This window comes from Procambarus clarkii, chromosome 72 (assembly GCF_040958095.1).
Source record: "Procambarus clarkii isolate CNS0578487 chromosome 72, FALCON_Pclarkii_2.0, whole genome shotgun sequence".
NCBI classification, from domain to species: Eukaryota; Metazoa; Arthropoda; class Malacostraca; order Decapoda; family Cambaridae; genus Procambarus; species Procambarus clarkii.
In genome coordinates, this window is record NC_091221.1 from 28,306,517 (window position 1) to 28,375,936 (window position 69,420).

Below are 69,420 nucleotides of genomic sequence, written 5' to 3' on the forward strand. Positions count from 1 at the left end.
GAGGAGGGTAGTTTTGCGGAGGAAGAAGAGGAGGGTAGTGTTGTGGGGGAGGAAGAGAAGGGTAGTGCTGCGGAGGAGGAACAGGAGGGTAGTGTTGTGGAGGAGGAAGAGGAGGGTAAGTGTTGTGGAGGAGGAAGAGGAGGGTAGTGTTGTGTAGTAAGAGAAGGAGGGAAGTGTTGCTGAGGTGGAAGAGGAAGGTAGTGTTGTGGAGAAGGAAGAGGAGGGTAGTGTTGTAAAGGAGAAAGAGGAGGGTAGTTTTGTGGAGGAGGAAGAGAAGGGTAGTGCTGTGGAGGAGGAAGAGGAGGGTAGGGTTGTGGAGGAGGAAAAGGAGGGTAGTGTTGTGGAAAAGGAAGAGGAGGGTAGTGCTGTGGAGGAGGAGCGGAGGTTAGTTCTGTGGAGGAGGAAGAGGAGGGTAGTGCTGTGGAGGAGGAAGAGGAGGGTAGTGTTGTGGAGGAGGAAGAGAAGGGTAGTGCTGTGGAGGAGGATGAGGAGGGTAGGGTTGTGGAGGAGGAAGAGGAGGGTAGTGTTGTGGAGGAGGAAGAGGAGGGTAGTGTTGTGTAGGAAGAGAAGGAGGGAAGTGTTGCTGAGGTGGAAGAGGAAGGTAGTGTTGTGGAGAATGAAGAGGAGGGTAGTGTTGTGGAGGAGGAAGAGGAGGGTAGTGCTGTGGAGGAGGAAAAGGAAGGTAGTGTTGTGGAGGAGGAAAAGGAGGGTAGTGTTGTGGAGGAGGAAGAGGAGGGTAGTGCTGTGGAGGAGGAAGAGGAGGGTAGTTCTGTGGAGGAGGAAGAGGTGGGTAGTGTTGTGGAGGAGGAAGAGGAGGGTAGTGTTGTGGAGGAGGAAGAGGAGGGTAGTGTTGTGGAGGAGGAAGAGGAGGGTAGTGTTGTGTAGGAAGAGAAGGAGGGAAGTGTTGCTGAGGTGGAAGAGGAAGGTAGTGTTGTGGAGAAGGAAGAGGAGGGTAGTGTTGTGGAGGAGGAAGAGGAGGGTAGTGCTGTGGAGGAGGAAAAGGAGGGTAGTGTTATGGAGGAGGAAGAGGAGGGTAGTGTTGTAAAGTAGGAAGAGGCGTGTAGTTTTGTGGAAGAGGAAGAGACGGGTAGTGCTGTGGAGGAGGAAGAGGAGGGTAGGGTTGTGGAGGAGGAAGAGGAGGGTAGTGTTGTGGAGGAGGAGGGTAGTGTTGTGGAAGAGGAAGAGGAAGGTAGTGTTGTGGAGGAGGAAGCGGAGGGTAGTGTTGTGAAGGAGGAAGAGGAGGGTAGTGTTGTGGAGGAAGAGGAGGAGGGAAGTGTTGCTGAGGTGGAAGAGGAAGGTAGTGTTGTGGAGGAGGAAGAGGAGGTTAGTGCTGTGGAGGAGGAAGAGGAGGGTAGTGCTGTGGAGGAGAAAGAGGAGGGTAGTGCTGTGGAGGAGGAAGAGGAGGGTAGTGTTGTGGAGGAGGAAGAGGTGGGTAGTTTTGTGGAGGAGGAAGAGGAGGGGTAGTGTTTTTGAGGAGGAAGAGGAGGGTAGTGTTGTGGAGGAGGAAGAGGAGGGTAGTTTTGTGGAGGAAGAAGAGGAGGGTAGTGTTGTGGGGGAGGAAGAGAAGGGTAGTGCTGTGGAGGAGGAAGAGGAGGGTAGTGTTGTGGAGGAGAAAGAGGAGGGTAGTGTTGTGGAGGAAGAAGAGGAGGGTAGTGTTGTGTAGGAAGAGAAGGAGGGAAGTGTTGCTGAGGTGGAAGAGGAAGGTAGTGTTGTGGAGAAGGAAGAGGAGGGTAGTGTTGTGGAGAAGGAAGAGGAGGGTAGTGCTGTGGAGGAGGAAGAGGAGGGTAGTGTTGTAAAGGAGGAAGAGGCGTGTAGTTTTGTGGAGGAGGAAGAGAAGGGTAGTGCTGTGGAGGAGGAAGAGGAGGGTAGGGTTGTGGAGGAAGAAGAAGAGGGTAGTGTTGTAAAGGAGGAAGAGGCGTGTAGTTTTGTGGAGGAGGAAGAGAAGGGTAGTGCTGTGGAGGAGGAAGAGGAGGGTAGGGTTGTGGAGGAGGAAGAGGAGGGTAGTGTTGTGGAGGAGGAGGGTAGTGTTGTGGAAGAGGAAGAGGAGGGTAGTGTTGTGGAGGAGGAAGCGGAGGGTAGTGTTGTGAAGGAGGAAGAGGAGGGTAGTGTTGTGGAGGAAGAGGAGGAGGGAAGTGTTGCTGAGGTGGAAGAGGAAGGTAGTGTTGTGGAGGAGGAAGAGGAGGTTAGTGCTGTGGAGGAGGAAGAGGAGGGTAGTGCTGTGGAGGAGAAAGAGGAGGGTAGTGCTGTGGAGGAGGAAGAGGACGGTAGTGTTGTGGAGGAGGAAGAGGTGGGTAGTTTTGTGGAGGAGGAAGAGGAGGGGTAGTGTTTTTGAGGAGGAAGAGGAGGGTAGTGTTGTGGAGGAGGAAGAGGAGGGTAGTTTTGTGGAGGAAGAAGAGGAGGGTAGTGTTGTGGGGGAGGAAGAGAAGGGTAGTGCTGTGGAGGAGGATGAGGAGGGTAGTGTTGTGGAGGAGGAAGAGGAGGGTAGTGTTGTGGAGGAGGAAGAGGAGGGTAGTGTTGTGTAGGAAGAGAAGGAGGGAAGTGTTGCTGAGGTGGAAGAGGAAGGTAGTGTTGTGGAGAAGGAAGAGGAGGGTAGTGTTGTGGAGAAGGAAGAGGAGGGTAGTGCTGTGGAGGAGGAAGAGGAGGGTAGTGTTGAAAAGGAGGAAGAGGCGTGTAGTTTTGTGGAGGAGGAAGAGAAGGGTAGTGCTGTGGAGGAGGAAGAGGAGGGTAGGGTTGTGGAGGAGGAAGAGGAGGGTAGTGTTGTAAAGGAGGAAGAGGCGTGTAGTTTTGTGGAGGAGGAAGAGAAGGGTAGTGCTGTGGAGGAGGAAGAGGAGGGTAGGGTTGTGGAGGAGGAAGAGGAGGGTAGTGTTGTGGAGGAGTAGGGTAGTGTTGTGGAAGAGGAAGAGGAGGGTAGTGTTGTGGAGGAGGAAGCGGAGGGTAGTGTTGTGAAGGAGGAAGAGGAGGGTAGTGTTGTGGAGGAAGAGGAAGAGGGAAGTGTTGCTGAGGTGGAAGAGGAAGGTTGTGTTGTGGAAGAGGAAGAGGAGGGTAGTGTTGTGGAGGAGGAAGAGGAGGTTAGTGCTGTGGAAGAGGAAGAGGAGGGTAGTGCTGTGGAGGAGAAAGAGGAGGGTAGTGCTGTGGAGGAGGAAGAGGAGGGTAGTGTTGTGGAGGAGGAAGAGGTGGGTAGTTTTTTGGAGGAGGAAGAGGAGGGGTAGTGTTTTTGAGGAGGAAGTGGAGGGTAGTGTTGTGGAGGAGGAAGAGGAGGGTAGTTTTGCGGAGGAAGAAGAGGAGGGTAGTGTTGTGGGGGAGGAAGAGAAGGGTAGTGCTGCGGAGGAGGAAGAGGAGGGTAGTGTTGTGGAGGAGGAAGAGGAGGGTAAGTGTTGTGGAGGAGGAAGAGGAGGGTAGTGTTGTGTAGTAAGAGAAGGAGGGAAGTGTTGCTGAGGTGGAAGAGGAAGGTAGTGTTGTGGAGAAGGAAGAGGAGGGTAGTGTTGTAAAGGAGAAAGAGGAGGGTAGTTTTGTGGAGGAGGAAGAGAAGGGTAGTGCTGTGGAGGAGGAAGAGGAGGGTAGGGTTGTGGAGGAGGAAAAGGAGGGTAGTGTTGTGGAAAAGGAAGAGGAGGGTAGTGCTGTGGAGGAGGAGAGGAGGTTAGTTCTGTGGAGGAGGAAGAGGAGGGTAGTGCTGTGGAGGAGGAAGAGGAGGGTAGTGTTGTGGAGGAGGAAGAGAAGGGTAGTGCTGTGGAGGAGGATGAGGAGGGTAGGGTTGTGGAGGAGGAAGAGGAGGGTAGTGTTGTGGAGGAGGAAGAGGAGGGTAGTGTTGTGTAGGAAGAGAAGGAGGGAAGTGTTGCTGAGGTGGAAGAGGAAGGTAGTGTTGTGGAGAAGGAAGAGGAGGGTAGTGTTGTGGAGGAGGAAGAGGAGGGTAGTGCTGTGGAGGAGGAAAAGGAAGGTAGTGTTGTGGAGGAGGAAAAGGAGGGTAGTGTTGTGGAGGAGGAAGAGGAGGGTAGTGCTGTGGAGGAGGAAGAGGAGGGTAGTGTTGTGTAGGAAGAGAAGGAGGGAAGTGTTGCTGAGGTGGAAGAGGAAGGTAGTGTTGTGGAGAAGGAAGAGGAGGGTAGTGTTGTGGAGGAGGAAGAGGAGGGTAGTGCTGTGGAGGAGGAAAAGGAGGGTAGTGTTATGGAGGAGGAAGAGGAGGGTAGTGTTGTAAAGTAGGAAGAGGCGTGTAGTTTTGTGGAAGAGGAAGAGAAGGGTAGTGCTGTGGAGGAGGAAGAGGAGGGTAGGGTTGTGGAGGAGGAAGAGGAGGGTAGTGTTGTGGAGGAGGAGGGTAGTGTTGTGGAAGAGGAAGAGGAAGGTAGTGTTGTGGAGGAGGAAGCGGAGGGTAGTGTTGTGGAGGAGGAAGAGGAGGGTAGTGTTGTGGAGGAAGAGGAGGAGGGAAGTGTTGCTGAGGTGGAAGAGGAAGGTAGTGTTGTGGAGGAGGAAGAGGAGGTTAGTGCTGTGGAGGAGGAAGAGGAGGGTAGTGCTGTGGAGGAGAAAGAGGAGGGTAGTGCTGTGGAGGAGGAAGAGGAGGGTAGTGTTGTGGAGGAGGAAGAGGTGGGTAGTTTTGTGGAGGAGGAAGAGGAGGGGTAGTGTTTTTGAGGAGGAAGAGGAGGGTAGTGTTGTGGAGGAGGAAGAGGAGGGTAGTTTTGTGGAGGAAGAAGAGGAGGGTAGTGTTGTGGGGGAGGAAGAGAAGGGTAGTGCTGTGGAGGAGGAAGAGGAGGGTAGTGTTGTGGAGGAGAAAGAGGAGGGTAGTGTTGTGGAGGAAGAAGAGGAGGGTAGTGTTGTGTAGGAAGAGAAGGAGGGAAGTGTTGCTGAGGTGGAAGAGGAAGGTAGTGTTGTGGAGAAGGAAGAGGAGGGTAGTGTTGTGGAGAAGGAAGAGGAGGGTAGTGCTGTGGAGGAGGAAGAGGAGGGTAGTGTTGTAAAGGAGGAAGAGGCGGGTAGTTTTGTGGAGGAGGAAGAGAAGGGTAGTGCTGTGGAGGAGGAAGAGGAGGGTAGGGTTGTGGAGGAAGAAGAAGAGGGTAGTGTTGTAAAGGAGGAAGAGGCGTGTAGTTTTGTGGAGGAGGAAGAGAAGGGTAGTGCTGTGGAGGAGGAAGAGGAGGGTAGGGTTGTGGAGGAGGAAGAGGAGGGTAGTGTTGTGGAGGAGGAGGGTAGTGTTGTGGAAGAGGAAGAGGAGGGTAGTGTTGTGGAGGAGGAAGCGGAGGGTAGTGTTGTGAAGGAGGAAGAGGAGGGTAGTGTTGTGGAGGAAGAGGAGGAGGGAAGTGTTGCTGAGGTGGAATAGGAAGGTTGTGTTGTGGAAGAGGAAGAGGAGGGTAGTGTTTTGGAGGAGGAAGAGGAGGGTAGTGCAGTGTAGGAGGAAGGGGAGGGTAGTGTTGTGGAGGAGGAAGAGGAGGGTAGTGTTGTGGAGGAGGAAGAGGTGGGTAGTGTTGTGTAAGAAGATGAACAGGGAAGTGTTGTTGAGGAGGAAGAGGAAGGTCGTGTTGTGGAGGAGGAGGATTAGGAGGAGGGAAGTTTTGTGCAGGAGGAAGAAGAGGGTAGTGTTGTGGAGGAGGAGGAAAAGGGAAGTGTTGTAGAGAAGGAAGTGGAGGGGAGTGTTGTGGAGGAGGAGGAGGATGTTGTGTAGTGGAGGAGGAAGAGGAAGGTAGTGTTGTGGTGGAGGAAGAGGAGGATAGTGTTGTGGAGGAAGAAGAGGGTTGTGTTGTGGAGAAGGAAGAAGAGGGTTGTGTTGTGGAGGAGGAGGAGGAGGAGGAGGAGGAGGGTAGTGTTGTGGAGGAGGAAGAGGAGGGTTGGGTTGAAGAGGAGTAAGAGGAGAGTATTGTTGTGGAGGAGGAAGAGGAGGGTTGTGTTGTGGAGGAGAAGGAGAAGGGTAGTGTTGTGGAAGAGGAAGAGGAGGGTAGTGTTGTAGAGGAAGAGGAGGGTTGTGTTGTGGAGGGGGAAGAGGAGGGTAGTGTTGTGGAAGAGGAGGGTAGTGTCTTGGAGGAGGAAGAGGACGGAAGTGTTGTGGAGGAGGAGGAGGGTTGTGTTGAGGAGGATGAAGAGAAGGGTAGTGTGCGGAGGAGGAAGAGGTGGGTAGTGTTGTGGAGGAGGAAGAGGAGGGTATGGTTGTGGAGGAGAAGGGTAGTGTTGTGTAGGAGGAATAGGTGGGTAGTGTTGTGGAGGAGGAGGAGGAGGAGGAGGAGGGTAGTGTTGTGGAAGAGGAAGAGGAGGGTAGTGTTGTAGAGGAGGAAGATTAGGGTAGTAATGTAGAGGAGGAAGAGGAGTGTAGTGTTGTAGAGGAGGAAGAGGAGAGTAGTGTTGTAAAGAAGAAAGAGGAGGGTAGTTTTGTGGAGGAGGAAGAGGAGGGTAGTGCTGTGGAGGAGGAAGAGGAGGATAGTGTTGTGGAGGAGGAAGAGGAGGATAGTGTTGTTGAGGAGGAAGAAGAGGGTAGTGTTGTAGAGGAAGAGGAGGGTTGTGTTGTGGAGGAGGAAGAGGAGGGTAGTGTTGTGGAGGAGGAAGAGGAGGGTAGTGTTGTGGAGGAGAAGGGTAGTGTCGTGGAGGAGGAGGAATAGAGAAGTGTTGTGGAGGAGGAGGAGGAGGAGGGAAGAGTTGTGGAGGAAGAAGAGGAGGGTAGTGTCGTGGAGGAGGAAGAGGAGGGTTGTGTTGTAAAGGAGGAAGAGGAGAGTAGTGTTGTAAATGAGGAAGAGGAGGGTAGTGCTGTGGCGGAGGAAGAGGAGGGTAGTGTTGTAGAGGAGGAAGAGTAGGATAGTGTTGAGGAGGAGGAAGAGTAAGGTAGTGTTGTGGAGGAAGAGGAGGAGGGTAGTTTTCTGGAGGAGGAAGAGGAGGGTAGTGTTGTGGAGGAGGAAGAGGAAGGTAGTGTTGTGGAGGAGGAAGAGGAGGGTAGTGTTTTGGAGGAGGAAGAGGAGGGTAGTGCAGTGTAGGAGGAAGGGGAGGGTAGTGTTGTGGAGGAGGAAGAGGAGGGTAGTGTTGTGGAGGAGGAAGAGGTGGGTAGTGTTGTGTAAGAAGATGAACAGGGAAGTGTTGTTGAAGAGGAAGAGGAAGGTCGTGTTGTGGAGGAGGAGGATTAGGAGGGAAGTTTTGTGCAGGAGGAAGAAAAGGGTAGTGTTGTGGAGGAGGAGGAAAAGGGAAGTGTTGTGGAGAAGGAAGAGGAGGGTAGTGTTGTAAAGGAGAAAGAAGAGGGTAGTTTTGTGGAGGAGGAAGAGAAGGGTAGTGCTGTGGAGGAGGAAGAGGAGGGTAGGGTTGTGGAGGAGGAAAAGGAGGGTAGTGTTGTGGAAAAGGAAGAGGAGGGTAGTGCTGTGGAGGAGGAGAGGAGGTTAGTTCTGTGGAGGAGGAAGAGGAGAGTAGTGCTGTGGAGGAGGAAGAGGAGGGTAGTGTTGTGGAGGAGGAAGAGAAGGGTAGTGCTGTGGAGGAGGATGAGGAGGGTAGGGTTGTGGAGGAGGAAGAGGAGGGTAGTGTTGTGGAGGAGGAAGAGGAGGGTAGTGTTGTGTAGGAAGAGAAGGAGGGAAGTGTTGCTGAGGTGGAAGAGGAAGGTAGTGTTGTGGAGAAGGAAGAGGAGGGTAGTGTTGTGGAGGAGGAAGAGGAGGGTAGTGCTGTGGAGGAGGAAAAGGAAGGTAGTGTTGTGGAGGAGGAAAAGGAGGGTAGTGTTGTGGAGGAGGAAGAGGAGGGTAGTGCTGTGGAGGAGGAAGAGGAGGGTAGTTCTGTGGAGGAGGAAGAGGAGGGTAGTGTTGTGGAGGAGGAAGAGGAGGGTAGTGTTGTGGAGGAGGAAGAGGAGGGTAGTGTTGTGGAGGAGGAAGAGGAGGGTTGTGTTGTGTAGGAAGAGAAGGAGGGAAGTGTTGCTGAGGTGGAAGAGGAAGGTAGTGTTGTGGAGAAGGAAGAGGAGGGTAGTGTTGTGGAGGAGGAAGAGGAGGGTAGTGCTGTGGAGGAGGAAAAGGAGGGTAGTGTTATGGAGGAGGAAGAGGAGGGTAGTGTTGTAAAGTAGGAAGAGGCGTGTAGTTTTGTGGAAGAGGAAGAGAAGGGTAGTGCTGTGGAGGAGGAAGAGGAGGGTAGGGTTGTGGAGGAGGAAGAGGAGGGTAGTGTTGTGGAGGAGGAGGGTAGTGTTGTGGAAGAGGAAGAGGAAGGTAGTGTTGTGGAGGAGGAAGCGGAGGGTAGTGTTGTGAAGGAGGAAGAGGAGGGTAGTGTTGTGGAGGAAGAGGAGGAGGGAAGTGTTGCTGAGGTGGAAGAGGAAGGTAGTGTTGTGGAGGAGGAAGAGGAGGTTAGTGCTGTGGAGGAGGAAGAGGAGGGTAGTGCTGTGGAGGAGAAAGAGGAGGGTAGTGCTGTGGAGGAGGAAGAGGAGGGTAGTGTTGTGGAGGAGGAAGAGGTGGGTAGTTTTGTGGAGGAGGAAGAGGAGGGGTAGTGTTTTTGAGGAGGAAGAGGAGGGTAGTGTTGTGGAGGAGGAAGAGGAGGGTAGTTTTGTGGAGGAAGAAGAGGAGGGTAGTGTTGTGGGGGAGGAAAAGAAGGGTAGTGCTGTGGAGGAGGAAGAGGAGGGTAGTGTTGTGGAGGAGAAAGAGGAGGGTAGTGTTGTGGAGGAAGAAGAGGAGGGTAGTGTTGTGTAGGAAGAGAAGGAGGGAAGTGTTGCTGAGGTGGAAGAGGAAGGTAGTGTTGTGGAGAAGGAAGAGGAGGGTAGTGTTGTGGAGAAGGAAGAGGAGGGTAGTGCTGTGGAGGAGGAAGAGGAGGGTAGTGTTGTAAAGGAGGAAGAGGCGTGTAGTTTTGTGGAGGAGGAAGAGAAGGGTAGTGCTGTGGAGGAGGAAGAGGAGGGTAGGGTTGTGGAGGAAGAAGAAGAGGGTAGTGTTGTAAAGGAGGAAGAGGCGTGTAGTTTTGTGGAGGAGGAAGAGAAGGGTAGTGCTGTGGAGGAGGAAGAGGAGGGTAGGGTTGTGGAGGAGGAAGAGGAGGGTAGTGTTGTGGAGGAGGAGGGTAGTGTTGTGGAAGAGGAAGAGGAGGGTAGTGTTGTGGAGGAGGAAGCGGAGGGTAGTGTTGTGAAGGAGGAAGAGGAGGGTAGTGTTGTGGAGGAAGAGGAGGAGGGAAGTGTTGCTGAGGTGGAAGAGGAAGGTTGTGTTGTGGAAGAGGAAGAGGAGGGTAGTGTTTTGGAGGAGGAAGAGGAGGGTAGTGCAGTGTAGGAGGAAGGGGAGGGTAGTGTTGTGGAGGAGGAAGAGGAGGGTAGTGTTGTGGAGGAGGAAGAGGTGGGTAGTGTTGTGTAAGAAGATGAACAGGGAAGTGTTGTTGAGGAGGAAGAGGAAGGTCGTGTTGTGGAGGAGGAGGATTAGGAGGAGGGAAGTTTTGTGCAGGAGGAAGAATAGGGTAGTGTTGTGGAGGAGGAGGAAAAGGGAAGTGTTGTAGAGAAGGAAGTGGAGGGGAGTGTTGTGGAGGAGGAGGAGGATGTTGTGTAGTGGAGGAGGAAGAGGAAGGTAGTGTTGTGGTGGAGGAAGAGGAGGATAGTGTTGTGGAGGAAGAAGAGGGTTGTGTTGTGGAGAAGGAAGAAGAGGGTTGTGTTGTGGAGGAGGAGGAGGAGGAGGAGGGTAGTGTTGTGGAGGAGGAAGAGGAGGGTTGGGTTGAAGAGGAGTAAGAGGAGAGTATTGTTGTGGAGGAGGAAGAGGAGGGTTGTGTTGTGGAGGAGAAGGAGAAGGGTAGTGTTGTGGAAGAGGAAGAGGAGGGTAGTGTTGTAGAGGAAGAGGAGGGTTGTGTTGTGGAGGGGGAAGAGGAGGGTAGTGTTGTGGAAGAGGAGGGTAGTGTCTTGGAGGAGGAAGAGGACGGAAGTGTTGTGGAGGAGGAGGAGGAGGAGGAGGGAAGTGTTGTGGAGGAGGAAGAGGAGGGTAGTGTTGTGGAAGAGGAAGAGTAGGGTTGTGTTGTGGGGTAGGAAGAGGAGGGAAGTGTTTTGGAGGAGGAGAAGGAGGGTAGTGTTGTGTAGGTGGAAGATGAGGGTAGTGTTGTGGAGGAGGAGGAGGGTTGTGTTGAGGAGGATGAAGAGAAGGGTAGTGTGCGGAGGAGGAAGAGGTGGGTAGTGTTGTGGAGGAGGAAGAGGAGGGTATGGTTGTGGAGGAGAAGGGTAGTGTTGTGTAGGAGGAATAGGTGGGTAGTGTTGTGGAGGAGGAGGAGGAGGAGGAGGAGGGTATTGTTGTGGAAGAGGAAGAGGAGGGTAGTGTTGTAGAGGAGGAAGATTAGGGTAGTAATGTAGAGGAGGAAGAGGAGTGTAGTGTTGTAGAGGAGGAAGAGGAGAGTAGTGTTGTAAAGAAGAAAGAGGAGGGTAGTTTTGTGGAGGAGGAAGAGGAGGGTAGTGCTGTGGAGGAGGAAGAGGAGGATAGTGTTGTGGAGGAGGAAGAGGAGGATAGTGTTGTTGAGGAGGAAGAAGAGGGTAGTGTTGTAGAGGAAGAGGAGGGTTGTGTTGTGGAGGAGGAAGAGGAGGGTAGTGTTGTGGAGGAGGAAGAGGAGGGTAGTGTTGTGGAGGAGAAGGGTAGTGTCGTGGAGGAGGAGGAATAGAGAAGTGTTGTGGAGGAGGAGGAGGAGGAGGAGGAGGGAAGAGTTGTGGAGGAAGAAGAGGAGGGTAGTGTCGTGGAGGAGGAAGAGGAGGGTTGTGTTGTAAAGGAGGAAGAGGAGAGTAGTGTTGTAAATGAGGAAGAGGAGGGTAGTGCTGTGGCGGAGGAAGAGGAGGGTAGTGTTGTAGAGGAGGAAGAGTAGGATAGTGTTGAGGAGGAGGAAGAGTAAGGTAGTGTTGTGGAGGAAGAGGAGGAGGGTAGTTTTCTGGAGGAGGAAGAGGAGGGTAGTGTTGTGGAGGAGGAAGAGGAAGGTAGTGTTGTGGAGGAGGAAGAGGAGGGTAGTGTTTTGGAGGAGGAAGAGGAGGGTAGTGCAGTGTAGGAGGAAGGGGAGGGTAGTGTTGTGGAGGAGGAAGAGGAGGGTAGTGTTGTGGAGGAGGAAGAGGTGGGTAGTGTTGTGTAAGAAGATGAACAGGGAAGTGTTGTTGAAGAGGAAGAGGAAGGTCGTGTTGTGGAGGAGGAGGATTAGGAGGGAAGTTTTGTGCAGGAGGAAGAAAAGGGTAGTGTTGTGGAGGAGGAGGAAAAGGGAAGTGTTGTAGAGAAGGAAGTGGAGGGGAGTGTTGTGGAGGAGGAGGAGGATGTTGTGTAGTGGAGAGGAAGAGGAAGGTAGTGTTGTGGTGGAGGAAGAGGAGGATAGTGTGGTGGAGGAAGAAGAGGGTTGTGTTGTGGAGGGGGAAGAGGAGGGTAGTGTTGTGGAAGAGGAGGGTAGTGTCTTGGAGGAGGAAGAGGACGGAAGTGTTGTGGAGGAGGAGGAGGAGGGAAGTGTTGTGGAGGAGGAAGAGGAGGGTAGTGTTGTGGAAGAGGAAGAGGAGGGTTGTGTTGTGGGGTAGGAAGAGGAGGGAAGTGTTTTGGAGGAGGAGAAGGAGGGTACTGTTGTGTAGGTGGAAGATGAGGGTAGTGTTGTGGAGGAGGAGGAGGGTTGTGTTGAGGAGGATGAAGAGAAGGGTAGTGTTGCGGAGGAGGAAGAGGTGGGTAGTTTTGTGGAGGAGGAAGAGGAGGGTATGGTTGTGGAGGAGAAGGGTAGTGTTGTGTAGGAGGAATAGGTGGGTAGTGTTGTGGAGGAGGAGGAGGAGGAGGAGGGTAGTGTTGTGGAAGAGGAAGAGGAGGGTAGTGTTGTAGAGGAGGAAGATTAGGGTAGTAATGTAGAGGAGGAAGAGGAGTGTAGTGTTGTAGAGGAGGAAGAGGAGAGTAGTGTTGTAAAGAAGAAAGAGGAGGGTAGTTTTGTGGAGGAGGAAGAGGAGGGTAGTGCTGTGGAGGAGGAAGAGGAGGATAGTGTTGTGGAGGAGGAAGAGGAGGATAGTATTGTTGAGGAGGAAGAGGAGGGTAGTGTTGTAGAGGAAGAGGAGGGTTGTGTTGTGGAGGAGGAAGAGGAGGGTAGTGTTGTGGAGGAGGAAGAGGAGGGTAGTGTTGTGGAGGAGAAGGGTAGTGTCGTGGATGAGGAGGAATAGAGAAGTGTTGTGGAGGAGGAGGAGGAGGGAAGAGTTGTGGAGGAAGAAGAGGAGGGTAGTGTCGTGGAGGAGGAAGAGGAGGGTTGTGTTGTAAAGGAGGAAGAGGAGAGTAGTGTTGTAAATGAGGAAGAGGAGGGCAGTGCTGTGGCGGAGGAAGAGGAGGGTAGTGTTGTAGAGGAGGAAGAGTAGGATAGTGTTGAGGAGGAGGAAGAGTAAGGTAGTGTTGTGGAGGAAGAGGAGGAGGGTAGTTTTATGGAGGAGGAAGAGGAGGGTAGTGTTGTGGAGGAGGAAGAGGAAGGTAGTGTTGTGGAGGAGGAAGAGGAGGGTAGTGTTTTGGAGGAGGAAGAGGAGGGTAGTGCAGTGTAGGAGGAAGGGGAGGGTAGTGTTGTGGAGGAGGAAGAGGAGGGTAGTGTTGTGGAGGAGGAAGAGGTGGGTAGTGTTGTGTAAGAAGATGAACAGGGAAGTGTTGTTGAGGAGGAAGAGGAAGGTCGTGTTGTGGAGGAGGAGGATTAGGAGGGAAGTTTTGTGCAGGAGGAAGAAAAGGGTAGTGTTGTGGAGGAGGAGGAAAAGGGAAGTGTTGTAGAGAAGGAAGTGGAGGGGAGTGTTGTGGAGGAGGAGGAGGATGTTGTGTAGTGGAGGAGGAAGAGGAAGGTAGCGTTGTGGTGGAGGAAGAGGAGGATAGTGTGGTGGAGGAAGAAGAGGGTTGTGTTGTGGAGAAGTAAGAAGAGGGTTGTGTTGTGGAGGAGGAGGAGGAGGAGGAGGGTAGTGTCGTGGAGGAGGAAGTAGAGGGTTGGGTTGAAGAGGAGTAAGAGGAGAGTATTGTTGTGGAGGAGGAAGAGGAGGGTTGTGTTGTGGAGGAGAAGGAAAAGGGTAGTGTTGTGGAAGAGGAAGAGGAGGGTAGTGTTGTAGAGGAAGAGGAGGGTTGTGTTGTGGAGGAGAAGGGTAGTGTCGTGGAGGAGGAGGAATAGAGAAGTGTTGTGGAGGAGGAGGAGGAGGGAAGAGTTGTGGAGGAAGAAGAGGAGGGTAGTGTCGTGGAGGAGGAAGAGGAGGGTTGTGTTTTAAAGGAGGAAGAGGAGAGTAGTGTTGTAAATGAGGAAGAGGAGGGTAGTGCTGTGGCGGAGGAAGAGGAGGGTAGTGTTGTAGAGGAGGAAGAGTAGGATAGTGTTGAGGAGGAGGAAGAGTAAGGTAGTGTTGTGGAGGAAGAGGAGGAGGGTAGTTTTGTGGAGGAGGAAGAGGAGGGTAGTGTTGTGGAGGAGGAAGAGGAAGGTAGTGTTGTGGAGGATTAAGAGGAGGGTAGTGCTGTGGAGGAGGAAGAGGAGGGTAGTGCAGTGGAGGAAGAAGAGGAGGGCAGTGTTTTGGAGGAGGAAGAGTAGGGTAGTGTTGTGGAAGAGGAAGAGGAGGTTAGTGTTGTGGAGAAGGAGGAGGAGGAGGGAGAGGGAAGTTTTGTGCAGGAGGTAGAAGAGAGTAGTGTTGTGGAGGAGGTGGAGGGTAGTGTTGTGGAGGAGGAGGATAGTGTTGTGGAAGAGGAAGAGGAGGGTAGTGTTGAGGAGGAGATAGCGGAGGGTAGTGTTGTGAAAGAGGAAGAGGAGGGTAGTGTTGTGGAGGAAGAGGAGGAAGGAAGTGTTGCTGAGGTGGAAGAGGAAGGTAGTGTTGTATACTAGAAGGAGGAGAGTAGTGTTGTGGAGGAGAAAGAGGAGGAGGGAATTGTTGTGGAGGAGGGAATTGTTGTGGAGGAGGAGGAGGAGGGTAGTGTTGTGGAGGAGGAGGAGGAGGAGGGTAGTGTTGTGGGGGAGGAAGAAGAGGGTTGTGTTGTGGAGGAGGAAGAGGAGGGTTGGGTTGAAGAGGATTATGAGGAGGGTATTGTTATGGAGGAGGAAGAGGAGGGTTGTGTTGTGGAGGAGAAGGAGAAGGGTAGTGTTGTGGAAGAGGAAGAGGAGGGTAGTGTTGTAGAGGAAGAGGAGTGTTGTGTTGTGGAGGAGGAAGAGGAGGGTAGTGTTGTGGAGGAGGAGGGTAGTGTCGTGGAGGAGGAGGAGGAGGGAAGTGTTGTGGACGAGGAGGAGGAGGGAAGTGTTGTGGAGGAGGAAGAGGAGGGTAGTGTTGTGAAGGAGGAAGAGGAGGGTTGTGTTGTGGGGTAGGAAGAGGAGGGAAGTGTTTTGGAGGAGGAGAAGGAGGGTAGTGTTGTGGAGGTGGAAGATGAGGGTAGTGTTGTGTAGGAGGAGGAGGGTTGTGTTGAGGAGGACGAAGAGAAGGGTAGTGTGGTGGAAGAGGAAGAGGAGGGTAGTGCTGTAGAGTAGGAAGAGGAAGGTAGTAATGCAGAGGAGGAAGAGGAGAAGAGTGCTGTAGAGGAGGAAGAAGAGAGTAGTGTTGTAAAGGACAAAGAGGAGGGTAGTTTTGTGGAGGAGGAAGAGGAGGGTAGTTCTGTGGAGGAGGAAGAGGAGGATAGTGTTGTGGAGGAGGAAGAGGAAGGTAGTGTTGTGGAGAAGGAAGAGGAGGGTAGTGTTTTGGAGGAGGAAGAGGAGGGTAGTGTTGTGGAGGAGGAAGAGGAGGGTAGTGCTGTGGAGGAGGAAGAGGAGGGTAGTGTTGTGGAGGAAGAAGAGGTGGGTAGTGTTGTGGAGGAAGAGGAGGAGGGAAGTGTTGTGGAGAAGGAAGAGGAAGGTCGTGTTGTGGAGGAGGAAGAGGAGGGTAGTGTTCTGGAGGTGGATGAGGAGGAGGGGTAGGGTAGTGTTGTAGAGGAGGAAGAGGAGGGTAGTGTTGTGGAGAAGGAGGAGGAGCGTAGCATTGTGGAGGAGGAAGAGGAGGGAGGTGTTTTGGAGGTGGAAGAGGAGGGTAGTGCTGTGGAGGAGGAAGAGGAGGGTAGTGTTGTGGAGGAGGAAGAGATGGGTAGTTTTGTGAAGGAGGAAGAGGAGGGGTAGTGTTGTTGAGGAGGAAGAGGAGGGTAGTGTTGTGGAGAAGGAGGAGGAGCGTAGTATTGTGGAGGAGGAAGAGGAGGGAAGTGTTGTGGAGGAGGAGGCGGAAGGTGGTGTTGTGGAGGAGGAAGAGGAGGATAGTGTTGTGGAGGAGGAGGAGGAGGGTAGTGTTGTGGAAGAGTAAGAGGAGGGAAGTATTGTGGAGGAGGAAAAGGAGGGGAGTGTTGTGGAGGAGGAAGAGGAGGAGGAGGATGGTTGTGTAGTGGAGGAGGAAGAGGAAGGTAGTGTTGTGGAGAAGGACGAGGAGGGTAGTGTTGTGGTGGAGGAGGAGGAGGGTAGTGTTTTGGAGGAGGAAGAGGAGGTTAGTGTTGTGGTGGAGGAGGAGGAGAAGGAGGAGGAGGAGGGTAGTGTTGTGGAGGAGGAAGAGGAGGATAGTGTGGTGGAGGAGGAAGAGGAGGGTAGTGCTGTTGAGGAGAAAGAGGAGGGAAGTGTTGTGAAAGAGGAGGAGGAGGAGGAGGGTAGTGTTGTGGAGGAGGAAGAGGGGGAGAGTTTTGTGGAAGAAGGAAGAGGAGTGTAGTGTTGTGGAGGAGGAAGAGGAGAGTAGCGTTGTGGAGAAGGAAGAGGAGGGTAGTGTTGTGGAGGAGGAAGAGGAGGGTAGTGTTGTGGAGGTGGAGGAGCAGGAGGAGGGTAGTGTTGTGAAGGAGGAAGAGGAGGGTAATGTTGTGGAGATGGAGGAGAAGGGTATTGTTGTGGAGGAGGAAGAGGAGGGTAGTGTTGTGGAGGAGGAAAAGGAGGGTAGTGTTGTGAAGGACGAAAAGGAGGGTAGTGTTGTGGAGGAGGAGGAGGAGGGAAGTGTTGTGGAGGAGGAGGAGGAAGAGGGTAGTGTTGTTGTTGAGGAGGAGGAGGAGGAGGAGGATAGGAAGAGTAGGGTAGTGTTGTGGAGGAGTAAGAGGAGGGAGGTGTTGTGGAGAAGAAAGGGGGAGAGGAGAGTTGTAGAGAAGGAAGAGGAGTGAAGTGTTGTGGAGGAGGAGGCGGAGGGTAGAGTTGTGGAGGAGGAAGAGGAGGATAGTGTTGTGGAGGAGGAGGCGGAGGGTAGAGTTGTGGAGGAGGAAGAGGAGGATAGTGTTGTGGAGGAGGAGGAGGAGGGTAGTGTTGTGGAAGAGTAAGAGGAGGGAAGTATTGTGGAGAAGGAAAAGGAGGGGAGTGTTGTGGAGGAAGAGGAGGGGAGTGTTGTGGGAGAAGAAGAGGAGGATAGTGTTGTGGAGGAGGAGGAGGAGGGTGGTGTTGTGGAGGAGTATGAGGAGGGAAGTGTTGTGGAGGAGGAAAAGGAGGGGAGTGTTGTGCAGGAGGAGGAGGAGGGTGGTGTTTTGGAGGAGGAAGAGGAGGTTAGTTTTGTGGTGGAGGAGGAGGAGGGTAGTGTTGTGGAAGAAGAAGAGGAGGATAGTGTTGTGGAGGAGGAGGAGGAGGGTAGTGTTGTGGTGGAGGAAGAGGAGGTTAGTTTTGTAGTGGAGGAGGACGAGGGTGGTGTTGTGGAGGAGGAAGAGGAGGGTAGTGTTGTGGAAGAGGAAGCGAAGGGTAGTGTTGTGGAGAAGGAAGAGGAGGGTAGTGTTGTGGTGGAGGAGGAGGAGGGTGGTGTTTTGGAAGAAGAAGAGGAGGTTAGTTTTGTGGTGGAGGAGGAGGAGGAGAGTAGTGTTGTGGAGGACGAAGAGGGGGATAGTGTGGTGGAGAAGGAAGAGGAGGGTAGTGCTGTGGAGGAGGAAGAGGAGGGTAGTGCTGTGGAGGAGGAAGAGGAGGGAAGTGTTGTGAAAGAGGAGGAGGAGGAGGAGAGTAGTGTTGTGGAGGAGGAAGAGGAGGAGAGTGTTGTGGAAGAAGGAAGAGGAGGGTTGTGTTGTGGAGGAGGAGGAGGAGGGTAATGTTGTTGAGGAGGGTAGTGTTGTGAAAGAGGAGGAAGAGGAGGGTAGTGTTGTGGAGGAGGAAGAGCAGAGTAGCGTTGTGGAGAAGGAAGAGGTGGGTAGTGTTGTGGTGGAGGAGGAGGAGGGTGGTGTTTTGGAAGAAGAAGAGGAGGTTAGTTTTGTGGTGGAGGAGGAGGAGGAGAGTAGTGTTGTGGAGGACGAAGAGGGGGATAGTGTGGTGGAGAAGGAAGAGGAGGGTAGTGCTGTGGAGGAGGAAGAGGAGGGTAGTGCTGTGGAGGAGGAAGAGGAGGGAAGTGTTGTGAAAGAGGAGGAGGAGGAGGAGAGTAGTGTTGTGGAGGAGGAAGAGGAGGAGAGTGTTGTGGAAGAAGGAAGAGGAGGGTTGTGTTGTGGAGGAGGAGGAGGAGGGTAGTGTTGTTGAGGAGGGTAGTGTTGTGAAAGAGGAGGAAGAGGAGGGTAGTGTTGTGGAGGAGGAAGAGCAGAGTAGCGTTGTGGAGAAGGAAGAGGTGGGTAGTTTTGTGGAAGAAGGAAGAGGAGGGTAGTGTTGTGGAGGAGGAGGAGGAGGAGGAGGGTAGTATTGTGAAGGAGGAAGAGGAGGGTAGTGTTGTGGAGGAGAAAGAGGAGGGTAGTGTTGTGGAGGAGGAAGAGGAGGGTAGTGTTGTGGAGGTGGAGGAGGAGGAGGAGTAGGGTAGTATTGTGAAGGAGGAAGAGGAGGGTAGTGTTGTGGAGGAGGAGGAAGATGGCAGTGTTGTGGAGGACGAAGAGGAGGGTAGTGTTGTGGAGGAGGAGGAGGAGGGTAGTGTTGTGGATGAGGAAGAGGAGGGTAGTGTTGTGGAGGAGGAGGAGGAGGAGGGTAGTGTTGTAGAGGAGGAGGAAGAGGAGGGTAGTGTTCTGGAAGAAGAAGAGGAGCATAGTGTTGTGGAAGAGGAAGAAGAGGGTAGTGTTGTGGAGAAGGAAGAGGAGGGTAGTGTTGTGGAGGAGGGTAGTGTTGTGGAGGAGGAGGAAGAGGAGGGTAGTGTTCTGGAAGAAGAAGAGGAGGAGAGTGTTGAGGAGGAGGAGGAGGAGGAGGGAAGTGTTGTGGAGGAGGAAAAGGAGGGGAGTGTTGTAAAGGAGAAAGAGGAGGGGGTGGGTAGTGTTATGGAGGAGGAAGAGGAGGGACGTGTTTTGGAGGAGGAAGAGGAAGGGAGTGTTGTGGAAGAAGAAGAGGAGGATAGTGTTGTGGAGGAGGAGGAGGAGGAGGGTAGTGTTGTGGAGGAGGAGGAGGAGGAGGGTAGTGTTGTTGAGGAGGAGGAGGAGGAGGAGGAGGAGGACGAGGAGGAGGAGGAGGAGGAGGAGGAAGAGTAGGGTAGTGTTGTGGAGAAGTAAGAGGAGGGAGGTGTTATGGAGGAGGAAACGAAGGGTAGTGTTGTAGAGAAGAAAGAGGAGAGGAGAGTTGTAGAGAAGGAAGAGGAGGGAAGTGTTGTTGAGGAGGAGGCGGAGGGTAGTGTTGTGGAGGAGGAAGAGGAGGAGAGTGTTGTGGAGGAGGAGGAGGAGGGTAGTGTTGTGGAAGAGTAAGAGGAGGGAAGTATTGTGAAGGAGAAAAAGGAGGGGAGTGTTGTGGAGGAGGAAGAGGAGGGGAGTGTTGTGGAAGAAGAAGAGGAGGATAGTATTGAGGAGGAGGAGGAGGAGGAGGGTAGTGTTGTGGAGGAATATGAGGAGGGAAGTGTTGTGGAGGAGGAGGAGGAGGGTAGTGTTGTGGAAGAGTAAGAGGAGGGAAGTATTGTGGAGGAGGAAGAGGAAGGACGTGTTGTGGAGGAGGAAGAGGAGGGGAGTGTTGTGGAAGACGAAGAGGAGGATAGTGTTGTGGAGGAGGAGGAGGAGGGTAGTGTTGTTGTGGAGGAAGAGGAGGGTAGTGTTGTGGAGGAGGAAAAGGAGGAGAGTGTTGTTGTGGAGGAGGAGGAGGGTAGTGTTTTGGAGGAGGAAGAGGAGGTTAGTGTTGTGGTGGAGGAGGAGGAGGGTAGTGTTTTGGAGGAGGAAGAGGAGGTTAGTGTTGTGGTGGAGGAGGAGGAGGAGGAGGAGGGTAGTGTTGTGGAGGAGGAAGAGGAGGATAGTGTGGTGGAGGAGGAAGAGGAGGGTTGTGCTGTGGAGGAGGAAGAGGAAGGAAGTGTTGTGAAAGAGGAGGACGAGGAGGAGGGTAGTGTTGTGGAGGAGGAGGAGGAGGAGGAGTGTATTGTTGTGGAGGAGGAAGTGGAGGGGAGTGTTCTGGAAGAAGGAAGAGGAGGGTAGTGTTGTGGAGGTGGAGGAGGAGGAGGAGGAGGAGGAGGGTAGTGTTGTGAAGGAGGAAGAGGAGGGTAGTGTTGTGGAGAAGGAGGAGGAGGGTAGTGTTGTGGAGGAGGAAGAGGAGGGTAGTGTTGTGGAAGAGGAGGGTAGCGTTGTGGAGAAGGAGGAGGGTAGTGTTGTGGAGGAGGAAGAGGAGGGTAGGGTCGTGGAGGAGGAGGAGGAGGAGGAGGGTAGTGTTGTAGAGGAGGATTAGGAGGGTAGTGTTGTGGAAGAGGAAGAAGAGGGTAGTGTTGCGGAGGAGGAGGAGTGGGTGGTAGTGTTCTGGAGGAGGAAAAGGAGGGAATTGTTGTGGAGAAGGAAGAGGAGAGTAGTGTTGTGGAGGAGGAGGAAGGGGAGGGTAGTGTTGTGGAGGGGAAGAGGAGGGTAGTGTTGTGGGGGAGGAGGAGGAAGAGGAGGGTAGTGTTGTGGATGAGGAGGAAGAGGAGGGTAGTGTTGTGGAGGAGGAAGAGGAGGGTAGTGTTGTGGAGGAGGAGGATGAGGCGGGTAGTGTTGTTGAGGAGGAAGAGGAGGGTAGTGTTGTGGAGGAGGAGGAAGAGGCGGGTAGTGTTGTGGAGGAGGAGGAAGAGGCGGGTAGTTTTGTGGAGAAGGAAGAGGAGGGGAGTGTTGTGGAAGAAGAAGAGGAGGATAGTGTTGTGGAGGAGGAGGAGGAGGGAAGTGTTGTGGAGGAGAAAAGGAGGGAAGTGTTGTGGAGGAGGAAGAGGAGGGAAGTGTTGTGGAGGAGGAGGAGGAGGGGAGTGTTGTGGAAGAAGATGAGGAGGATAGTGTTGTGGAGGACGAGGAGGAGGGTAGTGTTGTGGAGGAGTAAGAGGAGGGTAGTGTTGTGGAGGAGGAGGCGGAGGGTAGTGTTCTGGAGGAGGATGAGGAGGGGAGTGTTGTGGAAGAAGATGAGGAAGATAGTGTTGTGGAGGACGAGGAGGGTAGTGTTGTGGAGGAGGAGGCGGAGGGTAGTGTTGTGGAGGGATGAAGAGGAGGGGAGTGTTGTGGAAGAAGATGAGGAGGATAGTGTTGTGGAGGAGTAGGAGGAGGGAAGTGTTGTGGAGGAGGAAAAGGAGGGGAGTGTTGTGGAGGAGGAAGAGGAGGGAAGTGTTGTGGAGAAGGAAGTGGAGGGGAGTGTTGTGGAGGAGGAAGAGGAGAGTAGTGTTGTGGAGGAGGAGGAGGGTTGTGTTGTGGAGGAGGAAGAGGAGGGTCGTGTTGTGGAGAAGGAGGAGGAGGGTCGTGTTGTGGAGAAGAAAGAGGAAGGTAGTCTTGTGGAGGAGGAAGAGGAGGGTAGTGTTGTGGAGGAGGAGGAGGAGGGTAGTGTTGTAGAAGAGGAGGAGGAGGGTAGTGTAGTGGAGGAGGAAGAGGAGGGTAGTGTTGTGGAGGAGGAAGAGGAGGAGGGTAGTGTTGTAGAGGAGGAGGTGGAGGGTAGTGTTTTGGAGGAGGAAGAGGTTAGTGTTGTGGTGGAGGAGGAGGAGGAGGGTAGTGTTTTGGAGGAGGAAGAGGAGGTTAGTGTTGTGGTGGAGGAGGAGAAGGAGGAGGAGGGTAGTGTTGTGGAGGAGGATGAGGAGGATAGTGTGGTGGAGGAGGAAGAGGAGGGTAGTGCTGTGGAGGAGGAAGAGGAGGAAAGTGTTGTGAAAGAGGAGGAGGAGGAGGAGGGTAGTGTTGTGGAGGAGGAGGAGGAGGAGGGTATTGTTGTGGAGGAGGAAGAGGAGGGGAGTGTTGTGGAAGAAGGAAGAGGAGAATAGTGTTGTGGAGGTGGAGGAGGAGGAGGAGGAGGGTAGTGTTGTGAAGGAGGAAGAGGAGGAGGGTAGTGTTGTGAAGGAGGAAGAGGAGGGTAGTGTTGTGGAGAAGGAGAAGGAGGGTAGTTTTGTGGAGGAGGAAGAGGAGGGTAGTGTTGTGGAGGAGGAAGAGGAGGGTAGTGTTGTGGAGAAGGAGGAGGGTAGTGTTGTGGAGGAGGAAGAGGAGGGTAGTGTCGTGGAGGAGGAGGAGGAGGAGGAGGGTAGTGTTTGTAGAGGAGGATTAGGAGGGTAGTGTTGTGGAAGAGGAAGAAGAGGGTAGTGTTGCGGAGGAGGAGGAGTGGGTGGTAGTGTTCTGGAGGAGGAAAAGGAGGGAATTGTTGTGGAGAAGGAAGAGGAGAGTAGTGTTGTGGAGGAGGAGGAAGGGGTGGGTAGTGTTGTGGAGGGGGAAGAGGAGGGTAGTGTTGTGGAGGAGGAGGAAGAGGAGGGTAGTGTTGTGGAGGAGGAGGAAGAGGAGGGTAGTGTTGTGGAGGAGGAAGAGGAGGGTAGTGTTGTGGAGGAGGAGGACGAGGCGGGTAGTGTTGTGGAGGAGGAAGAGGAGGGTAGTGTTGTGGAGGAGGAGGAAGGGGCGGGTAGTGTTGTGGAGGAGGAGGAAGAGGCGGGTAGTTTTGTGGAGAAGGAAGAGGAGGGAAGTGTTGTGGAAGAAGAAGAGGAGGATAGTGTTGTGGAGGAGGAGGAAGAGGAGGGTAGTGTTCTGGAAGAAGATGAGGAGGATAGTGTTGAGGAGGAGGAAGAGGAGGGGAGTGTTGTCGAAGAAGATGAGGAAGATAGTGTTGTGGCGGACGAGGAGGAGGGTAGTGTTGTGGAGGAGGAGGCGGAGGGTAGTGTTGTGGAGGGAGGAAGAGGAGGGGAGTGTTGTGGAAGAAGATGAGGAGGATAGTGTTGTGGAGGAGGAAGAGGAGGGAAGTGTTGTGGAGAAGGAAGTGGAGGGGAGTGTTGTGGAGGAGGAAGAGGAGAGTAGTGTTGTGGAGGAGGAGGAGGGTAGTGTTGTGGAGGAGGAAGAGGAGGGTCGTGTTGTGGAGAAGGAGGAGGAGGGTCGTGTTGTGGAGAAGGAAGAGGAGGGTAGTCTTGTGGAGGAGGAAGAGGATGGTAGTGTTGTGGAGGAGGAGGAGGAGGAGGGTAGTGTTGTAGAGGAGGAGGAGGAGGGTAGTGTTGTGGAGGAGGAAGAGGAGGGTAGTGTTGTGGAGGAGGAAGAGGAGGAGGGTAGTGTTGTAGAGGAGGAGGAGGAGGGTAGTGTTGTGGAGGAGGAAGAGGAGGGTAGTGTTGTGGAGAAGGAAGAGGAGGTAAGTGTTGTGGTGGAGGAAGAGGAGGGTAGTGTTGTGGAGGAAGAGGATGAGGAGGGTAGTGTTGTGGAGGATTAGGAGGTAGAGGAGGGTAGTGTTGTGGAGGAGGAGGAGGAGGGTAGTGTTGGGGAGGAGGAGGGTAGTGTTGTGGAGGAGGAGGAGGAGGAAGGTAGTGTTGTGGAGGAGGAGTAGGAGGGTACTGTTGTAGAGGAGGAGGAGGGTAGGGTTGTGGAGGATGAAGAGGAGGGTAGTGTTGTGGAGGAGGAAGAGGAGAGGAGTGTTGTGGAGAAGACAGAGGAGAGGAGTGTTGTGGAGAAGGAAGAGGAGGGAAGTGTTGTGGAGGAGGAAGACGATGGGAGTGTTGTGGAAGAAGTAGAGGAGGATGGTGTTGTGGAGGAGGAGGAGGTGGAGGAGGGTAGTGTTGTGGAGGATTAGGAGGTAGAGGAGGGTAGTGTTGTGGAGGAGGAGGAGGAGGGTAGTGTTGTGGAGGAGGAGGGTAGTGATGTGGAGGAGTAAGAGAAGGGAAGTGTTGTGGAGAAGGAAGAGGAGGGAAGTGTTGTGGAGGAGGAAGAGGAGGGGAGTGTTGTGGAAGAAGAAGAGGAGGATGGTGTTGTGGAGGAGGAGGAGGAGGAGGGTAGTGTTGTGGAGGAGGAAGTGGAGGGAAGTGTTGTGGAGAAGGAAGTGGAGGGAAGTGTTATGGAAGAAGAAGAGGAGGGTAGTGTTGTACAGGAGGAGGAGGAGGGGGTGGGTAGTGTTGTGGAGGAGGAAGAGGAGGGAAGTGTTGTGGGGAAGGAAGAAGAGAGTAGTGTTGTGAAGGAGAAGGAGGAAGGTTGTGTTGTGGAGAAGGAAGAGGAGGGTCGTGTTGTGGAGGAGGAGGAGGAGGAGGAGGGTAGTGTTGTGGAAGAAGAAGAGGAAGAAGAAGTTTTCCTTGAGCAACCACGGTGCTTCACCCTTCTACTAGGGTCCTCCACAGCTCTCTTGGCTGCTACACCATGAAGTTCCCTCGAGCAACTATGGTGCTTCACCTCCTCTACAGAAGCACGTGACACTCCTCTTTACTGCTTCTCCTCACAGCTCGAGGTCCTCTCCTCCACTACCTTGGAGTCTCATCAACAACTCCCTCTGTGCTGGCTTCGAAGTTCTCAGCAACTTCTTCCCCAAAGACAAACCTGCAACCCATCGACACTCCAATAAAAATGTTTCCCCTTTAACACATAAACAAAAATAATCACACAATGTTTGCCTCCAACCTCTATCTGTTCTCTACATACTGTGAGAGTGGAATCTCCAGTTGGGCGGGTCCGTGCTCCACCTCGCCCGGCGGGCCTCCACACTCTCCTCCTTAGCCACTCAGCCAGTTGGCTTCAAGCGGTCGACGGGAGAGGACGCGCTGCTCGTCCCTCCAGCTGTCTCTCTCATCTCCGTGCTCTTATTTAGGCTTCCTGCCTTACCAACACATTTCTAACTCATCAATAAACATTCCTACTGTCGCTGGGCACACGACCAACTACAAGCAATCACTATGAACTGGCTTAAATCGTGCTTACCACAGATTATCTCGTCGAGGGAGCTCCTCCCTCTGACGGCGTCTGGTCAGGGCGCTTCCACAGCCCACGAAAATGTCTCTGGGCGGCTTAATACTCTCCTCGCCGTCCAGGACTTGAGACCACAACGTTCTCAGCTCAATTCCACAGCTGGCACGTCTGCACAGTTCTCTTCTCTTGGAGATATATCACTAGGGGTTCCTTTCTGACGGGAGCTCAAACGGAGCGCGGCTTTCCCCCTGCGATGTCTGGCCTCAAGTGAGGTCAAAGCCCTAAAGAAGCGAGCCTCACGCCTCCAGCAAAATATCCACCTCTCCTAACCAGTCATTTATCTATTTCCTTATGTACTGCCCATAATCTCAAATTGTTCATTAAATCCAACAAACTATTTTACATCTGTGTTATCGCCTCTATATTTCCTATACTTTCTAGTTAGGTCAGGCTTGTTGAATAACTCTCAAGGGGGAGACTCGTTTCTCCTGTAGGCTGAGATCATAACACTCCCCTCCCCTTATTTTTGAGAGTTATTCCAGTGGCAAAGCTCAGGATAATACATCCGCCACAACACTGTCTCGTTCTTCAACCGATTGGTTCGACCAGTTGATCTGCTTACGTACTCCCTTAAGAGTCAACAATTAGTTCGTTGCTCCTTGCAACATCTGGCTCACAACTCGCCAGAAACAGGATCTTCTCACAAACGATCTGACCTCCTGGCACCTCTTGGCTAGGTTGTCCTCCTTGGACGCCTACGCTCCATCGGTCCACTCTACTTACTGTCTCCACCCTCCGTTTCCTCGTCTTCTTCTCTTCACGTCCAGAGTCAGACATCTACTGCCTTGTACCTCCTCTGTCGTCTTCATACTTCCATCTACTGCCATTATACTTCCGTCTCCTGTCATCATACTTCACTCCCTCGTCTTCACCGACGATCCTCCCTTTCGTCTCCTGCCATCATACATCACTCCCTCGTCTTCACTGACGATCCTCCCTTTCGTCTCCTCATTTATCCGAGACCTCATCCTGTTTGACTTCGATCGAGTCCTCGGCTTTCTTCTATTTCCCCATGCTTGTATCATCATCCTCTTCCCACACTTCTCACCTCTATACAACTCCCTTTCTTCTCCTTCAACTCTTCTTCGTTCCCTAAAAGTTTCTTCGAGCACTGTCCTACAGCCAACAGCACTCGACCGTACATGTCGCTTTACCTCTCCTAGAGTGCTCGTAAGCATCTCTCCACACATACTGCCTCTTCTTCTTTCATTTCCTTGACTATTACTTTTCTTCACTATCTCTCCCCTACCTTTTCCGTGAAACATGTCAATTCCTGACATCTCCCACAACTTAACTCTACTATCCAAATGCCTCTGTGCTCGTGGACAACTTGACGCTCTACTCCCGTCCTCAATCTGTCCACATCTTTCCTCATTCCTACTCAGCACAGTTGCATTCACCTTCCGACTCTTAATTTCAACAATCTGGGTTCTACTCAGGATCGCGCTCTTCACATGACTCATCTTCGGCTGGGCCATCTTCACTTTTGACCTCACCGAGACTCCTGGGCTGGACCTTCATCAAACAGCCATGCTATATCTACATCGATATCTTCTACCGGTTTAATCGACACTGTCTCATCTTCTCCAGCGTCTTCCTTGTCAGCCACCTCTGCCTTCATCACTACCGAGACAGGGTACTCAATGGCTTGGCGATCTCCTGACTCATCTCCTCGGATGTCAGTCAGGTTCACACTCACGGGGAAGGAGGAGGGTAGTTGGATGTTGGGGAGGCAGAAGAGGAGGGTAGTGTTGTGGAGGAGGAGGAGGAGGGTAGTGTTGTGGAGGAGAAGGAAGAGGGAAGTGTTGTGGAGAAGGAAGAGGAGGGGAGTGTTGTGGAGGAAGAAGTGGAGGATTGTGTTGTGGAGGAGGAGGAGGAGGAGGAGGGTAATGTTGAAAAGGAGGAGGAGGGTAGTGTTGTGAAGAAGGGAGAGGAGGGTAGTGTTGTGGAGGAGGAAGAGGAGAGTAGTGTTGTGGAGGAGGAAGAGGAGAGTAGTGTTGTGGAGGAGGAAGAGAAGGGTAGTGTTGTGGAGGAGGAGGAGGTGGGTAGTGTTGTGGAGGAGGATGAATAGGGTAGTGTTGTGAAGAAGGAAGAGGAGTGTAGTGTTGTGGAGGAAGAAGAGGAGGGTAGTGTTGTGAAGGAGAAAGAGGAGGGTAGTGTTGTAGAGGAGGAAGAAGAGGGTAGTGTTGTGGAGAAGGAAGAGGAGGGTATTGTTCTGGAGAAAAAAGAGGAGGAAAGTGTTGTGGAGAAGAAAGAGGAGGGAAGTGTTGTGGAGGAGGAAGAGGAGGGATGTGTTGTGGAGAAGGAAGAGGAGGGGAGAGTTGTGAAGGAGGAAGAGGAGGGGAGAGTTGTGGAGGAAGAAGGTACTGTTGTGGAAGAAGAGGAGGGTAGTATTGTGGAGGAGGAAGAGGAGGGTAGTGTTGTGAAGGAGGAGGAGGTGGGTAGTGTTGTGGAGGAAGATGAATAGGGTAGAGTTGTGGAGAAGGAAGAAGAGTGTAGTGTTGTGGTGGAGGAAGAGGAGAGTAGTGTTGTGGAGGAGGAAGAGGAGAGTAGTGTTGTGGAGGAGGAAGAGGAGAGTAGTGTTGTGGAGGAGGAAGAGGAGGGTAGTGTTGTGGAGGAGGAAGAAGAGGGTAGTGTTGTGGAGGAAGAAGGTAAGGGAAGTGTAGTGGAGGAGGAAGAGGAGGGAAGTGTTGTGGAGGATGAGGAGGGGATGGGTAGTGTTGTGGAGGAGGAAGAGGAGGGAAGTGTTGTGGAGAAGGAAGAGGAGGGTAGTGTTGTGGAGAAGGAAGAGGAGGGGGAGAGTTGTGAAGGAGGAAGGTAGTGTTGTGGAAGAAGAAGAGGAGGGTAGTGTTGTGGAGGAGGAAGAGGAGGGTAGTGTTGTGGAGGAAGATGAGGGTAGTGTTGTGGAGTTGGAAGAGGAGGGTAGTGTTGTGGAGGAGGTGAGGAGGGTAGTGTTGTGGAGGAGGAAGTGGAGGGTAGTGTTGTGGAGGAGGAAGAGGAGGGTAGTGTTGTGGAGAAGGAAGAAGAGGGTAGTGTTGTGGAGGAGGAGGAGGAGGGTTGTGTTGTGCAGAAGGAAGAAGAAAGTAGTGTTGTGCAGGAGGAGGAAGGAGAGGGTAGTGTTATGGTGAAGGAAGAGGAGGGTAGTGTTGTGGAGGAGGAAAAGGAGGGTAGTGTTGTGGAGGAGAAAGAGGAGAGTAGTGTTGTCGAGGAGAAAGAGGAGGGTAGTGTTGTGGAGGAGGAAGAGGAGGGTAGTGTTTTGGAGGAGGAAGATGAGGGTAGTGTTGTGGTGAAGGAAGAGGAGGGTAGTGTTGTGGAGAAGCAAGAGGAGGGTAGTGTTGTGGAGGAGGAAGAGGAGGGTAGTGTTGTGGAGGAGGAAGATGAGGATAGTGTTGTGGAGGAGGAAGAGAAGGGTAGTGTTGTGGAAGAGGAGGGTAGTGTTGTGGAGGAGGATGAATAGGGTAGTGTTGTGAAGAAGGAAGAGGAGTGTAGTGTTGTGGAGGAAGAAGAGGAGGGTAGTGTTGTGAAGGAGAAAGAGGAGGGTAGTGTTGTAGAGGAGGAAGAAGAGGGTAGTGTTGTGGAGAAGGAAGAGGAGGGTATTGTTCTGGAGAAAAAAGAGGAGGAAAGTGTTGTGGAGAAGAAAGAGGAGGGAAGTGTTGTGGAGGAGGAAGAGGAGGGATGTGTTGTGGAAAAGGAAGAGGAGGGGAGAGTTGTGAAGGAGGAAGAGGAGGGGAGAGTTGTGGAGGAAGAAGGTACTGTTGTGGAAGAAGAGGAGGGTAGTGTTGTGGAGGAGGAAGAGGAGGGTAGTGTTGTGAAGGAGGAGGAGGTGGGTAGTGTTGTGGAGGAAGATGAATAGGGTAGAGTTGTGGAGAAGGAAGAAGAGTGTAGTGTTGTGGTGGAGGAAGAGGAGAGTAGTGTTGTGGAGGAGGAAGAGGAGAGTAGTGTTGTGGAGGAGGAAGAGGAGAGTAGTGTTGTGGAGGAGGAAGAGGAGGGTAGTGTTGTGGAGGAGGAAGAAGAGGGTAGTGTTGTGGAGGAAGAAGGTAAGGGAAGTGTAGTGGAGGAGGAAGAGGAGGGAAGTGTTGTGGAGGATGAGGAGGGGATGGGTAGTGTTGTGGAGGAGGAAGAGGAGGGAAGTGTTGTGGAGAAGGAAGAGGAGGGTAGTGTTGTGGAGGAGGAAGAGGAGGGGGAGAGTTGTGAAGGAGGAAGGTAGTGTTGTGGAAGAAGAAGAGGAGGGTAGTGTTGTGGAGGAGGAAGAGGAGGGTAGTGTTGTGGAGGAAGATGAGGGTAGTGTTGTGGAGTTGGAAGAGGAGGGTAGTGTTGTGGAGGAGGTGAGGAGGGTAGTGTTGTGGAGGAGGAAGAGGAGGGTAGTGTTGTGGAGGAGGAAGAGGAGGGTAGTGTTGTGGAGAAGGAAGAAGAGGGTAGTGTTGTGGAGGAGGAGGAGGAGGAGGGTTGTGTTGTGCAGAAGGAAGAAGAAAGTAGTGTTGTGCAGGAGGAGGAAGGAGAGGGTAGTGTTATGGTGAAGGAAGAGGAGGGTAGTGTTGTGGAGGAGGAAAAGGAGGGTAATGTTGTGGAGGAGAAAGAGGAGAGTAGTGTTGTGGAGGAGAAAGAGGAGGGTAGTGTTGTGGAGGAGGAAGAGGAGGGTAGTGTTGTGGAGGAGGAAGATGAGGGTAGTGTTGTGGTGAAGGAAGAGGATGGTAGTGTTGTGGAGAAGCAAGAGGAGGGTAGTGTTGTGGAGGAGGAAGAGGAGGGTAGTGTTGTGGAGGAGGAAGATGAGGATAGTGTTGTGGAGGAGGATGAGAAGGGTAGTGTTGTGGAGGAGGAAGAGGAGGGTAGTGTTCTGGAGGAGGATGAGGAGGATAGTGTTGTGACGAATGAAGAGGAGGGTAGTGTTGTGGAGGATAAAGGGGAGGGTAGTGTTGTGGAGGAGGAAGAGGAGGGTAGTGTTGTGGAGGAGGAAGAGGAGGGTAGTGTTTTGGAGAAGGAAGAGAAGGGTAGTGTTGTGGAGGAGGAAGAGGAGGGAAGTGTTGTGGAGGAGGAAGAGGAGGAAAGTGTTGTGGAGGAGGAAGAGGAGGGTAGTCTTGTGGAGGAGGAAAAGGAGGGTAGTGTTGTGGAGGAGAAAGAGGAGGGTAGTGTTGTGGAGGAGGAAGAGGAGGGAAGTGTTGTGGAGGAGGAAGAGGAGGGAAGTGTTGTGGAGGAGGAAGAGTAGGGAAGTGTTGTGTAGGAGGAGGAGGACGGTAGTGTTGTGGAGGAGGAAGAGGAGGGTAGTGTTGTGGAGGAGGAAAAGGAGGGTAGTGTTGTGGAGGAGAAAGGGGAGGGTATTGTTGTGAAGAAGGAAGAGGAGGGTAGTGTTTTGGAGAAGGAAGAGGAGGGTAGTGTTGTGGAGGAGGAAGAGGAGGGAAGTGTTGTGGAGGAGGAAGAGGAGGGAAGTGTTGTGTAGGAGGAGGAGGAGGGTAGTGTTGTGGAGGAGGAAGAGGAGGGTAGTGTTCTGGAGGAGGATGAGTAGGATAGTGTTGTGATGAATGAAGAGGAGGGTAGTGTTGTGGAAGGAAAAGGAGGGTAGTGCTGAGGAGGAAGAGGAGGGTAGTGTTGTGGAGAAGGAAGAGGACAGTTTTGTGGAGAAGTAAGAGGAGGGTAGTGTTGTGGACGAGGAGGAGGAGGGTAGTGTTATGGAGGAGGAAGAGGAATGTAGTGTTTTGGAGAAGGAAGAGGAGGGTAGTGTTGGGGAGGCGGAAGAGGAGGGTAGTGTTGTGGAGGAGTGTTACGGACCCGAAACCCACTCCAAATGGACGACGCCATCTAGTGAGGACGAGGGATGCCTGCAATTAGTGCTGGATTCCTGTCCTAGTCAGCTCGTGACGTAGCCGCTGCTGACCTCTGGTGAGGTGGCGCCTAGACAGCAACGCCATCTATGGAGTGAAGATGTGGACGTTTGTGTCTAAGCCTGTAAGTGAGGTTCCCTAGAGCGTCCCAGTATTAATGACATATCTGATTGTAGAGTCGACCTGGGACTGCTGTGTTGGACGATGGATCAGTCTACCCAAGGCAGCCAAGGTCTCTTCACCAGTCTGCTTTGAAGAAGCTGTGAGTCACCCCCGGACGAACTCTGTAGAGAGTATTAGCCTGCCTGCGGCGTGGCAGTGTCGGGAATCGCCTTATCCGGGGCTGGCTGGTGGAAGAGACTAGCTACTGTGGTGCTTAGTGAAGAGAGTGATTAGCGGGATCACACGAGGCTCCTGCCTAGGGCCCGCAACCCTAGTATCGGTCGTGGAGTGGCCTACACAGCGGAGCTGATCGGTACTTGCCAGCTACAGGCTGGATTGTGGTTGAAGGCCTCCACGACGAAGCACCCAGTGGGATTGTGATTTGGCTGGCCTGTGGCCAGGGTACATTCGTCATAAAGTCATAGTGGATTCATCGTGGGCCACGGAAGAAGGAACCAGGGCTACCCAGAGCGAGCACCGTCAAGCATCCAGTGTCTTCAGAGGAAGATGAACCTGTACTTAATTGTGTAGTTATAATCCCCGTGTGTGACTGTTATTTATTTATACATGGTGGTGGAAAATATATATATATATATAAATTGGAATATTTGTATCCCTCCCCCTTTAGTTTAACTTGCGTTACGGAACACACCCCTTGAAAGCCTCTACTAACTTGGGGCCGGATTCCCAAACTCTACTACCATCAGAGAACAACCAGGTTGCGTCCCAGTAGGGCCGTAACAAGGAGGAAAAGGAGGGAGGGGTTTGTGAGGGAGGAGGAGGAGGATAGTGTTGGGGAGGCGGAAGAGGAGGGTAGTGTTGTGGAGAAGGAAGAGGAGGGGAGTGTTGTGGAAGAAGAAGTGGAGGATAGTGTTGTGGAGGAGGAGAAGGAGGGTAGTGTTGTGGAAGCAGAAGAGGAGGGAAGTGTTGTAGAGAAGGAAGAGGAGGGGAGTGTTGTGGAAGAAGAAGTGGAGGATAGTGTTGTGGAGGAGGAGGAGGAGGGTAGTGATATGGAGGAGGAAGAGGAGGGTAGTGTTGTGGAGAAGGAAGAGGAGGGTAGTGTTGTGGAGAAGGAAGAGGAGGCAAGTGTTGTGGAAGAAGAAGAGAAGGGAAGTGTTATGGAGGAGGAAGAGGGGGGTAGTGTTGAGGAGGAGGAAAAGGAGGGAAGTGTTGTGGAGGAAGAAGAGGAGGGTAGTGTTGCGGAGGAGGAAGAGGAGGGTAGTGTTGTGGAGAAGGAAGAGGAGGGTAATGTTGTGGAGGAGGAAGAGGAGGGTAGTGTTGTGGAGGAAGAAGAGGAGGGTAGTGTTACGGAGGAGGAAGAGGAGGGTAGTGTTGTGGAGGAGGAAGAGGAGGGTAGTGTTGTGGAGAAGGAAGAGGAGGGTAGTGTTGTGGAGGAGGAAGAGGAGGGAAGTGTTGTAGAGGAGGATGAGAAGGGGGTGGGTAGTGTTGTGGAAGAGGAGGGAAGTTTTGTGGAGAAGGAAGAGGAGGGTACTGCTGTGGAGGAGGAAGAGGAGAGTTGTGTTGTGGAGAAGGAAGAGAAGGGTAGGGTTGTGGTGAAGGAAGAGGAGGGTTGTGTTATGGAGGAGGAAGAGGAGGGTAGTGTTGTGGACGAGGAGGATGAGGGAAGTAGTGTGGAGGAGGAAGAGGAGGGTAGTTGTGTGAAGGAGGAAGAGGAGGGTAGTGTTGGGGAGAAAATAGAGGAGAAGAGTGTTTTGGAGAAGGAAGAGGAGGGTAGTGTTGTGGAGAAAGAAGAGGATGGATGTGTTGTGGAAGGAAAAGGAGGGTAGTGCTGAGGAGGAGGAAGAGGAGGGTAGTGTTGTGGAGCAGGAAGAAGAGGGAAGTGCTGTGAAGGAGAAAGAGGAGGGAAGTGTTGTGGAAGAGGAAGAGGAGGGTAGTGTTGTGGAGGAGGAAGAGGAGGGTAGTGTTGTGGAGGAGGAAGAGGAAGGTAGTGTTTTGGAGAAGAAAGAGGAGGGTAGTGTTGTGGAGGAGGAAGAGGAGGAAAGTATTGTCGAGGAGGAAGAGGAGGGAAGTGTTGTGTAGGAGGAGGAGGAGAAGGAGGGTAGTGTTGTGGAGGAGGAAGAGGAGGGTAGTGTTGTGGAGGAGGAAGAGGAGGGTAGTGTTGTGGAGGAGGAAGAGGAGGGTAGTGTTGTGGAGGAGGAAGAGGGGGTAGTGTTGAGGAGGAGGAAGAGGAGGGAAGTGTTGTGGAGGAGGAGTAGGGTTGTGTTGTGGAGAAGGAAGAGGAGGGTAGGGATGTGGAGGAGGAGGAGTAGGGTAGTGTTGTGGAGGAGGAGGAGTAGGGTAGTGTTGTGGAGGAGGAGGAGAAGGGTTGTGTTGTGGAGAAGGAAGAGCAGGGAAGTGTTGTGGAGGAGGAGGAGGGTAATGTTGTGGAGGAGGAGGAGGGTTGTGTTGTGGAGGAGGAAGAGCAGGGAAGTGTTGTGGAGGAGGAAGAGGAGGGTAGTGTTGTGGAGGAGGAAGAGGAGGGAAGTGCTGTAAAGAAGGAAGAAGAGGGTAGTATTGTGGAAGGAAAAGGAAGGTAGTGCTGAGGAGGAGGAAGAGAACGGTAGTGTTGTGGAGAAGGAAGAGGAGGGTAGTGTTGTGGAGAAGGAGGAAGAGGAAGGAAGTGTTGTGGAGTAGGAAGAGGAGAGAAGTGTTGTGGAGGAGGAGGAGGAGGAGGAGGGTAGTGTTCAGGAGGAGGAAGAGGAGGGTAGTATTGTGGGGGAGGAGGAGGAGGGTAGTGATGGGGTGGCGGAAGATGAGGGTAGGGTTGTGGAGGAGGAGGAGGAGGGTAGTGTTGTGGAGGGGAAAGAGGAGGGTAGTGTTGTGGAAGAAGAAGAGGAGGGTAGTGTTGTGCAGGAGAAGGAAGAAAAGGGTAGTGTTGTGGAGGGGGAAGAGGAGAGGAGTGTTGTGGAGAAGGAAGAGGAGGGTAGTGTTGTGGAGGAGGAAGAGGAGGGAAGTGTTGTAGAGGAGGATGAGAAGGGGGTGGGTAGTGTTGTGGAAGAGGAGGGAAGTTTTGTGGAGAAGGAAGAGGAGGGTACTGCTGTGGAGGAGGAAGAGGAGAGTTGTGTTGTGGAGAAGGAAGAGAAGGGTAGGGTTGTGGTGAAGGAAGAGGAGGGTTGTGTTATGGAGGAGGAAGAGGAGGGTAGTGTTGTGGACGAGGAGGATGAGGGAAGTAGTGTGGAGGAGGAAGAGGAGGGTAGTTGTGTGAAGGAGGAAGAGGAGGGTAGTGTTGGGGAGAAAATAGAGGAGAAGAGTGTTTTGGAGAAGGAAGAGGAGGGTAGTGTTGTGGAGAAAGAAGAGGATGGATGTGTTGTGGAAGGAAAAGGAGGGTAGTGCTGAGGAGGAGGAAGAGGAGGGTAGTGTTGTGGAGCAGGAAGAAGAGGGAAGTGCTGTGAAGGAGAAAGAGGAGGGAAGTGTTGTGGAAGAGGAAGAGGAGGGTAGTGTTGTGGAGGAGGAAGAGGAGGGTAGTGTTGTGGAGGAGGAAGAGGAAGGTAGTGTTTTGGAGAAGAAAGAGGAGGGTAGTGTTGTGGAGGAGGAAGAGGAGGAAAGTATTGTCGAGGAGGAAGAGGAGGGAAGTGTTGTGTAGGAGGAGGAGGAGAAGGAGGGTAGTGTTGTGGAGGAGGAAGAGGAGGGTAGTGTTGTGGAGGAGGAAGAGGAGGGTAGTGTTGTGGAGGAGGAAGAGGAGGGTAGTGTTGTGGAGGAGGAAGAGGGGGTAGTGTTGAGGAGGAGGAAGAGGAGGGAAGTGTTGTGGAGGAGGAGTAGGGTTGTGTTGTGGAGAAGGAAGAGGAGGGTAGGGATGTGGAGGAGGAGGAGTAGGGTAGTGTTGTGGAGGAGGAGGAGTAGGGTAGTGTTGTGGAGGAGGAGGAGAAGGGTTGTGTTGTGGAGAAGGAAGAGCAGGGAAGTGTTGTGGAGGAGGAGGAGGGTAATGTTGTGGAGGAGGAGGAGGGTTGTGTTGTGGAGGAGGAAGAGCAGGGAAGTGTTGTGGAGGAGGAAGAGGAGGGTAGTGTTGTGGAGGAGGAAGAGGAGGGAAGTGCTGTAAAGAAGGAAGAAGAGGGTAGTATTGTGGAAGGAAAAGGAAGGTAGTGCTGAGGAGGAGGAAGAGAACGGTAGTGTTGTGGAGAAGGAAGAGGAGGGTAGTGTTGTGGAGAAGGAGGAAGAGGAAGGAAGTGTTGTGGAGTAGGAAGAGGAGAGAAGTGTTGTGGAGGAGGAGGAGGAGGAGGAGGGTAGTGTTCAGGAGGAGGAAGAGGAGGGTAGTATTGTGGGGGAGGAGGAGGAGGGTAGTGATGGGGTGGCGGAAGATGAGGGTAGGGTTGTGGAGGAGGAGGAGGAGGGTAGTGTTGTGGAGGGGAAAGAGGAGGGTAGTGTTGTGGAAGAAGAAGAGGAGGGTAGTGTTGTGCAGGAGAAGGAAGAAAAGGGTAGTGTTGTGGAGGGGGAAGAGGAGAGGAGTGTTGTGGAGAAGGAAGAAGAGGGAAGTGTTGTGGAGGAGGAAGAGGAGGGGAGTGTTGAGGAAGAAGAAGAGGAGGTTGGTGTTGAGGAGGAGAAGGAGGAGGGGGTGGGTAGTGTTGTGGAGGAGGAAGAGGAGGGAAGTGTTGTGGAAGAAGAAGAGGAGGGTAGTGTTGTACAGGAGGAGGAGGAGGGGGTGGGTAGTGTTGTGGAGGAGGAAGAGGAGGGAAGTGTTGTGGAAGAAGAAGAGGACTGTAGTGTTGTACAGGAGGAGGAGGAGGAGGGGGTGGGTATTGTTGTGGAGAAGGAAGAGAGGGGGAAGTGCAGTGGAGGAGGAAGAGGAGGTAGTGTTGTGGAGGAGGAGGAGGAAGGTAGTGTTGTGGAGGAGGAAGATGAGAGAAGTGTTGAGGAGGAAGAGGAGGAGGAGGGGTAGTTTTGTGGAGAAGGAAGAGGAGGGAAGTGGTGTGGAGGAGGAAGAGGAGGTTAGTGTTGTGGAGGAGGAAGATTAGGGTAGTGTTGTGAAGGAGGAAGAGGAGGGTAGTGTTGTGGGGGAAAAAGATTAGGGTTATGTTGTGGAGGAAGAAGTGGAGGATAGTGTTGTGGAGGAGGACGAGGAGGGTAGTATGTTGGAGGAGTAAGAGGAGGGTAGTGTTGTGGAGGAGGAAGTGGAGGGTAGTGTTGTGGAGGAGGAAGAAGAGGGTAGTGTTGTGGAGGAGGAAGAGGAGGGCAGTGTTGTGGAGGAGGAAGTGGAGGATAGTGTTGTGGAGGAGGAAGAGGAGGGTAGTGTTGTGGAGGAGGAAGAGGAGAGTAGTGTTGTGGAGGAGGAAGAGGAGGGTAGTGTTGTGGAGGAGGACGAGGAGGGTAGTATGTTGGAGGAGTATGAGGAGGGTAGTGTTGTGGAGGAGGAAGTGGAGGGTAGTGTTGTGGAGGAGGAAGAAGAGGGTAGTGTTGTGGAGATGGATGAGGAGGGTTGTGTTGTAAAGAAGGAAGAGGAGGGTAGTGTTGTGGAGGAGGAAGAGGAGGGTAGTGTTGTGGAGAAGGAAGAGGAGGGTAGTGATGTGGATGAGAAAGAGGAGGAGGGGAGTGTTGTGGAGGAATTGGAGGGTAGTGTTGTTAATGAGGAGGAGGGTAGTGTTGTGGAGGACAAATAGGGTAGACCAAGGAAGCAGCACCCACCCTTTCACCAACACAGTAAGCCAGGTGTGAGGGAATCTATATTCCCTCAGCTAGTTTTCCTAGTTTCTAGATTAGGCTAGTCATTCTAGAAACACAAGCTTTTAAACTAACATATACTTGTTGGGTATTGAATGAAAGCTTATGTTATGGTCTATCATTTGTGAGTAGTCAGAAGTCTGTGATTACTCTGTAGAGAGAATTACAGAGATTTTCCTGTTTCTGTGAAATAGGATGGGGAGGGGAGAGTGTATGGTATGAGAGGATACTTGACTAAAACCGTTAGAGGTGGGGGGGAGAGTGGAGTGAACGTTGCCTCCCCCCCCCCCCCCCAACATGTGAGACAGTACGCCACTATCTTTTAGGCCTCCCCCTCCTTGTGACGTCACGGGACGCTCGAGGGTGAGTGAGCCTGTGATTGGAGTAGGCAAGTGTGCTCCAAGCCGAGTTTTGGCGCGAAGGGCTGTGATTGGGAGCGGCACGAGGGAGCCGTGCCAGCTCCATGCTGATTGGTCAAGACAAAGTAGGGAGGAGGTATGGATATTTTGAGTTTCCCTAGCCCGGGAAATAGGCAGTCTGAGCAGGGTAGCAGGTGGACTAGGACGTGTCTGGGTGGAGGGGGGAGTTTTCCCCCTCCACCCCCATTAATCGCGGACGTTACCGTGTTAACTAGCAGGGATGGCACCCCTGCTATCCCTGGTTGTGTCTAGGCCCAATTTTCGTGAAATTCGAGGGCCGACGATTTACGGAAGGAACAGTAAAAAACTAAAGAGACAGTTGACAGTGTTCACCCATGAGGCAGCTGGCAGAGCCTCATGGTGTAACAGGTGGGTCGAGTATCTTGTCTAGTGTTGTATGGACAATGGACAATCGGTGGTATTATGGGCAGTGTAATTGAGTGTGATATTACAGGCCCCTGTTGGATTTTTTGTATTCCACCTGGCGGCGGCCATGTGGTGACGCCGCCGGCCATTGTCACCCCAGTGTAGAGCAAGGCAGGCTCTGGTTTGCTGGAGTTGTGGGCGATTCCTCAACCATGTGTGTATGCCCGGGGGCCACCCCGGCCACCCACCGCATGGCCCGGCCACAATTGCCCGGCTGCCCCACCCGCCTGCCCGCGCGCCGGTCACCCACCCAGGCCACCCGCGCGGCCAAACCCCACCCCACCCTGTGCACCAGCTCAGCCGGGTGGGGTGCTATGACGTCATGTGCTACCCGTGGCCACCCAGCCGCTCGGCCCGGCTCGGCTCTGCCCGGCTCGACCCGCGCGCCGGCTAACCACCACCCCACCACCCCCCTCTCAGCTCGGGAGGGGCGCTGTGGGCCACGCGGTGGCCACATGCCTTGGCCACTTTCCCGGGACAGCCTAAGGCCACATCTTGTCGACGCATGAGGAGCAAGCTAAGTGTTGACAGCTAGGGTGGTAGTGACCTGGGAAATGAGTAAAAAAATAAGGAGAGTACACGGAACCACACTGTAGTATCATGATGTATATATGTGTGTAGTAGACGGACTAGAGTATGTAACCGGTCAGTGTAGAGATTTACCATATAAGTGATTTGGCCTGTCGATTCTATATAATCGTTCAGACTGGATTAATGCCATAGAGTACCGTATATAAATTATAATCATTAGAGGTAGGCAGGCCAGGTTGCAGGGATGTCAGTGGGGGCCCTGAGGTCTGTGTAGTTAGTTACATTTACCTGATGATATAATTTTCATTGATTATTTGAATGCCATGTCTATGTGTTCCTTTGCATACTTTATGTACTGTGTTGTGTGGTGAGTCAGCAGATGTGATTGCTGACTTATTGCCTAATGATGTCATTAGCATGTGGGGTATGCTGACAGCATCATTATGTTGCAGGTTTGTGCAGTGTTGTTATCAGTTTATACGATATTATTATTGCCCTCGGAGCGGTGTTGAGGGTTTAAGGGACCTCTAGGATTATTCAGGGGAATTCACTGTACTTAATGAGAGCAGGCAATTGATGGGTTAATTGCCTTGCTGAGGTGTGTGTTCACAGTAGTCCTTTGCAACGGTTGCAAGAAAAAGAGGGGGGCAGTAATATTGGTATACTCTTGTGTGTTGCACAACCGTGTGTCATTATTGTGTGGGCACAGTAATTAGCGAGCTGCAGTAGCCGCAACCATATGTGGGCAATGCATTTGTGTTGTTGCATGCCATTGTAGTGTGACCTATGTAACACTGGGGTTACTTTGTTTCTTTAAGTTGTGTTGAGGACTTAAGGATTCAGTGAGTTAATAATTGGGGAATTAACTGGATAAGGGGTGCACACTTAGTATTGTTGTGTGAGTGAGGGCTGTTATGAGAGAGAACAGCGTTGAGCTTGAGTGAGATACGTCTCAGGAGCAATTAATTGTCCGTGTGACAACTAATTGACCACTCTAGCTAATTATGTAATTAGCCTTCTCATCATGAATTCACGTAGTGGGAGAGGATCTGTCAGAGTCTGTCAGTATTTGTGTTAACGTAAATTGGTCGAGACTAATTACCTTTCTGGGGTATAGCAATTAGTGGCTCAGGTTAATTAGTGGAGTAATTAACATTGGAGAGCTCCGATGATTCGGTAAAGCGAGGTCATGGAGCTAGCATAAATCGTTGCATTAATCGTATCCTGTCTGAGGACAGTGGATTAGTGGCACATCTTGTTAATTAGGGGTAATTAACTCCTTTCCCGTGAATTTACAGTGTTTGATGAGACCTGCTTAGACAGTGCAGAGTGAGACGTATTTATGGATGATTAATTATCGGTCCTGGTGACAGTTAATTAATTGCTCAGAATTAATTAGGGTAATTAACACTCACTAGTAAATTTTTGACACAGACTGTTGAGAAGCTACCAAGTTAGGGTAGGCTTAGTTAATGTAACTCAATGGGGATGTAATTAGTGGTCCGTTTGACCTTAATTGAGGATTACTCACTGAATACTTGCTAGGAGTCAAGTGTGATGTAATATAAGTTTGAGTTATTGTTAACAAGAGAGACAAGTGTTAATGATTAACGTAGAGTATCATCATGATGTTGTCTAGTGTGAGACAATTGGTTGTGATTACCGTAGTACTTTGTTGCTGACTGCTGCGATCAGTCAATTAACGTAATTAATCACTTAAGGCAATTTCTTTTGGTTGTCGTCTGGTGACGAGAGTAGAGTAATCTAGGGATGTGTGGAGCTGTGTCCCTGAATCCCGCCTTGCCTGTCTTTGTTACTGTTTACAACAGGGCAACTTCTTGTGGGGAGTTGCAAAGAGTGTTCACACTGGGTTGTGATAGGGGGAGTCACTGTTGGACTACCCGCCTACTTACGTGGGTCTCTCCTGGGGGGCGGGAGGACCCCTAAGCTTGTGATTATAGTAGCTGTCAGGGAAACCGTGACACTATTGATTGCATGCTTGTGTCTTCAGTTGATATCCTTCATTTGTTCAGTTAGTTCATGTTGTCAGCCCGAAGTGTCAGCAAGATGGAGCCTGCTGTCACTTCTCGAGGGGCTGTTGAATAGCTGTGTTGCAAATGCCACTTGATGTACAATAACGTAACCATTCGCTGTGGTGTAACTTAGTCTGTGATATTTTTCTTTGATTTGCAATATTGCGTCATCAGTGGGCACACCTGTGTTCAGGTTAGTTCAGTATGCAGCCTCACAGCAAGGGTTGCTATTTAGCTGTTTGTTATCGTGCCGCTGGAGGGACATTAACGTAACGTAAACTCGGTAATGTAGTAGTTAATCTCTTGTTACTAATTAATTGTTATGTTATAGAAAACGGTCTTTGATGTCAACCCTTCAACCATATTATTTCACCATATTTCTGCATATTATTAAATGTTGATGTGATCTTGAAATGACGGCTGTTCTTGGGAATTCGAATTCCAATTCATAGCGCCACATCAAATATAAATATTTGATTGTGAGAACCCGTCGGTTACCCTTTATTAGTTTTAACGTCCTGTTTACTAGGAGGAGCCAGCGGCTGTTATGATCTCAGCCTACAGGAGAAACGAGTCTCCCTCGTTGAGAGTTATTCAGCAAGCCTGACCTGATTAGAAGGTCTAGCAAATATTGAGGTGATAACCCATATGAAAAATAGTATGTTGGATTCAATGGACAGTTTAAGATTATGGGCAGTAAGTAAAGAAATAGATAAATGACTGGCTAGGAGATGTGGACATTTTGCTGGAGGCGTGAGGCTCGCTTCTGGAGGACCTTGACCTCACTTGAGTGCCAGACATCGCAGGGGAAAGCCGCGCTCCGTTGAGCTCCCGTCAGAAGGGAACCCCTAGTGATATATCTCGAAGAGAAGAGAAGTGTGCAGACGTGCCAGCTGTGGAAATGAGCTGGGAACGTTGTGGTCTCAAGTTCTGGTCGAAGGGGAGAGTTTTAAACCGCCAAGAGGCATTGTTGTGGGCCGTGGAAGCGCCTTGACCAAGCTCTGTCAGAGGGATAGCGCCCTCGACCAGACAATCTGTGGTAAGCACGATATACGCCAGTTCATAGTGATTGCTTGTAGTTGGTCGTGTGCCCAGCGACAGTAGCAATGTTTATTTATAAGTTAGACATGTTTTAATAAGGCAGAAAGCCTGAAATAAGAGAGTGGAGAGGGAGGAACACGGAGCGACGTCCGTCCAGTCTGAGCTCTGACAGACGACTGAGGGAGCCCGGCTCCTGACGGAGGAAGACCCTCCCAGCGAGTGAGGACCGCCGCCGGGCGAGGTGGAGTATGGACCCGCCCAAAACGGGGGAGTCCACTCTCACAGTAGGTAGAGGACAGATAGAGGTTTGAGGCAAGCATATTGTGTGGTTATTTTTGTTTATGTGTTAAAGGGGAACATTTTATTGGAGTGTCGATGGGTTGCAGGTTTGTCTTTGGGGAAGAAGTTGCTGAGAACTTCGAAGCCAGCACAGAGGGAGTAGTTGATGAGACTCCAAGGTAGTGAAGCAGAGGACCTCGAGCTGTGAGGAGAAGCAGTGAAGAGGAGTGTCACGTGCTTCTGTAGAGGTGGAGACGCACCATAGTTGCTCGAGGAAACTTCATGGTGTAGCAGCCAAGAGAGCTGTGGAGGAACCTAGCAGAAGGGTGAAGCACCGTAGTTGCTCGAGAAAACTTCATGATAGCAGCCTGAAGGAGCTGCAGAGGATCCTGGTAGTGAATCCCGGAAGAACCTACAGATATTAGGGTAGTGAACTTCCAGAGGTGGAAGGGAAGTTCTGGTGGATTACTTGTAGGGAGTTGATAGTGTTTGGTTGTCATTAGCGTGCAAGACGCAGTGAGAGGTGAGTGACTGTTGGCATTCTTATGTCAAGGAGTGTTTTACACTGAAGTTTAGAGTTACAGTCGTAGGCTGGATTACCTACAGATGTATGTGTTCTAGGACTGATAGTGATCGATTGATCCGTGTTGTGTATCAATGAACATTTATACTGATATATGTTATTGCATTCAAATGCTGATTTTCTTTGTACACATTTATAGATACATATATATATTCTTTTGCTGATGGTACAACAGTGTATGTAGACTTGATCAATTTGAGGAGGTTGATAGCATCAGGTGGTGAACCAGGAGATAGGATACCACTTGATAAGCTGATGATAGAGTTCTGATGGTGTTGGAGTGCAACCTGATTGTGATAATATAGAGTATAGGATTCATTATTATTATATGTGTGTATGAATCGTGTATGTGCTTTGTCCAGTAAATGTATCCCAATTTGCTGGTGTTTGCCCTTGTCCTAGTGAGGCTTCCCAGGAGGTAGTAAAGAAGGAGAGAGAGAGAGAAAGAACCAAGAACCACTGCCGTGGACAGGGTAAAAGGTAATACTAATAAGTCAAAAGGGGATTGAGGAGATCATATCACCTAAGGAGAGAGTGGGGAGTCACAGCGGCTCGAGTGGGTGTGTGCACGTGACAACGAGGCTGAGTGTTGGAGCCGCATCCCCTAAACATGTGACGTGGAGCCCCTCCCCAAGAGCCAGAAGAGCCTAGTGTGATCTCCTAGTGAAGTGTAAGCACTCTACCGAGTTGTGGGTTGGGTTGTCCGTAGAGAAGGATCAACGACGACAACACCAACCAACCCACACCTACTATAATAAATTGGGGGCTTGTGTCCGGGAGAGTGAACTGACCCACCCACACCCTGTCCAAGAGTGGATTTGTACACCCTTGCTGAAATAGATAAACTGTGTGACTGCAGGTGTTTATTCTCTCTCTTGGGAAGACTCACAGGACAAGATGGATAAGGTGCAAGCGTTTGTGGAGTCAGGCAAGCCTGAGGACTTGGAAGGTTGCACGAGGGATCAATTGAAACAAATAGCAGAAAAATGTGGCATCAGGTTGAAAGCATCTAAAGTAGCTGGGATGAAGGATGAGATCCTGAGGCAGTTAATAGCCAAATATGAAGCGGCAGAGCAAGGAGCCCAAAAAGGAGCTGAAAGTGGAAAGGAGGATGATGGGCAGGATGAAGTGAGATCCAGGGATCAAGTAGGAGCAGCAGGAGTAGCCGCAGTAGCAGGAGTAGCCGGAATAGGAGCTTGGAGAGATTCCAGTTAGAGCTCCAGATGCAGCGTGAGGACAAGGAGAGACAGTTCCAGCTGGAAAAGATGAGATTAGAACTCCAGATGAAAAATGAAGCCGAGAAGGAAAAAGAGAAAACCAGACTGGAAGTAGAAAAAGAGAAAACCAGACTGGAAGTAGAAAAAGAGAAAACCAGACTGGAAGTAGAAAAAGAGAAAACCAGAGTAAGAGAACTGGAGTTGGTGTCGGAAAATCCGACACCATTTAATATATCATACAGATAATAGCTGTATTACCAACAAGTTACCCATAGAAAACGTAACTTGTAGTGGAATTACCGTCTATAGAAAACGGGATATCATCACCACATACTATTATAATTCACCAGCTATTCTGCTGGGAATTATTCTTAAATACATAAGTCTTTGGACTTTACCATCATAAAAACATCTTATATAAATTAACTTAATTATCAATATTAAAGTAGAGTAAATGTGACCCTTCTATCACGTTCTGAAATCTGGACAATGTAAGCCAGGCGTCAGAGGGAGGAAGGAGGGCAGCCATTGTTGTTTATTGAGACCAGAGGCTCACACGGGAGCAAATTCGGCTCCTGTTAAATTTACTTGGACGTAGTGTTATGGAACCCAAAGGTGTACCATTGTCAACACGCTGTCTACAAATACAAGTTAAGTGTCTATCCGAAACCCGTTTATCATTCATTTATGGCCATTAATGTCAGGATATAGGGTTAGCCGGTTAGAACGCGAAATCGCCTCATACTAAAGGTAATTAAGCCAGGTCTTTAATGTTCCATGTACTGTATAGTGTTTTCTCTGATATAGCTTGTCATATATAGGATTCTGGCTTCACAGCTAGCGCACTTTTGACAGGTCAAGACGAGGATGCAAGATTATGTGCACCAGTTACTGGGTGATAGAAGCTACCTCAAAGAGGATAATTTGGTGTCTACACTCTAGTTATACCTGGTGGACTAACCTGCTGTACTATAAGAGAAGGAACCTCATCAATGTATGTAGCTATTACTGTAATTTGATTGGCTGCATATGTGTAATATAAACCCCCCTAATGTGTAGAGGATCGATTTGTGAGATTATGAGATTATTGCAGAAATACAGTCCACTTATCATTATACAAATTGCTATCGAAGTATATAAATTAACGTAAATATAAATGCATATAAATTAAATAAATATAAATCTCACAGGTCGGTTCCCACATTATTTGGACCTTCGGAACCGGAATATTCGGTCCTATGAACCCACATTTGGTCATCTTAGTACCGGATGAACCAGTTATCCAGTGGATTCATTAAATATACTAGTGCAGTGTGATTTAAACAAAGGCCAGCCAGTCATAGATAGCGGCGTTGCCTCGTGGGAGCTCAGGAGCCTCCCTCAGCCCAGTTCAGCTTCGTCAGCGGTTTCATGCACACCCACAGATATTTGGTGGCGTGTTATTTCGTGAAATGACAGCGCTAATATAGAATCCAGCCAAATTAGTGACTGTGTCTTCGCGAGATTGTTCACGGATTTCGTGGTGTTACATTTCGCGAGAGATTATCTACGAATTTTGTGGACTTTATTTCGCGAGGTCACTAATAATATTTAATACTTCTAGATAATATTAGAAGTTTCATAGAGGCTAATTAAGAGGCTATTAACAATAATTGTGTATATTATTTCTCCAAAATAGAGAATTATTTAATATATATTGCACTAGTGATCACAGTATAATATTTACTAATTGCCAACCCACAACAGGGTAGGATATTAACCATTGACTAGTTGAACTATTATCGTTCATCCTAGTCCCATTATTACCATAGTCAGTTGTACTATATTGATTAACCTAGCACCATTAATGAATGGTCCAGACCCTATTTTGGGTGTAATTTTTATCAACTCGAGTTGAGTTGTATATATAATAATTTACTTATGATCATTACACCTTTGAGTGATTAATTAGTGTCTCTACCATCCTGGGGTGATATAGAAGAGCTAACCTAAAGGTACTTCCAGTGACACTGGTTTATCACTCAAATCATTAGTGTGGATGATTGTATATATATAATGTGTATTAATTTTAAGTGCTAACCTCTAGTAGAGGTAGGATTATTGCCTAGTGAGTTCAGAATTTACCCTAGGCTACCATTAGTGTTTGTTCAGTATTATGAGCAGCCCAAGTACAAGTCCCACAAGGCTTCACCAACGAGCCAGTATGGATAATGCAGGGAGAATGAAAAGAACCCTTGCAGGTCTTAAAGGCCACTTAACAAGACAGATCAAGAAATGTGAAGATTTGTCACAACAATCAACAGTTGATTATGCTGACCTGGAAAGCTATTATCAAGCAGCTGCAGGTAAATTTGAGCAAATCAAATGTCAAATAGCAACATATGTGGCTGAACTTGCCAACACCAATTTATCAGAAACAGAAATAGACGACATTATGGTTGATCTTGCGAATTATGAAGATCACACTCAGGCCACGTTACAGCCTTATGTCAAATTAATTGCCCAGAACAAGGCAACAGCAACAACAACAACAGTTGCATCTAATACGAGTCAAGCAGAAGCTCGACTCCCTCCAATTAATTTACCCACTTTCTCAGGAAAAGATGAGGAAGATTGGGATGAATTTTGGAACAAATTCGTTGACCTTGTAGATTCAAAACAATCTTTACCAAAGAGTAGTAAATTCTCTTATTTGCAAGGCCAATTATCAGGTGAGGCTAAAACAGTAGTATCCCATCTGAGATTAACTAATGACGGCTATGATCTGGCAGTAAAACTCCTCAAGGATAATTATGCTGATCCAGAAGTAAGAACATCACATTTAGTTCATGAGCTGTTGCATTTACCCCCACCGGAGGCTTCAGCTGATTCACTCCAAGTCTTCAAGCTGGAGGTAGAATCATTGATCAATGCCCTCAGCCTGACAGCAGATACAAACGGGGCTGAGTGGGTCTTGAAAATAATTGTCCAGGAGAAAATACCTAGGGACATATTGAGACAAATGAGTGCTCATTACAATAAAAGCATCTTATCCATGAATGAAATATCTGAAGGTTTAAAGTCAGTAGTTCATCAATTACGAACACATGACAAATTAAAACCACCAAGTAAACCCTCAGAAACCAATAATAGTAAACCACAGAGTACCAAAGGTACTCCAAATCAATCTAGACAATATAATTCAACACCAAAGTGGAACAGTGGCAGTGTGGGCGTATATGCAGTGGGACCCTCCAAGCCTATAATTACTGTGTCACCCAAGAACGTGACACCAAAGGGTACTGGAAGCTATGGAACATGTTTGTTCTGCAATGAGAAACATTCAATGTACCACTGCCCTAAATTTCCTGATAGTGATGCCCGTGTTGAGCGACTCAAAGATTTGCAACATTGCACGAGGTGCCTCAGGAAACATAACATCAAGGACTGTGATACCCAATTACATACCTGTAATAGGTGTAACAAAGGTCAACACCATGCAGCATTGTGCAGAGACACCAAAACAACGTCTCCAAACCCCAAGGTGGAAGATAGCATTCCCACCACAGTACAGTACTGCAAGGTGCAACAAACAGACAGTGTCCAATCGGCAAAGTCTAAAGGTAATACGACTTTGCCTACTGCCCAAATTACCATCCTGAATAAGAGGGCCAAGGTCCATACCCGTGGGTTGTTTGACCAAGGATCCCAGAGAACATATATTACTAAAAAGCTGGCAGATGAATTACAATTAAGGCCTGTAGCCCAGACGTCATTCAACATCTCAGGGTTTGTAATAGATGCAGGACCTCAAGTCTACCAGGTGGTACAACCATCAGTACGTTTAGGCAGGTACGTCTGTAGAGTACAAGCCATTGTGGTGGACAAAATACCAGTAGACCTACAAGTTCAAGGTCTGAGAGCAACAGCCAAATTCCTGAGAAATAGAGGAATAAAATTGGCAGATAATATTAAGTCTGATCACCTCACCGACTTCGGTCTCCTTGTAGGGACAGACTATTGTCATCGATTCATCGGTAGCCCTACTAAATATCAGGGTATAACCATGTTAAACTCTGCAGGAGGTAAATTACTCTCAGGCCCAGTATCAAGCCTGAGGAGACCTATGCCTGCAGATAAACAATACCAGTAGAAATCTAAATTTGTCAGCTGATTATATTTCTCCAGTAGCATTATACTAAGGAGATTACAGCTGACTATAGCAACAGAGGTTGATGTTAGTATCATCATATAAAGCTGAAGTTGAGTTCATGAGGCCTCAGTGGCAAATCAGTGAACAGTAGCTTAAACAGCTACAAGTCACTGCGACCAATGTCACTGATCCCACTGCAGTCTCAGAACCATACTTTACTTTAATGATGAGCTATTCAATCTTCTGAATCAATTAATTAAATTAAACCCCAATAAATCTGATGACTGATTTGATACATTTATTATTTAATCAAGATGTATTCCATGGGCCTCAGTGTTTATATATCAGTGACCAGTTACCTGAAGAAACTTCAAGTTATATCTAAGGTCACTGATCTCACTGCAGTCCCTGAATCATACTTGACTGTAGTACTTGATCACAACCAGTCTTCTGGGTTAAATAATATGTAATTAGGCTTGAATATTAGCCTTTCAAGAGTTGACAGGGAAATGAAATCGCATTAGACTTCTAACCCCTGCAACTCTAGTACGGGACATCCGTCCTGTACGAACAGACACACAAATGTGTGATTACTAACTACTAACATCAAATTAATCAAATAATTCGAAGGAGGAGTATCGGTGTTCGTCTGTTCTATAGAGGACTTCGACCCGTGAGCAGCCCCCTGGGGAATTATGTCGGAAAATCCGACACCATTTAATATATCATACAGATAATAGCTGTATTACCAACAAGTTACCCATAGAAAACGTAACTTGTAGTGGAATTACCGTCTATAGAAAACGGGATATCATCACCACATACTATTATAATTCACCAGCTATTCTGCTGGGAATTATTCTTAAATACATAAGTCTTTGGACTTTACCATCATAAAAACATCTTATATAAATTAACTTAATTATCAATATTAAAGTAGAGTAAATGTGACCCTTCTATCACGTTCTGAAATCTGGACAATGTAAGCCAGGCGTCAGAGGGAGGAAGGAGGGCAGCCATTGTTGTTTATTGAGACCAGAGGCTCACACGGGAGCAAATTCGGCTCCTGTTAAATTTACTTGGACGTAGTGTTATGGAACCCAAAGGTGTACCATTGTCAACACGCTGTCTACAAATACAAGTTAAGTGTCTATCCGAAACCCGTTTATCATTCATTTATGGCCATTAATGTCAGGATATAGGGTTAGCCGGTTAGAACGCGAAATCGCCTCATACTAAAGGTAATTAAGCCAGGTCTTTAATGTTCCATGTACTGTATAGTGTTTTCTCTGATATAGCTTGTCATATATAGGATTCTGGCTTCACAGCTAGCGCACTTTTGACAGGTCAAGACGAGGATGCAAGATTATGTGCACCAGTTACTGGGTGATAGAAGCTACCTCAAAGAGGATAATTTGGTGTCTACACTCTAGTTATACCTGGTGGACTAACCTGCTGTACTATAAGAGAAGGAACCTCATCAATGTATGTAGCTATTACTGTAATTTGATTGGCTGCATATGTGTAATATAAACCCCCCTAATGTGTAGAGGATCGATTTGTGAGATTATGAGATTATTGCAGAAATACAGTCCACTTATCATTATACAAATTGCTATCGAAGTATATAAATTAACGTAAATATAAATTCATATAAATTAAATAAATATAAATCTCACAGGTCGGTTCCCACAGTTGGAACAAGAAAAAGAAAAAGCCCAGGTCGAAAAAGAAAAAGAGAGAACAAAACAAATGCAGATAGAAGCGAACAGAACCTTGGCTGAGCAAAGGATTGAACATGGGTTGCCAGAGAGCACCACCCAGGTATCACACCCACCAGATGTTAGGGTTAGGGAGAAAGACATTCCCTTGTTTGTTCCCGAAGAGGCGGAGAGCTTCTTCGAGCATTTTGAAAAAGTAAGCAGTATCAAGGAGTGGCCACAGGAGGAATGGGCCCAGCTGGTCCAGTTAAGATTGACTGGTGCAGCCAGGGAGGCATACACCCATTTGTCACTGGAAGAGTGCCAGGATTATGCCACAGTAAAGAGCAGCATATTGCGCTCGTTTCAGTTAACCCCAGAAGCTTATAGAAAGCGCTTCAGAGAGATGATCAAAGTTGGAGCGTGTACGTTTGCTGAGACAGCAAGAGATCTGGAAAGACGATTCCAGAAGTGGATTGAGGCTGCTGGAGTTGGATCTTACGCTGACCTGAAGCAACTGATGGTCATGGAGAAATTCTTGGAGATGATGCATCCCGAAACAAAGTTCAAGATCCAAGAAGCAGGGATAAAGGAGGTGAAAGATGCCGCAGATAGGGCGGATATGATTACTGAAGCGTATAAGAGCTTGAGGGAGAACAGAGTAAGAAGCCAGGTGAGATGCAGTAATAGCAGACCCAATGGAGTCTGGGGAGGAAGAAATTGTGAGAGACCCAGAAGAGTCTGGGGTGAGAAGAATTTTGATAAATGGGCAGATAAAAGTAAGTACCCTAAAACTCAGACGAGTAGGTCGCGCACTTCGTCTGAAAGTGAGGATGGAGGAGCCAAACGAGAAACTAATCGTTATCCAGGGAATCAAGAGTCCAGTAAAGCTCCACAGAGTACGAGTAGTACGTCTGGCCCGAGGAACTCCAATACGAGTGGGCAGAGTCAGAGCTACTCTGGTACATATAAAAGAGACTTTTCCCAGATGAGATGTTACAATTGTAACGGATTGGGTAACGTGATGCGAGATTGTAGACAGGGCAAGAGAGTTGTGACCCTGGCCATGTGTGACACCCGAAGTAAATATGCCAATGTGTTCCAAGACAAACCACAGAGAGCGAACTTAGTGAACGAGAGGTATAGGCCGTTCATGAGCAAAGGTTGGATCAGTGTAGGAGGCCAACCTGAGGTAGAAGTTGGTATCTTAAGAGATACCGGAGCTAATCAGAGCTTGATTACGAGAAGCCTGATTGGGAATGATCGACGGTTAACTGGCAGGAGTAAGATGAAGGTATATGGGTTGTTGTCTGAAAGTGACATACCCATTTGTACTGTCCAGCTAAGGTCGGAATATGTGTCGGCAGAGGTGATGTTGGGAGTGTGCCCCGACATACCTATTCCAGGAGTCCAAGTGATCCTGGGGAATGACTTGTGCGGGACAAAGGTGTTGCCGAGAGTCATAGCGGAGACTGTGTCAGAGGAGTGCCCAGATGGCCACGGCACATGTGGGACACCTGAGAGTGTGAACCTGACTGACATCCGAGGAAATGCGTCAGGAGACCGCCAAGCCATTGAAAACCCTGTCTCGGTAGTGATGAAGGCAGAGGTGGCCGACGAGGAAGACACTGGAGAAGGTGAGACAGTGTCGATTCAGCCGGTGGAAGATATCGATGTAGATATAGCACGGCTATTTGATGAAGGTCCAGCCCAGGAGAATGAAGTCTTGGTGAGGTCAAAAGTGAAGATGGCCCAGCCGAAGAAGACTCATGCGAAGAGAGCGGACTTGAGTAGAGCCCAGACTGCTGAAATTAAGAGTCGGAAGGCGAATGCAACTGTGCTGAGCAGGAATGAGGAAGGATGTGGACATACTGAGGACGGGAGTAGAGCGTCAAGTGGTCCACGAGCACAGAAGCATGTGGATAGTGGAGTTAAGTTGTTTGAGATGTCAGGAGTTGACATGTTCCACAGAAAACGTGGAGAAAAGATAATGAAGAAGAGTAATAACCGAGGAAATGAAAGGAGAAGAGACAGTATGTGTGGAGAGATGCTTACGAGCACTCTAGGAAGGGTAAAGCGACATGTACGGTCGAGCGCTGTTGAGTGTAGTACGGTGCTCGAAGAAACTTTTAGGGAACGAAGAAGAGTTGAAGGAGAAGAAAGGGAGTTGTATAGAGGTGAGAAGTGTGAGAAGAGGATGATGATACAAACATGGAGGAGTAGAAGAAAGCCGAGGACTCGATGGAAGTCAAACAGGATGAGGTCTTGGATAAATGAGGAGATGAAAGGGAGGATCGTCGGTGAAGACGAGGGAGTGAAGTATGATGACAGGAGACGAAAGTATAATGGCAGTAGATGGAAGTGTGAAGACGACAGAGGAGGTACAGAAAGTAGATGTCTGACTCTAGACGTGAAGAGAAGAACACGAGGAAACGGAGGGTGGAGACAGTAAGTAGAGTGGACCGATGGACTGCAGGCGTCCAAGGAGGACAGCCTAGTTAAGAGGTGTCAGAGAGGTCAAATCGTTTGTGAGAAGATCATGTTTCTGGCACGTTGTGAGCCGGATGTTGCGAGGTGCAACGAACTGATTGTAGACTCCTAAGGGAGTACGTAAGCAGATCAACCGGTCGAACCAATCGGTTGAAGAACGAGACAGTGTTGTGGCGGATGTATTATCCCGAGCTTTGCCACTGGAATAACTCTCAAAAATAAGGGGAGGGGAGTGTTATGATCTCAGCCTACAGGAGAAACGAGTCTCCCTCCTTGAGAGTTATTCAGCAAGCCTGACCTGATTAGAAGGTCTAGCAAATATTGAAGTGATAACCCATATGAAAAATAGTATGTTGGATTCAATGGACAGTTTAAGATTATGGGCAGTAAGTAAGGAAATAGATAAATGACTGGCTAGGAGATGTGGACATTTTGCTGGAGGCGTGAGGCTCGCTTCCGGAGGACCTTGACCTCACTTGAGTGCCAGACATCGCAGGGGAAAGCCGCGCTCCGTTGAGCTCCCGTCAGAAGGGAACCCCTAGTGATATATCTCGAAGAGAAGAGAAGTGTGCAGACGTGCCAGCTGTGGAACTGAGCTGGGAACGTTGTAGTCTCAAGTCCTGGTCGAAGGGGAGAGTTTTAAACCGCCAAGAGGCATTATTGTGGGCCGTAGAAGCGCCTTGACCAAGCTCTGTCAGAGGGATAGCGCCCTCGACCAGACGATCTGTGGTAAGCACGATATACGCCAGTTCATAGTGATTGCTTGTAGTTGGTCGTGTGCCCAGCGACAGTAGCAATGTTTATTTATAAGTTAGACATGTTTTAATAAGGCAGAAAGCCTGTAATAAGGGAATGGAGAGGGAGGAACACGGAGCGACGTCCGTCCGCTCTGAGCTCTGACAGACGACTGAGGGAGCCCGGCTCCTGACGGAGGAAGACCCTCCCAGCGAGTGAGGACCGCCGCCGGGCGAGGTGGAGTATGGACCCGCCCAAAACGGGGGAGTCCACTCTCACAGTAGGTAGAGGACAGATAGAGGTTTGAGGCAAGCATATTGTGTGGTTATTTTTGTTTATGTGTTAAAGGGGAACATTTTATTGGAGTGTCGATGGGTTGCAGGTTTGTCTTTGGGGAAGAAGTTGCTGAGAACTTCGAAGCCAGCACAGAGGGAGTAGTTGATGAGACTCCAAGGTAGTGAAGCAGAGGACCTCGAGCTGTGAGGAGAAGCAGTGAAGAGGAGTGTCACGTGCTTCTGTAGAGGTGGAGAAGCACCATAGTTGCTCGAGGAAACTTCATGGTGTAGCAGCCAAGAGAGCTGTGGAGGAACCTAGCAGAAGGGTGAAGCATCGTAGTTGCTCGAGAAAACTTCATGATAGCAGCCTGAAGGAGCTGCAGAGGATCCTGGTAGTGAAGCCCAGAAGAACCTAAAGGTATTAGGGTAGTGAACTTCCAGAGGTGGAAGGGAAGTTCTGGTGGATTACTTGTAGGGAGTTGATAGTGTTTGGTTGTCATTAGCGTGCAAGACGCAGTGAGAGGTGAGGGACTGTTGGCATTCTTATGTCAAGGAGTGTTTTACACTGAAGTTTAGAGTTACAGTCGTAGGCTGGATTACCTACAGATGTATGTGTTCTAGGACTGATAGTGATCGATTGATCCGTGTTGTGTATCAATGAACATTTATACTGATATATGTTATTGCATTCAAATGCTGATTTTCTTTGTACACATTTATAGATACATATATATATTCTTTTGCTGATGGTACAACAGTGTATGTAGACTTGATCAACTTGAGGAGGTTGATAGTATCAGGTGGTGAACTAGGAGATAGGATACCACTTGATAAGCTGATGATAGAGTTCTGATGGTGTTGGAGTGCAACCTGATTGTGATAATATAGAGTATAGGATTCATTATTATTATATGTGTGTATGTATCGTGTATGTGCTTTGTCCAGTAAATGTATCCCAATTTGCTGGTGTTTGCCCTTGTCCTAGTGAGGCTTCCCAGGAGGTAGTAAAGAAGGAGAGAGAGAGAGAGAAAGAACCAAGAACCACTGCCGTGGACAGGGTAAAAGGTAATACTAATAAGTCAAAAGGGGATTGAGGAGATCATATCACCTAAGGAGAGAGTGGGGAGTCACAGCGGCTCGAGTGGGTCTGTGCACGTGACAACGAGGCTGAGTGTTGGAGCCGCATCCCCTAAACATGTGACGTGGAGCCCCTCCCCAAGAGCCAGAAGCGCCTAGTGTGATCTCCTAGTGAAGTGTAAGCACTCTACCGAGTTGTAGGTTGGGTTCTCCGTAGAGAAGGATCAACGACGACAACACCAACCAACCCACACCTACTATAATAAATTGGGGGCTTGTGTCCGGGAGAGTGAACTGACACACCCGCACCCTGTCCAAGAGTGGATTTGTACACCCTTGCTGAAATAGATAAACTGTGTGACTGCAGGTGTTTATTCTCTCTCTTGGGAAGACTCACAGGACAAGATGGATAAGGTGCAAGCGTTTGTGGAGTCAGGCAAGCCTGAGGACTTGGAAGGTTGCACGAGGGATCAATTGAAACAAATAGCAGAAAAATGTGGCATCAGGTTGAAAGCATCTAAAGTAGCTGGGATGAAGGATGAGATCCTGAGGCAGTTAAGAGCCAAATATGAAGCGGCAGAGCAAGGAGTCCAAAAAGGAGCTGAAAGTGGAAAGGAGGATGATGGGCAGGATGAAGTGAGATCCCAGGGATCAAGTAGGAGCAGCAGGAGTAGCCGCAGTAGCAGGAGTAGCCGGAATAGGAGCTTGGAGAGATTCCAGTTAGAGCTCCAGATGCAGCGTGAGGACAAGGAGAGACAGTTCAAGCTGGAAAAGATGAGATTAGAACTCCAGATGAAAAATGAAGCCGAGAAGGAAAAAGAGAAAACCAGACTGGAAGTAGAAAAAGAGAAAACCAGACTGGAAGTAGAAAAAGAGAAAACCAGACTGGAAGTAGAAAAAGAGAAAACCAGAGTAAGAGAACTGGAGTTGGAACAAGAAAAAGAAAAAGCCCAGGTCGAAAAAGAAAAAGAGAGAACAAAACAAATGCAGATAGAAGCGAACAGAACCTTGGCTGAGCAAAGGATTGAACATGGGTTGCCAGAGAGCACCACCCAGGTATCACACCCACCAGATGTTAGGGTTAGGGAGAAAGACATTCCCTTGTTTGTTCCCGAAGAGGCGGAGAGCTTCTTCGAGCATTTTGAAAAAGTAGCCAGTATCAAGGAGTGACTACAGGAGGAATGGGCCCAGCTGGTCCAGTTAAGATTGACTGGTGCAGCCAGGGAGGCATACACCCAATTGTCACTGGAAGAGTGCCAGGATTATGCCACAGTAAAGAGCAGCATATTGCGCTCGTTTCAGTTAACCCCAGAAGCTTATAGAAAGCGCTTCAGAGAGATGATCAAAGTTGGAGCGTGTACGTTTGCTGAGACAGCAAGAGATCTGGAAAGACGATTCCAGAAGTGGATTGAGGCTGCTGGAGTTGGATCTTACGCTGACCTGAAGCAACTGATGGTCATGGAGAAATTCTTGGAGATGATGCATCCCGAAACAAAGTTCAAGATCCAAGAAGCAGGGATAAAGGAGGTGAAAGATGCCGCAGATAGGGCGGATATGATTACTGAAGCGTATAAGAGCTTGAGGGAGAACAGAGTAAGAAGCGAGGTGAGATGCAGTAATAGCAGACCCAATGAAGTCTGGGGAGGAAGAAATTTTGAGAGACCCAGAAGAGTCTGGGGTGAGAAGAATTTTGATAAATGGGCAGATAAAAGTAAGTACCCTAAAACTCAGACGAGTAGGTCGCGCACTTCGTCTGAAAGTGAGGATGGAGGAGCCAAACGAGAAACTAATCGTTATCCAGGGAATCAAGAGTCCAGTAAAGCTCCACAGAGTACGAGTAGTACGTCTGGCCCGAGGAACTCCAATACGAGTGGGCAGAGTCAGAGCTACTCTGGTACATATAAAAGAGACTTTTCCCAGATGAGATGTTACAATTGTAACGGATTGGGTAACGTGATGCGAGATTGTAGACAGGGCAAGAGAGTTGTGACCCTGGCCATGTGTGACACCCAAAGTAAATATGCCAATGTGTTCCAAGACAAACCACAGAGAGCGAACTTAGTGAACGAGAGGTATAGGCCATTCATGAGCAAAGGTTGGATCAGTGTAGGAGGCCAACCTGAGGTAGAAGTTGGTATCTTAAGAGATACCGGAGCTAATCAGAGCTTGATTACGAGAAGCCTGATTGGGAATGATCGACGGTTAACTGGCAGGAGTAAGATGAAGGTATATGGGTTGTTGTCTGAAAGTGACATGCCCATTTGTACTGTCCAGCTAAGGTCGGAATATGTGTCGGCAGAGGTGATGTTGGGAGTGTGCCCCGACATACCTATTCCAGGAGTCCAAGTGATCCTGGGGGAATGACTTGTGCGGGACAAAGGTGTTGCCGAGAGTCATAGCGGAGACTGTGTCAGAGGAGTGCCCAGAAGGCCACGGCACATGTGGGACACCTGAGAGTGTGAACCTGACTGACATCCGAGGAAATGCGTCAGGAGACCGCCAAGCCATTGAAAACCCTGTCTCGGTAGTGATGAAGGCAGAGGTGGCCGACGAGGAAGACACTGGAGAAGGTGAGACAGTGTCGATTCAGCCGGTGGAAGATATCGATGTAGATATAGCACGGCTATTTGATGAAGGTCCAGCTCAGGAGAATGAAGTCTCGGTGAGGTCAAAAGTGAAGATGGCCCAGCCGAAGAAGACTCATGCGAAGAGAGCGGACTTGAGTAGAGCCCAGACTGCTGAAATTAAGAGTCGGAAGGCGAATGCAACTGTGCTGAGCAGGAATGAGGAAGGATGTGGACATACTGAGGACGGGAGTAGAGCGTCAAGTGGTCCACGAGCACAGAAGCATGTGGATAGTGGAGTTAAGTTGTTTGAGATGTCAGGAGTTGACATGTTCCACAGAAAACGTGGAGAAAAGATAATGAAGAAGAGTAATAACCGAGGAAATGAAAGGAGAAGAGACAGTATGTGTGGAGAGATGCTTACGAGCACTCTAGGAAGGGTAAAGCGACATGTACGGTCGAGCGCTGTTGAGTGTAGTTCGGTGCTCGAAGAAACTTTTAGGGAACGAAGAAGAGTTGAAGGAGAAGAAAGGGAGTTGTATAGAGGTGAGAAGTGTAAGAAGAGGATGATGATACAAGCATGGAGGAGTAGAAGAAAGCCGAGGACTCGATGGAAGTCAAACAGGATGAGGTCTTGGATAAATGAGGAGATGAAAGGGAGGATCGTCGGTGAAGACGAGGGTGTGAAGTATGATGACAGGAGACGAAAGTATAATGGCAGTAGATGGAAGTGTGAAGACGACAGAGGAGGTACAGACAGTAGATGTCTGACTCTGGATGTGAAGAGAAGAAGACGAGGAAACGGAGGGTGGAGACAGTAAGTCGAGTGAACCGATGGAGTGCAGGCGTCCAAGGAGGACAGCCTAGCTAAGAGGTGTCAGAGAGGTCAAATCGTTTGTGAGAAGATCATGTTTCTGGCACGTTGTGAGCCGGATGTTGCGAGGTGCAACGAACTGATTGTAGACTCCTAAGGGAGTACGTAAGCAGATCAACCGGTCGAACCAATCGGTTGAAGAACGAGACAGTGTTGTGGCGGATGTATTATCCCGAGCTTTGCCACTGGAATAACTCTCAAAAATAAGGGGAGGGGAGTGTTATGATCTCAGCCTACAGGAGAAACGAGTCTCCCTCCTTGAGAGTTATTCAGCAAGCCTGACCTGATTAGAAGGTCTAGCAAATATTGAGGTGATAACCCATATGAAAAATAGTATGTTGGATTCAATGGACAGTTTAAGATTATGGGCAGTAAGTAAGGAAATAGATAAATGACTGGCTAGGAGATGTGGACATTTTGCTGGAGGCGTGAGGCTCGCTTCCGGAGGACCTTGACCTCACTTGAGTGCCAGACATCGCAGGGGAAAGCCGTGCTCCGTTGAGCTCCCGTCAGAAGGGAACCCCTAGTGATATATCTCGAAGAGAAGAGAAGTGTGCAGACGTGCCAGCTGTGGAACTGAGCTGGGAACGTTGTGGTCTCAAGTTCTGGTCGAAGGGGAGAGTTTTAAACCGCCAAGAGGCATTATTGTGGGCCGTGGAAGCGCCTTGACCAAGCTCTGTCAGAGGGATAGCGCCCTCGACCAGACGATCTCTGGTAAGCACGATATTCGCCAGTTCATAGTGATTGCTTGTAGTTGGTCGTGTGCCCAGCGACAGTAGCAATGTTTATTTATAAGTTAGACATGTTTTAATAAGGCAGAAAGCCTGAAATAAGAGAGTGGAAAGGGAGGTACACGGAGCGACATCCGTCCGCCCTGAGCTCTGACAGACGACTGAGGGAGCCCGGCTCCTGACGGAGGAAGACCCTCCCAGCGAGTGAGGACCGCCGCCGGGCGAGGTGGAGTATGGACCCGCCCAAAACGGGGGAGTCCACTCTCACAGTAGGTAGAGGACAGATAGAGGTTTGAGGCAAGCATATTGTGTGGTTATTTTTGTTTATGTGTTAAAGGGGAACATTTTATTGGAGTGTCGATGGGTTGCAGGTTTGTCTTTGGGGAAGAAGTTGCTGAGAACTTCGAAGCCAGCACAGAGGGAGTAGTTGATGAGACTCCAAGGTAGTGAAGCAGAGGACCTCGAGCTGTGAGGAGAAGCAGTGAAGAGGAGTGTCACGTGCTTCTGTAGAGGTGGAGAAGCACCATAGTTGCTCGAGGAAACTTCATGGTGTAGCAGCCAAGAGAGCTGTGGAGGAACCTAGCAGAAGGGTGAAGCACCGTAGTTGCTCGAGAAAACTTCATGATAACAGCCTGAAGGAGCTGCAGAGGATCCTGGTAGTGAAGCCCGGAAGAACCTAAAGATATTAGGGTAGTGAACTTCCAGAGGTGGAAGGGAAGTTCTGGTGGATTACTTGTAGGGAGTTGATAGTGTTTGGTTGTCATTAGCGTGCAAGACGCAGTGAGAGGTGAGTGACTGTTGGCATTCTTATGTCAAGGAGTGTTTTACACTGAAGTTTAGAGTTACAGTCGTAGTTTGGATTACCTACAGATGTATGTGTTCTAGGACTGATAGTGATCGATTGATCCGTGTTGTGTATCAATGAACATTTATACTGATATATGTTATTGCATTCAAATGCTGATTTTCTTTGTACACATTTATAGATACATATATATATTCTTTTGCTGATGGTACAACAGTGTATGTAGACTTGATCAACTTGAGGAGGTTGATAGTATCAGGTGGTGAACCAGGAGATAGGATACCACTTGATAAGCTGATGATAGAGTTCTGATGGTGTTGGAGTGCAACCTGATTGTGATAATATAGAGTATAGGATTCATTATTATTATATGTGTGTATGTATCGTGTATGTGCTTTGTGCAGTAAATGTATCCCAATTTGCTGGTGTTTGCCCTTGTCCTAGTGAGGCTTCCCAGGAGGTAGTAAAGAAGGAGAGAGAGAGAGAAAGAACCAAGTACCACTGCCGTGGACAGGGTAAAAGGTAATACTAATAAGTCAAAAGGGGATTGAGGAGATCATATCACCTAAGGAGAGAGTGGGGAGTCACAGCGGCTCGAGTGGGTGTGTGCACGTGACAACGAGGCTGAGTGTTGGAGCCGCATCCCCTAAACATGTGACGTGGAGCCCCTCCATAAGAGCCAGAAGCGCCTAGTGTGATCTCCTAGTGAAGTGTAAGCACTCTACCGAGTTGTGGGTTGGGTTGTCCGTAGAGAAGGATCAACGACGACAACACCAACCAACCCACACCTACTATAATACGGCCTATTGTGGACAGGTTTTCACCCCTGGTGGTGGAGGCCTGGCGGTTTGCTCCCGCTTTTCCTTTTTCTATTGGACTCATGCTTAACTGCCGTGAGCAGCCTTTAAACTTGTAGTCCACCTCCTAAGGGAGGTAGGCGTAGAAAAAAATCTCACACCAGGGAGACAACACTGACCCTCTCACCAACACAGTAGGCCAGGGTGACAACACTGACCCTCTCACCAACACAGTAGGCCAGGGTGACAACACTGACCCTCTCACCAACACAGTAGGCCAGGGAGACAACACTCACCCTCTCACCAACACAGTAGGCCAGGGAGGCAACACTCACCCTCTCACCAACACAGTAGGCCAGGGAGGCAACACTCACCCTCTCACCAACACAGTAGGCCAGGGTGACAACACTGACCCTCTCACCAACACAGTAGGCCAGGGAGACAACACTCACCCTCTCACCAACACAGTAGGCCAGGGAGGCAACACTCACCCTCTCACCAACACAGTAGGCCAGGGAGGCAACACTCACCCTCTCACCAACACAGTAGGCCAGGGAGGCAACACTCACCCTCTCACCAACACAGTAGGCCAGGGAGGCAACACTCACCCTCTCACCAACACAGTAGGCCAGGGAGGCAACACTCACCCTCTCACCAACACAGTAGGCCAGGGAGGCAACACTCACCCTCTCACCAACACAGTAGACCAGGGAGGCAACACTCACCCTCTCACCGACACAGTAGGCCAAGGAGGCAACACTCACCCTCTCACCAACACAGTTGGCCAGGGAGGCAACACTCACCCTCTCACCAACACAGTAGGCCAGGGAGGCAACACTCACCCTCTCACCAACACAGTGGGCCTGGGAGACAACACTCACCCTCTCACCAACACAGTAGGCCAGGGAGGCAACACTCACCCTCTCACCAACACAGTAGGCCAGGGAGGCAACACTCACCCTCTCACCAACACAGTAGGCCAGGGTGACCACACTCACCCTCTCACCAACACAGTAGGCCAGGGAGGCAACACTCACCCTCTCACCAACACAGTGGGCCTGGGAGACAACACTCACCCTCTCACCAACACAGTAGGCCAGGGAGGCAACACTCACCCTCTCACCAACACAGTAGACCAGGGAGGCAACACTCACCCTCTCACCAACACAGTAGGCCAGGGAGGCAACACTCACCCTCTCACCAACACAGTAGGCCAGGGAGGCAACACTCACCCTCTCACCGACACAGTAGGCCAAGGAGGCAACACTCACCCTCTCACCAACACAGTTGGCCAGGGAGGCAACACTCACCCTCTCACCAACACAGTAGGCCAGGGTGACCACACTCACCCTCTCACCAACACAGTAGGCTCACACAGTTTATATACCTACTATATACATGCCTCACCTGTGACAGAAAAAAACATGTTTTTTGAAAAACAGGGCCATCTGTTGGATGTAAGACCAATACATGCAGAAATCTCCGAAAGATCTTCACCTATTGCTTTTAAATTTTGACACAGCTTTCCATTCAAATACATGCAGGTTTTTATATACATACAATATAGATGACACACCTGTGACAAGTAAAAACATGCCGTTTTTGAAAAACAACGCTATCTGTTGTACTTAATAGCAACACATGCTATACTAAACATGTTACGATTCTATTTCAATGTTACCGATTGCATTGACAAATTGAATTTTCATAGATTTCGATTTATTTTCATTTTGATTGAAATATTTTGTGTAGCATTGCGTTGGAATTGAGCTGTGTTGTTTACCATACCTTTCATTTCGTAAGTATAAGTATTGATGCCACACCTGTGACAGGTTAAACACAGAAATCACAATAGTGTGATACATCAATTAACAAATCCACAAGGACCGTGACTAAGATTCGTACCTACGTTAGAGATCTTTCCCAGACGCTGCCTTGATCGACTGAGCTACGACATGGTCAAAAGAATTGAAACCAGAAGTTCTACTGGACTTACTTGGATCCTGCAGCCTCTCCAAGACACAAACCCAAGTAAGTCCAGTAGAACTTCTGGTTTCAACTCCTTTGACCATGTCGTAGCTCAATCGATTAAGGCAGCATCTGGGATGATCTAGGATGTAGGTGCATATCCTCGTCATGGCCCTTGTGGATTTGTTCTGTGACAGGTAAAAACATTTTTTTTAAGAAACAGCACCATCTGTTGCATGTAAGAGAAACTCACTCTGTACTAAGTATGTTACGATTGCACTTCAATGTCTCCGATTACATTGACAAATTAAATTTTCATACAATTTGATTTATTTTCATTTGCATTTAATTATTTTGTGTGACATTGACTTCTTTACCGATTGCTTTTTAACTTTGACACAATGTTCCATTCAAATAGGCGCATGTTTTTATATATCTACTATATACATGCCTCACCTGTGACAGGAAAAAACATGCTTTTTTGAAAAACAGCTCCATCTGTTGGACGTAAGAGCAATACACACTGTAATCTCCGAAAGTTCTTCGCCGATTGCTTTGATAATTTGACACAACGTTCCATTCGAATATGTGTGTGTTTTTATATTTACCATACTGTTCATATTGTGACAATAGTTTTTGTATTTTTTCATTGTTTTTCATTTCGTTTTTTAACTGTTCTACTTATTTTTCAGTGATGCCTGAAAACTTAATAAGATCATCAGATGTTCCCATTTTTCTGACGGGAACATCAAATCATTTGAGAACGCATCGGACGAGGTAGTGAGGAATGGTGGGGGAGGACGAAGGGATATGAATTTGGAATGGTGGGGAGGACGAGAGGACTAGAGAGGGGAATGGTGGGGAGAACGATGGGATTGTGTTTGGGGTAATGGTGGGAAGGACAAGGTGATAGGGGAATGGAAGATGTTTGGGACGAAGGAATGGAGGGTGGAGAGTTGCGGGAGGACAAGAGAGCAGTAAAGTGGGAGAGGACGAGGGGACAGGGAAGTGTAGCATGGTGAGGAGGAGGAGGGGGACGGGGGGAATGGAGAATGGTGGGGAGGACAAGGAAACCGTTGAGTGGAGGATGGTCGGGAGGACAAGGGGACGGTGGAGGAAGGAATGATGGGGAGGACAGGAGTACAGGTTGGTTAAGTATGGTGGGGAGGACGAGTGGACAGGGGAAGTGGGGAATGGTGGGGAGGACGAAGGGGCAGGAGAGGGGGGAATGGTGGGGGAGGATGACGACACAGGGGAATGGTTGGGAGGACTATGGGATGGGATGGGAGAGGTAGACTAGTGGAAAGGACAGGGAAGGGTTGCTGCGACGTTGTTGAGCCAAAGCAATGAGTGGCCGGGTACAGCCAGTCTATATATATTTTTAAATACCTATTAAATAGATGCCACATCTGTGACAGGTAAAAACCTGCTTTTTTTTTTTAAAAAAGCACCATCTGTTGCATGTAATAGCAACACATTCTATACTAAATATGTTACGATTCCATTTAAATGTTTGTGATTGCATTGATAAATTGAATTATCATAGATTTCGAATTATTTTCATTTTGATTTAATTATTTTGTGAGACTTTGCCATGGAATTGAGCTGTGTAGTTTACCATACCATTCATTTCGTGAGTATAGTTTATTTTTTTTATTTTTTCATTGTTTTTATTTCGTTTTTTTAACTGTTTTCTTATATCAGTGATGGGAATATCAGATCATTTGATGTTCCCAATTTTCTGATGGGAACATCATCACTGGTCGAGGATAAGAATGCTGGCAATGCTAACTGTGTCGCCTTGCGAATACCTATTCCCCCGAGTCTAACTGGGAGCGTTGCTTGGTCCCATTGGTCATCTTGCAGGGAGAGGTTTAACACTTTCACAGTTATTGACCTTAGGAGTGTGTCATATTCTGTTAATTTTGGGCTGTCGAAGGAGGGAGCACACCTTAGGAAATAGGTCAGTCTGGGCAAAGCCAGGCACCTTGTGAGAGGGTACAAAGCATCGTGGGCGTCCAAAGCCCCTATTCTTCCCTCCATCCTCCTCAGGTCATTCAGCTTTTCTTCGAGGACTACCTCAATGGCGCTCGAGCCCAGAAGTGCCCCTAGCAGCACACTGTCGGTGGGAGCGATCACTTGGGCTCCTGGCAATATGGTTCGCACTGCATCTATGGTTGGTTGGCTAGATGAGATGATTTCACACTTTAATGGGTTTAGGGTGAGTCCTAACTCCTCTCCCTTAGATTTCACCAGCTGTAGATCTTCTAGCAGGGACTCCTGTGTCCCTGCCAGGGTGCCATCGTCCAGGAACCAGATGTTGAGTTCGCTGGTCAACCTGCTTGTGACCTCTTTAACAGCCATGCAAAAAAGAAAAGGGGCAAGTGGGTCTCTGTTACGAACCCGGATCCAGCGTCCGAGCCGGGAGCAGTGACAACCACGCCATCTGTGGGTCAGCTCCCGAAACCCCCGCCAAACGGACGACGACACCTGGTGAAGACAGCGTGTACTGGCCTCGAGGACCAGTTTCCAGTCTGGTTCAGCGCTCAACACCGCCGCTCCTGACCTCTGGTGAGGTGGTGCTCCGACGACAGCGCCATCTATGGACTGGATACGTCAGGTGTTTGCGCCCGCCACCGTAAGTGAGGAGTATTAGTGTCCCGGTTATTAATGACGTGTCTGCTTACAGAGCCGACCTGGGACCACTGTGGTGAAGGGGAAGTCAGTCTACCCGAGGCAGCCAGTCTCCATACTGTGAAGTTTGCTGCAGCTGTTGTGACGTCGTCCCCCCGGAAGAACACTGTGGTGTGTTAAGCCTGCCAGTGGAGTGGCAGTGAAAGGATTTACCCGGGACCGACGGTTGGAGACGATAATCCACTGGGGTATTGAGGACAGGAGGGTGATTGGTGATATCACACGAGACTCCTGTCTAGGGCGTACCCCTTTCATCGTTCGTGGAGTGGCCGTACCAGCCTTGGTGGCTCAGTACCTGCCAGCAGACCTGCTGGACGTGTGGTTGACGGCCTCCACGACGGTGCCCCCAGTGGACCTGTGTTGTGGCTGACCTGTGGCCAGGGTAGGCTCGGCGTTCTCAGAGGACACGTCTTGAGGCCACGAAGAAAGCACTGCGGACTCAGCACCTAGCTTCTTAATCAAGAGTCTTCAGCAGAAGACTAGATTGTGCACGATCCCCTTGTAAAGTGTTAATACCCCTCCCCCTTGTGTACTCTTTTATTCTATCTATTTAAACGGTGATGGTGAACATTATATTATATTAAGTTCTTAGCTTTCTTTCCCTACTTCCTTTAAGTTACTTGCGTCACGGATCTCATCCCTTGATAGCCACTACTGGCTTGGGAACGGATACATATATCTTCCTCTAACAACATCAGAGTGAGAACCCCGTTGCGTCCCGAGAGGGCCGTAACATAATTGGCATCCCCAGCGGGATCCGTCCCCTTGTTAAGTATGTTTGACAGGGGTGGTGAAGTGGCGTAATCCCTGTATATAATTCCCCCTGTGTGACGATTGTGACGTTATACGTCCTGTGCGGTGCTCAGAGTGACTAAGTGCGATATTGTGCAGTGCGGTGCACGCTGTGATTAAGCGATTAAGTGCAATATTGACTAGTGCGGTGCTTAGTGATTTAGTGTAATATTGAAGAGCGAAGTGTTCGCTCGGACTAAGTACAATATTGGGTAGTGCGGTGCCCGGAGTGATTACGTGCAATATTGGCAAGTGTAGAGTTTGGTGCATTAAAGTGCAATATTGACGTAGAACAGTGCTAAGTGTGTTAAGTGCTAAGTGTTCCATCTGTGACAATGGCAGACAAAGCTACCATCGATGATCTGGACGAGGTTCAGGCTTTTCTGAACAGAGAAGATTGTCTTGCCAGATTAAAATATCTGAGTAAACCAGAGCTTGTACTAGTGAGCGCCTACCTGGAGATCAAGATCCGTGCCAGTGATTCCCGTGTGGAGATCTTGTCCAAGGTACACCGGCACCTGAAGGCAGAAGAGAAACAGGAAGGCGAGACTCCTAGTACAAAGGAAAGTGCAGACATAGCTTCCACGGAAAAGGAAGATAAGGGCAGCGACGTTGACAGTGATGCAGGCGAGCTTAATATCAGCTTCCTAACAGTCAAGATGCGTGCCCTAGAGATCAATCGTGAAATAGAATGGAAGAAATTAGAAATGGAACGAGAGAGACAAGATAAAGAATTAGAGATGAGACGTTTAGAATTAGAAGAAAGGAAAGCAGAGAGAGAGAGAGAAGAGAAACGAGAAAGAGAAAGAGAAGAACGAGAAAGAGAAGAGAGACGAGAAAGAGAAGAACGAGAACGAGAGAGAGAAGAACGAGAAAGAGAAGAGAAACGAGAAAGAGAAGAACGAGAAAGAGAAGAGAGACGAGAGAGAGAAGAACGAGAACGAGAGAGAGAAGAACGAGAGCGAGAAAGGGAGGAAAGAGAGAGACAACATGAACTAGAAGTGTTGCGATTAGGCGGTGGTCGGAGGCAAACAACGGACACCAGTAGCTTCGATCCGGTACGCAACATCAAAATGGTCCCCAAATTCCATGAGAAGGAGGTGTCAAAATTCTTTGCAGCCTTCGAGAAAGTCGCTGCCTCTTTGGAGTGGCCAAGGGAGAATTGGGCCATCATGATACAGTCAGTCTTGACTGGGAAGGCCCAAATCGCCTACTCTACGTTATCCCTTGACGACTCCAGCGATTACGATATGGTGAAGAAAGTGGTGCTCATGGCGTACCAATTGGTACCTGAGGCATATAGGCAAAAGTTCAGAAACCTGAAGAAGACCTCAGAGCACACTTTCACCGAATTCGCCACCATCAAGGAGCGACTTTTTCAAGAATGGTGTGCCTCTCGGAAGGTGGAGACCCGGGAAGACCTCGAACAGCTGATTCTGCTCGAGGACTTCAAGGATTGTTTATCTGGAGACCTCAAGACGTACTTGGAGGAACAGCAGGTAGAGACCTTGAGTGCGGCAGCCACCATGGCTGAAGAGTACATCCTGACTCATAGGCCGTCTGCTAAGTACGTCTCGAGGAATTACCAGCGCCGGTTTGACAGACCTCACGACGAAGAAGAAGAAAGACCCGTCCCACGAAGTGCTAAGAAGACGCCCCCAAGTAGCCCCCGAAGAACAAGTCCTAGCAGTCCGAAACACCGGAGCCCGAGGAGGAATATGGTGTGCTGGACTTGTGGGCAGAAGGGACACATAGCTGCTAGGTGCCGAGGCAGAAGTGGTGGCAGCGCACGAAGGGAGGTGATGTTGATGAGCTGTGTTACATCACCAGTAGGAAACCAATCTACGACGACGCAGGAAGGACCAAGTTTGTTGGCCTCTCACACTTCAATCGGGTATGTAACGAGTGATCATACTGGTAGATCAATTGTAGTGCTCAGAGATAGTGGAGCAGCCCAGTCCCTGATCGTGAAGAGCTCGTTACCCGAGGGAGTAAGTGTGGATGGGAGACCAGAGGTTATCCTGGTTGGGTTTCCGAGAACGCAGTATTTCGCCCCCTTAGTGCCAGTACATCTCGACTCGCCTTATTTCAGCGGCACATGTGCGTTGGCAGTAGTCGATACCCTCCCTGTGGCTGGGATTGACGTGGTACTAGCCAACGACTTGGTGACCGATTGGAGCACCAATCGTCCCAAGGTTGCGGACGAGTCTACCAGAACAGCACGGTCTGAGGTAACAGGCAATGGTAATGTCCAGGTAAAGACAGACCCGGATGTAAACATATTTAATTTGTCCTCTCACCCGCAGATCGACGATATTCTAGCAGTGTCTCCTGATTCTCTCGACGAGGAACATGAAGTTAAGAAGGCAGAGGTACCTGAGCAAGAAGAGGGGCCTCGTGTGCAGGCACCCACGGATACCAACGAGTCTGGAGCGAAGGCGGATGTGTGCTTGCGGTATGGCAAGTTACGGCGTGTATTGAACCAGCCAGAGATTCCCCAGACGTCAGAGGCATGTGCGGTGCGTTCAACAGGTCTAGTGCCCTCTTCGTTCCAAGCCAGGCTAGTGGATGTTGCCGGCTATGGACATGACTGGCTCGGGAAGCTTATCCCTCAATTGACCCCATGTTTCTTAGCAGTATTTTGTTTTGTTCTCCTATGTGCTCTCTGTGTTCTCAGTAAGGATCAGTGGACGACCCGAAGGATGATGGCTCCCGTGAACATCGAGAAGAGGTCCCTGGGATTAGAGATTTGCACTGCAAGTGTTGCAGTTGAAGAAGGGACCTGGAAGCTGATAGTAGATACAGGAGGTACGACATGTGATAATATGAGTGACTGTTTCCGACAGGTGGACACCCCCCGCGTGATTGCTGAGCCTCAACACAGCGTTATGCGGAACGTTGGTCGACCTGACGGGGGCAGAGCGAATGCCATCTTCGGTGAGCAAGCAGCCCTGTTGGAACTAGGTGTGGGCCTAGTAGAAGAGTGTATAGTAAGTACTGCCTTGCCCACTGTCGCTATCACTCTGAATTATCAGACCTCTGTATTCCAGGTTCCCGTTTCCCTGAAGGACTACAGGATCGGTACCAGAAATGCCGTCTGTGTTCAGCCATCATCGGTGCCACGACATAAGGAAGTGTCGAGTCACTCCAGATCGTGTCAACACCGATCCTTACTCGAGAGGTGTGAGGTTATGCTCCGGATTAACATCTCGGTGGAGACGGTGAAGATGTGGAAGATTACACCAGGCAGGACCTTGCCTTCAATTTTAAAGTGCCCGTCGTGCCGGAATTGCCCAGTAGGACAGTTCTGTAGACGAGACAGCCTCACCATTCCAGATTATAATGCATGTGTGTCCATTAGGAGTTGTGTCGTCGTACTAATTTGGTTTGTGTTTCTTTTTATAGAACCCCAAACCAAATTCCTTTTGGTGGGGAGGTGTTACGAACCCGGATCCAGCGTCCGAGCCGGGAGCAGTGACAACCACGCCATCTGTGGGTCAGCTCCCGAAACCCCCGCCAAACGGACGACGACACCTGGTGAAGACAGCGTGTACTGGCCTCGAGGACCAGTTTCCAGTCTGGTTCAGCGCTCAACACCGCCGCTCCTGACCTCTGGTGAGGTGGTGCTCCGACGACAGCGCCATCTATGGACTGGATACGTCAGGTGTTTGCGCCCGCCACCGTAAGTGAGGAGTATTAGTGTCCCGGTTATTAATGACGTGTCTGCTTACAGAGCCGACCTGGGACCACTGTGGTGAAGGGGGAGTCAGTCTACCCGAGGCAGCCAGTCTCCATACTGTGAAGTTTGCTGCAGCTGTTGTGACGTCGTCCCCCCGGAAGAACACTGTGGTGTGTTAAGCCTGCCAGTGGAGTGGCAGTGAAAAGATTTACCCGGGACCGACGGTTGGAGACGATAATCCACTGGGGTATTGAGGACAGGAGGGTGATTGGTGATATCACACGAGACTCCTGTCTAGGGCGTACCCCTTTCATCGTTCGTGGAGTGGCCGTACCAGCCTTGGTGGCTCAGTACCTGCCAGCAGACCTGCTGGACGTGTGGTTGACGGCCTCCACGACGGTGCCCCCAGTGGACCTGTGTTGTGGCTGACCTGTGGCCAGGGTAGGCTCGGCGTTCTCAGAGGACACGTCTTGAGGCCACGAAGAAAGCACTGCGGACTCAGCACCTAGCTTCTTAATCAAGAGTCTTCAGCAGAAGACTAGATTGTGCACGATCCCCTTATAAAGTGTTAATACCCCTCCCCCTTGTGTACTCTTTTATTCTATCTATTTAAACGGTGATGGTGAACATTATATTATATTAAGTTCTTAGCTTTCTTTCCCTACTTCCTTTAAGTTACTTGCGTCACGGATCTCATCCCTTGATAGCCACTACTGGCTTGGGAACGGATACATATATCTTCCTCTAACAACATCAGAGTGAGAACCCCGTTGCGTCCCGAGAGGGCCGTAACAGTAAGATGTTTGACCTCTCCCAGCTGCTCCCGTATTCACACTGATCTCTTCCTTGTCTGGTCTACCCCAGACAGAACATTGTATCCTTCCGCCTAGTCAAAGTTCTACCAAGTTACTAGCAAGGTTTAAGTTATAACAATTAACCTCTGTTGTACTTAATTGATCCAGACTGGTTGAATTATTTTACTGAAATTAAATTACACAAACATCTAACGGCAAAGCTGTTCCCGATCCCCCAAAAATGGATAATTGAACTTTGAGAAATAGTAGACCTGTCAACCCTGCTGACCTATGACCGCCGGTCACTCCGCCTTACAAGTTAGATCTGATTCGTGACGTCACTGATGGTGACTTAAACTCAATAATTAGAATACTCTTGATATTGTATCCAGTACTATTATACAATACAATTTTAATACAAAATGAATAAAGGCTAATTTCTCTAAATTACTGAATACTATAGGATGATTCATTATACGCAGCTATGAACAAAGCGTCGGTTATTTCCACAGCGAATTCCCCTGGGGTCAGGTCACCATGCGGGCTCAGCTTCCCATTCTCTTTTGTCGATAAACCACTCTGGATAATTCTTACAACAGCCTAGTTTGTTACAACCCCCCCGCACAAGCACTTAGTAAACCTTGTTAATTTGTTAAAAATCACGAGGTTTAGTATCCAAACCCACAATTCAACTCATGCCACAAACAAAAGCTAACCTAACTAATAAAATTCGACAAATATTTGAGTGTCCAACATCAACATGTTTAAATTCATAAATTTCTCAGCTGTCAACTGACAGCAATCCTCTAATATCAGGAAACATACATCCTATCCTTACTGACATAGCTAAATAACATGTCCCTACTCTACCATCAAAGACTAGCTATTAAACTCTCTTGGCTCTTCACTAGCCAAGTCCATGTGTCCTCTAGAGCCGGCCACACCGTGCTCAAACAAACATTAAAGTTATAACTTCAGACTGAACTTTCAGTCATCCGGGAGCGTACTACGGAACTATCAGGTACACATCCGTGTACTAACCACTCCCCATCAATGTCAACCTTGACATGTTAAGGAACACACCTAATGTTTATTACATGTATCTAAAAATATAAAAAAATTCCTATACTATATCACAGGTTTCAGCTGACTGTACAGCCAAGTGTTCTCACTCACTAAAAGTGTCAATGTTTATATTGGTCCGCCTCTCCTGTGTTCAAACATTCTGCAAAAAAAATAGCACAACATAATTTTCCATAACCGTTTGTTCTGGGCTGAGACAATTACACAGGGGCTTCGATTTTGATTACTGACCAATTTATAGAGTAAAATTTTCATATATTA